The 72,089-nt window shown below is 33.3% G+C and overlaps 2 protein-coding genes across 4 annotated transcripts in view; one reads left to right on the top strand and one right to left on the bottom strand.

Annotated features, from left to right (window-relative positions):
* The window catches only part of LOC101894021 (leucine carboxyl methyltransferase 1), a 3,462-nt gene extending 1,242 nt beyond the window's left edge, over positions 1 to 2,220 (bottom strand). For 2 of the 3 annotated variants that reach the window (XM_005178179.4, XM_005178180.4), the window contains exons 1-3: positions 1,970 to 2,220; positions 1,629 to 1,906; positions 1 to 83 (exon numbers count right to left, since the gene is read on the bottom strand). The exon at positions 1 to 83 is cut by the window's left edge and continues 343 nt beyond it. In XM_005178179.4, coding sequence (XP_005178236.1) covers positions 1 to 83; positions 1,629 to 1,847 — 302 coding nt within the window. In that variant the 5' untranslated portion in view covers positions 1,848 to 1,906; positions 1,970 to 2,220. Of the gene's footprint in view, positions 84 to 1,628; positions 1,919 to 1,969 lie in introns of all 3 variants that reach the window. The other variant, XM_011292066.3, reaches the window with a different exon arrangement.
* Positions 2,221 to 43,293: 41,073 nt separating this feature from the next.
* Positions 43,294 to 60,590, top strand: LOC101894314 (neurogenic protein big brain). The gene is made up of 5 exons (XM_005178181.4): positions 43,294 to 44,042; positions 46,468 to 46,634; positions 47,645 to 47,771; positions 55,781 to 55,988; positions 58,044 to 60,590. The coding sequence occupies exons 1-5, from the start codon at positions 43,855 to 43,857 to the stop codon at positions 59,487 to 59,489; spliced, it is 2,136 nt and encodes a 711-aa protein (XP_005178238.1). The 5' UTR covers positions 43,294 to 43,854; the 3' UTR covers positions 59,490 to 60,590.
* The last annotated feature ends 11,499 nt before the right edge of the window (positions 60,591 to 72,089 follow it).

Here is a 72,089-nt window from a genome sequence, read left to right as displayed (position 1 = left end):
TGATGTGGTGTGTCGCGCAAACGAAAATAGAGCGTGTCAAATCCACATCCTAAGTTGATGATTTGACAATTTCCATTAGTTTTCTGTGAAAATGAAAAAAAAAAAAAAAAAAATGGTCAGAAAATGTAACTTAATTTGTAACATGGTATAACAAAGTGGTCATTATCTGAGATTTCAATTTTTTTAAACAATTGTTCGCATTTTTAAGCAAACGCTTCCCAAATGAAAACATCGGTAACATTTGGCAACTAATTTCTCAATATATATTGTACGGAAAAATAACTTGCCAAAGTGAAAAAATGTTTTTCTATATAAAGTACAATAGAAATGGTAGCAAAACGTAATTATCATGTCTATTAAAGAGAATATTTTTTAATATATGCTTTGGACAAAACTTTTTCGAAAATCTAATCAAATTATTTGCTTTTACACCCTTATCCACTAAGTAATTATTTTAAAAAGAATGTGGTAGAAAAGTTTAAGATGATTTATATATGCTCTTGTATTTTAAATCTAAATTTGCTGCTCATTGTCTATTGCTTTTTGTCAGGTTAAGTTCAAAGATAGCCTATGTCGGTCTTCTTCGTAAAATGCTCCAATATAAGTTTACCGAATGATATCATCTACGTTCAAGGTTGCATTTTCAATTAAAGTTGCTGCATTTTCAATTAAATTTCAGAGACTTGGGATGATGGTTTTCGCCTTTATTTTCAATCAAAGTTGTTGTAATTTAATTCTTTTGACATCCATGACGAATTGTAGGTATTAAATGTTCGGTTCAATCGAACTGTATTACGAATCATTGAATTTTTTATATAAATAATTGATAATAAATAAAATACAGTAATAATAAAAATTAGTTCCACCCATGGTACAAGGTAGGCCAACTTTGAAAAAATTGCAAGTATAGAGGTCTACCTGTTTGGCTTGTAATGTCAGAATTAGTATCAAAACAATAAAAAAATCAAACAACTTGTTGCATTTATTTTGAATAAATAAATGAAAACCGCGAAAACTGAATGAAAGGTCAACACTTCTTTTCAAAACCAGGTTCTATATATCTCTAAAGGATTATTTCGCTACAAAAACTCTAGATTTTGTCGATGCATACGATGAAATGAACATTTTGAAGACATCTGAATTTGAATGTTTTCTGAAAAATGTTTTTGTTATTGAAAAGAAAACACATACATAAACAAATAAAGATGACATATTAAGCCAAGAAAATAAAAAAATTGAAATCATATGGTATCATAGCCCCACCTTGATATCATTGTACCATGGTTCCACCGAGCACGATTTTTTAAATGAAAATTAATTTGATATTTCAATAACCAAAAATGTCGAAATAACATTGAACACTATTAAAGACCAGAAACAGGATATTTTAAAAGCTAGACAACCAATGTCAACAATGTCGGCAAGCAATAAAATTAATTGCAATCAAATACAACTACCATTCTCCCATAAAATATCCTGCGGGGCCTAAAACAATACATTTCTGTATGAATGCATGTGTGTTCGTTCGTCCATGAAAATTTAACCCTTCCCTCGGGGTAGGGAAGAAACACCCAATGCAAACAAATGCCCGAGGAAGTTGTTAAGCTATAAATAGTAAAAATGCTGACCTTCAGGAACTTCTCTATACACATCTCAACGCCCTTGACCCTGGCAAAATAGCCTCGATTTATCTCTGGCGCTTTGCGGTCTTGGTTGCGCACAAAAAATCCAATATAATCGTCTTTCCAATACCCCAAACGCACAGCACCACGTTTGCAATCGCTGGCATCGTCATTGGTTGCAATCACAGCCTCATCGCAAGGATGAAATGAACACGGCGGCTCCATGATAATACAGATGGTTGGTGACTTTTTGACTTTGCCTTTTTTCTGGTTGTTGTTGTTGTCTGAAAATAGAACTGCATGGCACCTTTAAGCATATCAAACAAACATGAAGGGGGTCAACCTACAACAATTCACTTGTTATGGGGTGTTGGTTTATTAAAATCCTTGTTGCTTGTTTCACTGTTATCTCTTTATGTTAATAATATTATTCAATAACTGTTTGTTAAGGTTTAACCGGAACAAATTTAACTTAGTTTTAGTTATTATCTTGATATTGTTTCTTATGTTTCAGATTTTAATTTTTTTACAGAAATCTCCTTACATCAGGACTATTTTCCGAAATACACAATGACATTTTCGCAAAGAAAAAAATATTTTGACAATCAACTGATTATAGGGATACCTCAGTCGACATTTGACTTATCGATAAATCGTGTTCTTATAAGTTCTTATAAGTAATCGATTTTATATTTCCGTTACAGTTTCCCAACAAAGCTAATTGGAATTTGTTCAAAGCCACTTATGGAATGTATTATTCATTCCAGTTCAAATATGATCTGTTCCAATACCTGCAAGAATTTAAGGTGGCGTTTCCACAGCACTTGATTCGCTCTCTATTCGTTGTTTGACCCCATGCACAAAGTACCTAATTCTTCACACAAAATTTCCTGAGCGAACACTCATATTTGTACATTGTTCAAATCAAATCACTCTCAGAACAATGAAAAAATATGTCCCATCCCTATCAAATGAGAGCATTTATCGAACAAATAAATTATGACATTTAAAAATTAAAAATAGAAAAATTTTATGAAATTTTGAAAATTTTTGGGAAAACTGAAAATTATGGATGAAAACTACAATGATGAATGGCGTATGTACATTCAAACGAAAGTACATTTTGATTTCTCTCTCATTCGAGGTACGGATTTTGTCCATGAGTTAAAATTTCCACAGAAAACTGCAAACAAAAAAGGCAATATTTTCAAAATGTTTGTATCGGCAGAAAAAATGTTTGACAAGTGTGTCTGTAGCAGAATTTAATAATAAAAAATACAAAAATATATTCAAAATGTTAACATTTACACAAAAAGTTGATAACGTGAATGAAAATTGTAAAATTAACAAAATTTTTGAAAAAAGGAATTATTATATTATGAATTACAATTCGTGCCATATGAACGGCTTAATTCGTGTAGCTAATTCTGAGAGCGAACAACGTGATTGAAAGTGTAATAAGAACATAGCATAATCTACTAGTTCTGTAATTTTTACGATATCTTAAGAGGAAATCGATTAACGGAGTAAACACTGTTACCTCATTGCAGCTCAGGTAAACAGGCCAATAATTTTTCTCATAATTAGAAAGCTTTATTGGATAAATGTTCTTATAAAATAACAAAAACAAACAAAGCCACCAATGAATGGGAAAATGGGTATAAAATGAATAAATATTGCAAAAAACGTTTAATATAAATAGAGAAATAAGCTTCAAATTCTATTACATTGGTTAGTTTATTCTTCAATTACAAATTCTATTTTTATCAGACAAACATTTTTCAATATTTTCTTAAGATTTTCAAGTATAAGGCTTATGTTCTTAGCTTTTATAACATTATTCACAAGACATTTTTGTATGTTGGGATTATTCAAAGTATTACATACACATATAAAATCTGTTGTTCTGTTCCAGAACCTGCAAGTATCTACTCATCTTGCATTATTGTTCGATATTATAAAGGGGATTTTCCCTTTAATTATCGTAGTAAAACTTTGTACATTCTTGGAACAGTACCATTGGTCTGTTCCATAACTGCTAAAATTTAAAAGTTTTTACTACAATAACTTTATATCGAAGAAAATTGCAAAACTAGTAGATTCTTGCATGTACTGGAACATAGCACATGTGTATGTGCTTTAAAAACACCAGGCTACCGTAAGAAAAATTGTATTCACGTGAATTGCAGTAGGCCTGTTCCAGAACTGTAAATGTTTTTACTACGATAACCGATTTTACCTTCATGATTCGTCGAAAAACGCTACTTTATTGTTAATTAAGTTAAGCTATTGCTCCTTTTATAGTTTTAAAAGAACCTTTATCGCAAATTGTCGTTGTCTCTAGAACGCTAGAAACTTTTGTTCTGCTTAAGAAACTGCAAAACCTACTACTTTGCAATTTGTTCAATATCACAAATGAATGAATGAGTTTATTGTAGAACAATTTTCAAATTCTTGCAGTTCTGAATGAGAGCAATTTTGTATATGCCATTGCCCTATTTTGAATAACAAATAAAACAATTTATAACTATTTTAAATTCAGTTCCAACAAAAATTTTTTATACCCTCCACCATTGTAAGTTTGTCATTCAATTTGTAACAGCTCGTAATATACATTTTTATGTCGATTTACCGATGTCCGTCCATCTGTGGAAATCACTCTAGCTTCCGAATGAAATGAATTAGGTTGATAAAATTTTACTCAAATGTATATTATGTCTGCAGGACTTTTGGTATTGAAAATAGGTCATGGAGGGCCACGTTTTGGTATAGCCCCATATGATGGAACGTCACTATGTTCGGTATTTTAATGATTTAAGCAACATTATTAACCGGAATTGTTTCAAATTTGGTATTTGAAATTCGTAATAGGTACTACAGACTATGACAGAAAATTTTCTGCGCTAGTCCACGTTTTAGAATATCCCCAATAGATATTCGGCATTTTCCCGAATTTAGCTACATAATTCACCGATTGATTTTAAGTTTCGCAATAAAATATTGTAATGTCTTATGATAAAAGTTGTCTATGCAGGTCCACGTCGTATAGACCTTAATATAACGACTACATTCTGTATTTTTTAAGATTTTTCGGAATTTTTAACGGTTATCATTTTTTTAAAAACTGCAAATTTCGTTCTAAATGGTGGAGGGTATTTAAAGTTCGGCCCGGCCGAACTTACAGCTTTTTTACTTGTTACTTCTTAATGAGTTTAATGCATTATTCGTATTCACATTCATTTCTGGTGAAACAATAATAAAACCGATTATTGTTTGGCTGTGTTTCTTCGATTGATTTTTGTAACGTAAAAAGGTTAAAAACGCACTCCTCATTTTTCCGTTTGTCGAATTAACATCCAACCCATTTCGGGAAATTTGGAGTTAATGTAAGGCTCGTATTTGAATGAGGTACACGAGGCTCAAGGAGGGTGGATGATAGTTAACTGTAGACGAAAGGAATAATGACGTTAAAAAACTGTTGTGGGAACGGGCTTCCGCGTATTTAGGGTCATAACTGGACATCTGAACATTTAAATAAAAATTTATATAAAAATTTATATTATAATTAAAAAACATTATAAAACACACTTTATCTTCTCGTATGTTAGTTTCGTTCATGTTAACAAGAGGTAGAAAAAGCTAGAGTTACCAGCTGATTACAATTTTTTTCTAAGTATGCCTGACTTCTGTCAATTTTGTGCAAGTATTTATTTATTTATTTTTTTTTTGAAAGATAAGAATTTGTCAAAAATAAATAAAATATTTCATTAATCTTTCGTCTTATTTACCCCATTTTGAACAATAAGCACAATTATAAAAAAATGCATATAATTTTATATAATTCTGACAGGAAGCGGATATAGCCACCTGATTTGAATAGACTTTTAATTACAACATACAATTTTCAGGTGTCAGGTGTAACGTTATTCGTCGAATCTATGAACATAGAAATGAAAAATGTTTTTTATGTAAAGTATTTGGTCCACATCCTACAAGGATCTATCGGTTGCGGTATCATAAAGGAAAACAGTAAAGCATGTCCTAAAGTCGGGCGGGCCGATTTTATGATACCCTACACCACTTTGCTAATTTAGTTTAGCTCCACATAAAAATTAAAAGTTTTTATGGGAGAATTCAATCATACACCCTATGATTATAATTATAATTTAAAATTCAAAGGACTAAATATGTCGAAGCCCATTTGGTGCAAAATTAATTTGAAATAAGATAAAGATATATATGAGAGCTATATCCAAATCTGAACCGATCTCGATAAAATTTAGCAAAGGTATTTCTGAGCTGTATTTTATATATTTCCCCAAATATTGTTGTTACAGAGTGCATATTACGGCTGCGAAGGACAAAAATAACAAATCGGATGAACAATATATATGGGAGCTATAGCTATATCTGAACCGATTTCCATCAAATTTGGCATACTTATTTTCAGGCCTAATTTGGTTGTATGTGCAAAATTCCATACTATTCGGGCTGATATTACATGGTTGGTGCACAATAAAAGGCAAATCGGACGAAGATATATATGGGAGCTATATCTAAATTTTTACCGATTATCTTCAATTTCAATAGGGTTCGTCCTTGGGCCAAACAAATGTTGTTTGGAAAATTTCATCTAAATCGGATAATAAATGCGACCTGCATTTTGTTCACAAGAATACATGGACAGACGGACTGACATGCATAAATCAACTCAGAAAGTGATTCTATGCAGATCACCAAAAGGAACTATGGGTCTATCTCGTTTCCTTTTGCCTGTTAAACAAATGCACAAAGAAATCGTTTATCTTTCATCAGTTCGGGAACTGATCATTTGGCAAGCGGCTTGCTACAGAAAAGGTAATATCTCAATATCATGACTAGGAGTCTCTAGAATGCATTTCAGTTAATATTTTTAGGATTTGGTTCTTAAAACCGTGTTAGTAACTTTATGATTACATATTTTGGGTATATGTTTCCTATTTCTTTTATAAATGACATTGTAGACCCACTTATTTGTACATTGCGATGTATATTTTTCCCCAAGGTTGCGCAATTTTATGGACAACTCCAACACAGTAAAATATTTTTACCTATAAAAGGACAGGTTATGATAAATATTATTCTAAAACTATTAATGAGAGTAATAAAAATTTATGGTTATATAAATAAAAAATGTGATTTGAGTAATGTTTTATGAGATACCTAAAAATTCTAGAAGTTTTTGTTGTAATTCCCTGTTTAATTTAAATAAGTTTAAATTTTAGAATAATGCAGAAAATCCCAGAAAATGTTATGTAAAAAATTTTTAACTTTATGAAACAAATTGAAAAACATAATTTTTTGAAGTGTGTAAAGTAATATGTACCATACTGTATATACTTTGAATTATTTGCTGTATTCCAGAACTGCAAGAATGTAAATTCTTTTGCTATGATAACCGAGAAGTAACGAACTTTCATGACTGAAGTCAAGAAATCTTTACCAAAAATTTCGTTACAATTTTCGTCAAACAGAGTGACTACTTGTCACAAGGACTATTGTTGGCAATATTGGCCTTGGGTTGTCCTAAAGACAACCATTTAGGTTGTTGGCCGAAAGTCTTATTGAAAGCTGAAGACATTGGCTATCTAACAGTGGAAAACGATAGAAATTTTGCATTTCCCTGGGCCATTGCCTCCTGCGCACTTGACGCAGCAATACGGTGTGCCACAATTAGCCGACACATAGTGTAGTTGGCAGTTGTGTCATTGCGTTAGGTCTTTTTTCTTGCCCTTTCTGAAATGGACATTGCTAGTAAAGAAGCAACGTATTTTATAAATATGCTCAATATCTGATCCTTATCCAAGTGGCCCTTCCTAGTTTGTCACAGGTCCGTTTAGATTGAGGACCTTGCGTCTCTCTCTTTTACTTTCCTTTTTATCATTTTAATGGTTAACTGACATGCCCAAGCAATTTAATTAAATTATCCGTCACACCCTTAATATTGACGTCAAATGTCGATATAGTTGGTAACTACTTACCGGATTTCTCTGATGTAGAATTCTCATTTTTTGTCACTGTTGCCGCCTACGACCTCGACATCCTTCTTCCCAGGCAGGATGAGCTTCTTGACTGCCTGTAGTGAAGCGCGACTTGCTTCCACCTGTAACTGTGTCACTTGTGGTGTAAGCAGTTCTTCTATCTCCATCGTCAAGGTAGGATCCAAATTAGGCGAACCACCTCATTAGTACCGCGCTCATTATTTCGCTTCAGTTGTTTTGCCACAACGGTGCTATCAATCCTTTTTACTAGTCGTTGCGCAACCTAGGGCCAGTTGTTGATGAACTGCTGAAAACTTGTATAGCAACAAGACACTATATTACAAATCGGCCATTGGTACTTCTTAATAGTTAGAGGTTACGGTACGTTATGGGGCGAGTGCCGACGACAATAACTTGTTTATACAATTCAAACTAATTTTCCCGCCGGCAAAACACTCCAGAAAATTGCCGATGGGGACACAGTAATTTCTTGCAACTATCTCTTAGTCCAAGCAATTCCCACTTGTTCACTAGCACTTATTATTTTATTTTTGGACTTTTCACTTTAGCTCAAAGCAGAATCTAGGACTAAAAAACCCCCACAAATTAAAATTTGCGTTAGCCTGAAAGTGCAAATTATATTAAATGTTAGCTGTCATGGCTTAAGCTGCACATGTTCATCTATTAAACTCCGATTATTACTATTTACCTCATTTTTAATATGCTGGCTAACGTCAATGTTGCAACAAAGTCAGCACAAATATAGCAATAGCTCTGATTTAAAATAGCTCTGATTTAATATTATTTAATATTATTTCATGGTTGTGTATTGTCAACGTATAAATCAATAAATTTATTTTTGAATTGTTACTTACCACTATTTTTTCTGAGATTGTTTAATAATTTGACAAATACCGAAAATAAATTTAAATTAAAAGAGAGCACATTTAGATAAGTAATTTTATATTTTCTCAATTTATAAGTTCAACATTTAAATACTTCTTGTTTAGACTAGTTTAAAATTAAACAAAATTTCATCTTAAAAAAAATGATTACTCGGAGTCTGCAAATGTCGGAAAGAATTTGGAAACTTTTAAGGTCCTTTTTTAGGAAATTACACACGCATGTATATAACATATTCACTTTTCCAGCAATAATATTTGCATAAAAAAGCAGCACATTTGGATAAGTAATTTTAAATCTTCTCGATTTATAAATTCAACATTTAAATCCTTCTTGTTTAGACTATTTAAAAGTTATACAAAATGTCAGCTGATCTTTTTTAACGTAATGTATTTATATTAAAGAAACAATGATTACTCGGAGTCTGATTAACTGACAGAATTTGGAAATTTCTAAGGTCCTTTTTGTCAGGAAATTATATACGCATATCCCCGAGAAGCCATTTCAGCAATAATATTTGCATATACATGATAATTTTTTCTGAGTTCTCGAATCTAATACATAGTACTTTTCCCTAAATTCAAGTAGAATCTCTTCTTCAGCTGGTGATCACCGTTTAGGAGTTGTTTCCACCGTTTCTATTTTTTATTTTTCTGTCGCCATCTATTTTAAAATGTAAGTAAGCGATACACTTACACTGTTGCCAATTTTGGCACAGACTACAATAGTTGCATTTTTAGGAGCAAAAATCAGTGTTGTATTTTAAAATATTATAAAATAACTGAGTTTATTAGATTCAACAGGTTCATCTTGTACGATTAGATACACCCATGGTAGAAGAATATAGGTAGATGCATTGACACAGACGCTGGGACAATGAACTGTCAAACCAATTTTGCAATTGAAAATGTTGAATGAAAAATTATTTAAATTGTTTGAAAACGGGAATTATAATAAATATAGAATAAATATAAAATAAAATAGAATGACGTCATATAAGAAAACATATAAAAATCTTCTTATATTTGAAAACCTATTTAATTTTTTTTGACATATCAATGCTCCCAAGCGTTGATGCATCTACCTGTATTCTTCTGCCATGGATACACCCTTATAAAATAAACATGCACACAGAAGCCAAATAGCCCCAAGTGATCTATCAAAAAAACTAATATAGAGACAAATGATGCTGAAAAGTTGGTGACATTCTGCATGAAAATAATGCAATACATTCTAAAGATTAAGAAGCTTGCATGGTTATTATTATTATTTACTATACATTTGCAATTACTTACAAAGTAATAGGTCCATTTATCATGAAAACACATATTAGTTTAAACGTCATTGTGTTGTAAATTGACCTGTTTAATATTTAGACCCAGCGCTACATATAAAACTTTGATTTAAAACACTCTTATCTTCGCCATCTGTACAAATGAGATAACGTCCTATGTTAAAAAATAAGATTGGCTGTTAGTAGATTAACAGCTTTTTTTCAGAGGGCAGCCCATCTCTCATTTAATTTCCGCTGCGATAGTTTCACGCCAGAATATTCCAAAGCATCAAATTTTTTTGCACATTATGACCATATCAGGCAGAAAGACTTAAAAATACATATTCTACGAAAGCTTTTTTCAACAACTAATTTTTGTAAAGTAGTACTGCCAAAATAGTAAATAAATGTAAAATATATAAACACCTAAAATTTTTTTTCTTAAAATTCATGCATATTTGATTAGGAGTTATTATTGGAAACATCACATGAAATACGTACTATATATACATATGCAACCCATAAAAATTTATTAGCTTCACAAAAAATTGAAAACAAATAAGAAGACTTCTTCTGTCCCAAAAATTTAATCTGTGCAAAAAGATTCTTCACAGTATTCTTCCAGTATTCTAACAAATAGCCTTTACAATAGTAAACACTTTTTATACCCTCCACCATACTATGGAGGGTATATTAATTTTGTCATTCCGTTTGTAACTCCTCGAAATACTCATGTCAGACCCAACAAAGTATATATATATATTCTTGATCAGCGTAAAATTCTAAGACGATTTAGCCATGTCCGTCTGTCTGTCCGTCTGTCTGTTGTAATCACGCTATCTTTCGAACAAATTGAGATAGAAGGCTTAAATTTTGCACACATGTATATTTTGCCAGTAGGCAGGTTAATTTCGTAAATGGGCCATGTAGGTCCAAGTTATCATATAGCCCCCATATAACGGTACCTCCCGATATTCGGAATTTTGATGATTTTAGCGACATTATTCACCGGAATTGTTTCGAATTTGGCATTTAAAGTTCGTAATGGATACTACAGCCTAAGACAGAAAATTATCTGAGCAGGTTCACGTCTTCGTATAGCCCCCATATAACGGTACCCCCCGATATTCGGATGATTTTAGCGACATTATTTAACGGAATCGTTCCAAATTTGGTATTTGAAGTTCGTAATAGACAGTGCAGCATAAAACAGAAAATAAGCCATGTAGGTCCACGTCTTCGTATAGCCCCCATATACCGTACCTCCCGATATTCGGTATTTTGATGATTTTAGCTACATTATTTACCAGAATTGTTTCAAATTTCGCATGTGAAGTTCGTAATAGATACTTCATCCCATGCCAGAAAATTGTCTGTGCAGGTCCACGTCTTCGTACAGCCCCCATATAACAGTACCCACGTCGTCGTATAGGCATTCGGTATTTTTTTTTTTAAATTTAACAGAATTTTTTACGGATTTTATTTATTTATTTTTTTTTTTGAAAATTTCTAAATTTGTGCCAAATGGTGAAGGGTATTAAAAGCTCGGCCCGGCCGAACTTACAGCTTTTTTACTTGTTTAAAAATCCTAAAGTAATAATTCTGGTTTCTTGTTCATTTTGAACTTAAACTTACATCAAGCTATCCTTTATTCACACCAGCCTAGCTTCTATAATCAAACACCTAATGCCGATTCATTGCCCTTGTTGTACGCCTCATTGTTATGTTATTTTCGACCGAACAAATATGTTATCAAAACAAAAGTGGACAGTCCTCCATCTTTATTGCTGATAAAAGTCAACTGTTAACTTTTTGGCACCATCTTTTCGTCTGAATTTGAGTGGGTGATAATAACTATTATAAACTGAATTTAAACTGCAATAAACAAATTTCAAATGCAAACGCTGCCGAAAATCAACGAGCTGTTGTCAAATTTTTTAGGTCTGTCCAAATCAAAATAGATAACAAACTACAAAAAAAATTGTAAGAATTTCTTGGTTTTTACCTAAAAATCAAAATAAAACATTAACCCTTTCAGTGTCAATGAAAATTTTTGTCGAGATAAAAATCTGAAATTCCGTACTAATTTACTAAAATGTGCTCAGAAATTCGAAAACGAAACTAATAGAATAGAACTGCAATATTTTTAAATAGCGAACGTGTCTGTTATTAAAAAATATCAAAAATACGGGTCGTAAGAAAAACAAAAAATGGCAAAGAAAGAGAGTACTTTTAAATGTCAAATATATTTGACAAAAACACTGAAAGGGTTAATATTTTTATTTCAAGATCTCAAAAGAGTATACACGAAGAGTTCGATGCTTGAGAGACGCTGGTATTTTATGGGATATGGATATTTTTGTGGATGACATTATTACATGCTAACAGAAATGGCTTATTGCCCTTGAATGTACATACATAGCTATTCGCTACCTACCACTGTTTAGATATTAATTTACTGTGCTCAGCTTTAGCCCAGCGAGCTAAAATAGTCAAACTTGTCCCCACCGTTTCACGAGCCGAGGTTGGGTGTACGTATTTGCCACAGTTCACGCTGAAACAGAGATGTGCTTATATTTGTCCCTCCCCGATAATGGTTTGGTATATTCTACAACAGTGTCCTGTTTCTTTGGAGGAGTAGGACACACGTTTGGACCATGGTCTCCATTGCATTCTGCATTCTACATTACAGTACAGTCAAATATAGTTTTGAGGTTATACAACCACATAATATCAGACACGTAAACGCCACAATCTGTACGAGATATTGGTTAGAACAATGATCTTGACTTTTAAGCCTGATAGCTTAGTGAGGAACTCACTAACGCCCTCAGAAGAATATTCGCTAGTTAGGCCCTTAATGACAGACATATAAGAGCGCAACTTTTTAGAGGTATGAGTAAAAATTTATACCCATCTTCTTGATAATATTTAAAACGTGAGACTCTTAACTTTCAACAAAAAAAAACGGATGGATGGACAAGAGTAATATAAAACGCACATATCTTCAGTTCTTGTCGAAGAACGTCAGCAATCTCGGGGATATCAATGTCAATGACATTTTAAAGGCTGACATGTTTTGGAAGTACTCGTCTTTTCAGCTGTCTGTTTCGCAGGAGCAGTAGTTTTCATAGTAGCGGGAGCAGCAACATTCTTCTTCTCTGTCGCCTGCAGTGCGATGTTCATCTCGTCATCTGCCATACCGAGGTTTTCTGCTGCATACGGTAGCCATAACGGTTTACATGTTGCTAGGGCAAACTTTGCCCATTGGTCTAGCGTTTTATTCAATCTTGCTGACTTCTATCTGCATCTTACTTTTTCTAGAGATAGAAAAAGTAAAGTCTAAAATGTTAATTTTTTTTTTTAATTAAACAAAATATATCTCTGTTTGCGAGAAATCCCTATAAACAATTCGCAAAACTTATCTTGCTTTACCATAGCCAGTCGTTTTTCTCTTTATAATTCACTACTTCACCGCACGAATGAACAAGAACGAATAATTTCGTAGAACAATGTTGCAATAATCATCACTTTTTCGACATATTTTCCCAAAATGCGTATTGTTAAATCTTTACGTATTTATCTCTTTGGTTTTTGGGAAATATGAAGTGCTTTTGTACTTTACAACAAGTAAAAAAGCTGGTCCCAACTAGAACGAATTTTGAAATTTTCAAAAAATAAAATCCGTTGAAAATTCTGTTAAAATCTTAAAAACACCGAATATATCCATTATATTGGGGTCTATACGACGTGGACCAACATAGACATTGTTTGTCATAAACCATTACCATATTAAAATTCGAAACTTGAAATAAACGGTGAATAATGTAGCTAAAATCATCAAAATACCGTATATAGGGAGGTAGCGTTATATCGGAGCTATACGAAAACCTGGACCTGCATAGACAATTTTCTGTCACAGGCTGTAGCTTCCATTACCAACTTCAAATACGACATCTCAAATAATTTCGGTGAGTATTGTACCTAAATTCGTCAAAATACCGAATATAGGGAGGTACTGATATATGGGGCCTATACGAAGACCTGGACCTGCATAGAAAATATTCTGTCACAGATTGCAGTTTCCATTACGAACTCTAAATACGTAATTTGAGACTACTACGGTGAATAATGACGCTAAAATTATCAAAATACCGAATATCGGGAGCTACCGTTATATGGGGGCTATATAAAAACGTGGACCTAAATGGCACATTTACGAACTTAACCTGCCTACTGGCAAAATAAACATGTGTGTAAAATTTTATCCTTCTATCTCAATTCGTTCGAAGGATAGCGTGATTACAACAGACAGACGGACATGGCTAAATCGTCTTAGGATTTTACGCTGATCAAGAATATATATATACTTTATTGGGTCTCACATGAGTATTTCGAGGAGTTACAAACGGAATGACAAAATTAGTATACCCTTCATAGTATGGTGGAGGTTATAAAAAGTTAGGACATTTTCAAAAAAAAAAAAAAATAAATAATAATAAATAAATAAAATAAAACCCATTAAAAATTATGTTAAGATCTTTAAAATAGCTAATATCGGAAGTTACCGATATATGGGGGGATATACAATATTGTTGACCTATATAGACAAATCTATGCCTAGGTGTAAAGTATTCACAAAGAACTCCTTGTGTAGAATTTCAGACAATTCCTTTTAAAAATGAAACTATAATCATCAAAATACTGAATATCGGGGCTACCGTTATATGGGGGATATACGATATCGTGGACCTATATAGAGAATTCTCTGTCAGGGCGTAAAGTGTTTACAAAAAACCGCTTGTGTAGAATTTCAGACAATTCCATTGAAAAATGTGGCTAAAATCATTAAAATACCGAATATCGGGATAAAGTACTCACAAGGAACTCCTTGTGTGGTTTTTTTCAGAAAATAGGAGTTTACCGTTATATGGGGGCTATAGGATATCGTAGACCTATATAGACCATTCCCTTTCAGTGGAAAAGTGCCCACAAAGAACTCCTTGGTAGAATTTCAGACAATTCCGTTGAAAAATGTGGATAAAATCATCAAAATACCGAATATCGGGGGTACCGTTATATGTGGGCTATACTATATCGTAGACATATATAGATAATTCTCTTCCAAGGTATAAAGTACTCACAAGTAACTCCTTGTGTGGATTTTCAGACCATTCCGTTCAAAAATGTGGCTAAAATCATTAAAATACCGAATATTGGGGGTACCGTTATATGGGAGCTATACGGTATCGTCTTAGAATTTTGCGCTGATCGAGAATATATATACTTTGTTGGGTTTCGATGAGTTACAAACGGAATGACGAACTTAATTTACCCTCCATACTATGTATGGTGGAGGGTATAAAAAAGTGAGGAATAACTGCCTTTTTTGGTTTCGCTATCATAAACAAACATTTTCCTCGTATCAAGAATTTTCCCAATTTCTCCAGAAAAATTTCACATTATTGGACAAATAGAGTAGTAGTCTACGTTTCTTGAAGACTGATAGATTTTAACGGCGTTTTCATCTCAAGTTTGCAATCGGCGCCGTCACAACATATTTACTCTCACTCTGGAGTTCAATTTCACTTACCATTTTTTATTTCTGTGCGAAAACATAAAATTATTTATTAATAACTCATTAAAGGTGCAAGTATATAGATGGATTTGTTTTTAACGATCAAAAGGGCATTTAGGTTGATTTAATTCAATTTCTGCCAATAATTTGTACATCGCTATTTTGCGAAGAAGCCAGCCGATGACTTAAGCCAGTATGTGTTCATACCTCAATTTGTATTTGTATTTCCACACACGTTTCAACTTGAATATGTATTTAAATTGTATATTTAGAAAGGTTTGGACGTTCAACTCTGGTTACATCAGCAGAAAACCATTTGTTACAATAAATATCCTGAGAAGAACATAAATTAAATATTTCGTATTTGCCTTAACGTTATGAATGTTTTATATATTTTAAATTTAAAGATGTATCCATTGGTTGCGCACTTTCCTATGTATTAAATTTATAAAAGTACTTTAATGTTATGCTAAAATGACGCGTTATTTTAATTATCAGCTAAAATATAATGCGGAGCTAAAGTGCTAAATTACAACAAAAAATAAAAATTACTACAATTTTAGGTGTTAAAGAATTCTTTACACAAATCACACTTTTTCTTTATTTTCCCAGAAATTTAGCAGGACGCAGTTCAAAGCAGGAATAAATGGCGTAAAAATTCATGTAAAAATACAGAAAGTAACTAATACAGAGTTTAACTAATGATCTTCGTTATATGTGTAAAGTATTTTGCCATATCTTAAAATATTTTTTTTTGTATTTTCAGACAAGTTTCAAAAGGATAAGTATTAGACAGATTTATTTACATCGGTAGGTTATAATTTGTTAGAAAAACGAAAAAATAGTCATTGGCTGGCTTCTTCGTAAAAAAAAAACAAAGAAGCGTACTATTATAGCTAGTCTAATTTAGAGATAAGAAAGATTACATGGTCCATTTTGCTTCTTTTACATGTTTCGCAATATTTTTCGACGTCCACCACTATCACATTTTGCTTTAAGCATTTGCCAAATCTTAGTTCAATACAGACTCTTACAGCATATATGTCGATGTATTCCCCCCTTGCAAAAACTTCACACAGTCATAGATTTATTTCGAATCAGTAGATTTATTAGCATATTTTACACTTTCAAGTGCGATAATATTAAATTTGCATAAAATAATAATGCATAATAATCAACACTTGAATTTTCAACATTTCATGGCAATGAATAACGGAGATATGAATTGACACTCACTTCATCAGCCATTTCACAGTTGTCATCATTCTTTAAAGTGTGTGCAAAATGTTTGCATAAATTATGCAAATTTGAAATGCATTTAATATCCTTGAGGAATATAAGTTTATGATTTGCCAACGTATTATTTTGTTAAATAAAAATTCGGCTTAGTTCCTCTCAATGTATTATAGGTTACACATGCATTTGTAGTTAACCCTTAACCCTTTTTCAAAACATATCGAAGCCAGTATTTGTAAAGGTAGCATACATTGTGGGTTGGCAAAAATGTTAAACAATGCGACCTTTTTTTTAACAAAAAAAAAGGAATGAATTGGTGCAAATATGTAAGTTTGTTATAAAAAGGTCACAATTATTGGTCCCTTCCTTGTGATATATTGTTCCTTAATTTACTCTACGGTTACTATCAAAAACAAAATATTCACACATACAGAAGTGTTCACAGTTACGCAATTGCAACTTATCACCACTAGACTTGTGTCATGAAATAACAATAATACATTTTATCTTTTGACAGTTCTCAGCTGGGGGTGGGGGTGAAAGGGGTGGAATTAGGAAAATTTAATATTATTGATAATCCTTATCAAGATTTTTAGCTATGGCAACATATGCATTTTATAAACATTTAATTACACTTGGGTCTTTGTTAAGGGTGAAAAATATTTCTTACATATTTCACTATTTCACTTTTACTCCTTATGCAATTCTCCTTTAAAGTATAAAAATTAATATCGCTTGGTAAAGCACCGTATTTTTAATTAATAACAATTTATGATAAAGTGTAAAAATTATTAAAAAATTTTGTTTGCTTTTAAATTTGTTGTAATTTAGAGCCTAATTTATATAAATTTGAAATTTTTCCGCATTATATTTAATATAGGAATATCCAGAAGTAAAGTAAAGTAAAAAATTTGACAATTTAATTCTATGGACCCTATTGCACGAAACAGACGTACAAAGGCTAATCCGGGTTAATTATAGGACACCGAGTAGCTTAGTTACGCTCGATGAGGAAGGTCTTTTGTTTAGAGAGGACAAACTTCTCTTCTATCATCGTAGGTTTGGCTTGTTAGATATTGACGACACTGTCTATTAGGTAGCCCAATAACTGGTGTAATGCCCCTTTCCTGTAAATATTGTAAACAATAGTATGTAAATTAGTATACGTAGCATAGATAGATTTACCATTAGCTTTAATATAGTGTACAAGAAACAAAAATATAAAAAACGTTAGGGTTTACTTTTTTATACGTCTTTTTTTAGGAGAATTTATTAATGTAATATTAAGTTACATTTAAACTTTATAGCATCCCTTATTGAATTAATGTTAGATAGCAGCAACTCTGTGACCCACCCCATAGTATTAAATAAACAAACCTAGAAATATAAGAATTTATGCTAAGTATTTGTAAGCCATAGTCTTCAGAACTAATGTTAGATTATAAGTTGTTCGATTAATTCGTTTAGTATTTTTTATTAGAAAGTAAACTTGAACTTTAAGAAGGTCTCCCCCACTAGCTAGCATGGTAATATGGATGGATTCTTGATTTTTAACATTGTCATTTATTTATTCATTCAATTGCCTTGTTTTTACACAAATTCTTAATAGATAAAGTATGTGCTAAAAATAATGTCAATTTACACCAAGTATTTAAAAACACATATTATAGAGTCTACCGGAATTCTATCGTTCTCACTGCACATATATATGTGCTTACAATTCAATTGTTATACATTTCAGTCAATAATTTTTGTTTTTGCAACGAAAAATTCAAAAAGGGCTATATTTAATAAAGTTTATCAAGTACTAAAAGTCTAAACTTAAAACTAACTACATACAATATTTAGAGTTTTAGTGATTTATTGATCTGTTATGCACACTGGATTGGTATTGGGGTTATACTGATTATACCTTCTGTGGTAGCATATAAGAGGAGCGTTGTCAAAGAGCAGGCGTTCGTCCTGTAGCTTAAGTATAGCCACTGGTGGCAAGTGTTTTTTGTTCATTGTCAATTAAGTTTTGTTCAGTGATATTTCCATTCAATTGATATTTATTCAAAAATAGTATGTCTTAAAATATCATGAAAATGTCTATTCTTTTAAACGTTATGGTGTCATAAATTGTTCAATTGGGTAGACGAATATTTTTGTTAATGTCATAGGACTGTTATTACACCTTTCCGATAGAGAAACATTTATGTTAAAAAGTTGTTGTCGTATAAATAAATTGTTTTTCATTATTTGAGTTTCATTTAAATATAAGCAAAAGATCAGACCATATTCCTTTGATCTTTTAATGTAAAGTTTACTGAATTCATGTTGCCATATTTTATATCGAAATAAAAAAAATTAATAACGTAAATAGTTAAAGAACTAAATTGAAGATTTATTTCACGAAATTTATTACACATTTGTTTTGTTTACTTCTTTTAAGCGAACATGAGGATAGCATTGTGAAAAAAATACAGTGTCTACTAGTTACATTTAGAAATTATTACTCATTTTATCGCCGAAAAAATGCACTTATTTTAAAGAAAATATCTAATAATGGGAACCCGATTTAAGTTTTATCCTTTACTTTTCTAATAAGTAAGGGATAACAAAGCTGAACTATAAAGAAAATATATAAAAACGGGTCATAAAGTTTTTGTTGCTTGTGATAGGATAATACCCAAATATTTTATGCAGCCGGGTGGTCTAATTACATAATTCTCCTCTGGAAGGTAACTTATCAATCTAAGATAGGTTGGCCTTAGGTTTTCCACATAGTACGATAGAAAAACGAATTTTTTGAATATTAAGTTTAATCCCAATTTTTTAAAAGTAGGAAAATAGTTTATCCATCCGATATTTATTTTTTTTTTCTAAGGAATGTCCAAAATGCCCTCGTAGTACCAGCAAAACATCATCCGCGTAAATTACTAACAGAGCGCCTTCGGGTTGCCAAGGGATGTCACTGATGACGATGTTATATAGAGCAAGTACAAGCAGGGATCCTTATTGAACACCTGATTGAAACCGTCGCTGTTCAAGCATACTATTACCAATCTTAACCCTTTTCCTAAGGTTATCATCCTACATGTCTGTGTGCTAAAACCAAATGATTACTGCTTATAGATTATGTAATTTTGGCATACCGTGTCAAGTGCATTTTCAAAATCGAGACTTTATATTGAAGGCTGACATTCGAAACATGAGTCGAATTATTAAGGAAATAATATATCATTATGAAGGCGAGTACCGAAATTGCTTCGTATAGGGCGTAACATTAAACAGTAAATACTACTGGTCGAAGCCCGATCAGCCGCGTGGAATAAAAAAAAACTTTCTTATTTGCCCTTTTTCCAAAGCCGGGAAAAGGGCGTGGGCTTTGGGATTCTTTTTTTTTAAACCATACCAGCTGTCTCGGTACGCATTGCTAGTCCCTTCTTTTAGTTTTGTAATGATTATTTTTGATTTTAAATATTGTTTTTTTAAATATGATATGTTTAATATTATGGATAGCAATTGTAAACCTTTCCATACAGTTGTCACAAAGACAAAAATTCGTTTTTTTATCTACTTATTTAATTTTTGAATAGTAATTTTTAATCATATATGTTGGGGTATGTTTCATTTACATTATATTTAAAAAAGTGAAACGCCTCTTATGCGGTTTTAGTTAAATTTTAATTGAAAGATCTGACCGGGTAACCAGTTAACAAAGAATTATTTTTTGATTGCTCGTTTATTGTTGTGCTGTATGATACATAATATTTTTTGTTCAACACGGGACAGACAACACACAACTGACCATTCCAAAAGCATGGATTTTCTAGGTTACCGCCGCAAACACGCAATGAATCTTTTTCAATTGTCATTGCAAAAGCAAATCTTATTGAAAACTGCAAGCGTTTCAAATGAAATGGCATGTCGGTCGGAATCATTGGTACACGCGGTATCAAAACGTCTTCACCTTTTAACTTTCCTTTAAGTATTGTTGCTTCGATGACATCATCAACTTTTTTTACCGCAAGCCGGGTGTCATAACAAAGACGTGGTTGTTTTATGTTTCTTAACATTATGATTACAGACCCGACTTTCAGTTGGAGACTGTGAGGCTGTAATTCGGGTAATTCCAAAGAGTTTAAAAACTCCGTTGGGCAGTTGACGGCATTGTCTTGGAAAGTAACCGAATCCTCTAATTTGTACGTCACCGATTCGACAGCGATTTCATATTGAATCGTAAAATTAAATCCGTCAACATCAATGTTTTTCGCAGCCAATATAAAACGCTCTGATGATTTCTGTAATTTTCTGCAATATTTGGAAAAACCTTTTGGATGAGTTCTTATTTTGATTCGGCGAATTGACAGAAAGCGACGGGAAATTGAATGCCGTCGGTCGAAATTCCAACCGGGATTTTGGCGTTGCCAATTTCCGGGTAGTCCGTTTTAATTTTTCTTGACGTATTTCCACAGACCGTACGACTTCAAATGCATTCATTCAGTTCATGGGCTGCAGTTGATTGTGGAATAACTGGCAGTGTTTAGCAAAAATCACCTTCCGACAGAATTATCGCACAATCGGACAGATTTTTATTGTTTCGTACACCATTGTACACTCAACATAAACGATCAGCCTGCTTTGTTGCAGAACTTTGGCCATCGCACTGTTCCTGGAAGTGTGTAAGTTGGAGATTTATTATTTTCAAATCATATTGCTTTTCGCGTCACTGCTCTTGGTCGAATGCGTTGTGCATCGGATGATTGGGAGATGCCATGCCTAAGCTAAGATAATGTCCTGTTCGACATCTTCCAGTAAATGCCCTGAATCACTATAATTCGATGTTGCAATACGCATAAAATGCAAAATATCATCGCACATGGCGTCTTTGTATTTGCTACACAAATCAATTGGATTCGATGGGAAGCATGTTGAAGTAATTATTGATAACAGTATTCGTATTTGATGAGGATTTGACGACAATTGATTGTGCTGATGAAAAAAATTGCAGTTGCTCAACAATTGGTCTTCATGCTGTAGTGTTACATGCACAACGCTGATCTTCTTATTGTGGTTCATTGTCCATGAAGTAAATTTGCATACATTTATAGTCAGCACCTGGACCTGGCCAAAGTGAACCCGCTCGATGATATATTTGACCTTAAATCTGTAATGTTTATTTTCCATAAGCAAAAACGACATTACCTTGAAAGTAGGCATGAGGTCATCACGAACAATATTAGTTGCGCCAAATGAACACATTTGGAAATAATTGTTGTACTTTTGGATTTGTGTCAGGAAAGGTGTAGAATTGAAATAACTCAAACACTTTTGCACGGTTGATTATTCGGTGGACAAAGTTGTAGTATTTAAATGTTTATAGGTCTCCGGCAGAAGGACCCTTTTCTCCTCTCTGCAAGTTTGAGGCAGGTTTACTATTATCTAAGTAAAATTTTCTTATTTTTAAATGGACCATTAAATCCTCGATGTTTTTGTCGCACCAGAAATGCGCTTTTTGTTACATCTGGAATTGAGAATATTATTATTTTATTTTTTACGTAATCATGGTAGAATTAAAAAGGTGAAGTCGAGCAATTATGTGTTTACAACTTTTTTTAAATTATTCATTTGACACCATCTTATTGTCAAAATGTATATTTTTAAATCCATTGTACATACACAAATCAGAGATGGGAACCTGTTTTCCATGCAGTGAAATTTGACAAGCTAAATTACAGAAAACGCGAAGATGGGAACGCTCATTTGGAATGACTTTACCCTCTACATTTCGCCATGGATAATATCTACCCTTTGGTTTGTTATGTTGTCTCTTGTGCTATCTTTTTTGATTTTCACAAACGTAAACAATATGAATGAGGCTACCAGTAGTAAAATTATTCAAGCAACATCACGAACAATAGAAAAACAGTTAAGGTCACTCCGTCCTTTATTTAAAACTTATAATGTAAATGTTAAAGAAATTGTTAGTTATAGTTATCAAAAAAAAAAAAAAATATCTAAGATGGAAGAAAAAAAAACTGAACATTAAAATTTTAAAATTAATTAAATAGGAGGGGAAAATGCATTTTTAAATTATCCCATAATTCAGACATTAATGCATTACGACGACAACAATTTATGCTAAATGAAGGTATTAAAATAGAAAATTATAAAAGAGAAGAATTTATTATATGCAAAATTGCCGTAGACATGGACATGCTGCACAACTGTACTATGGTTTATAGATGTGTCAAATGTCGAAATTCAGAACATGGAACCGCAAATGTCCAATTTTGCCAAAAGACAAAAATAGTGAAGAAATAGTCCTAAGACACCCAGTTACAGGGCCTGTTAGAAAAAATATAGTATTACCTGAATATTGAAGTAATTTTAATGTAGAAGTTCATGTGGAGATCTATGCCCTAAAAATGATCCACGAGGCTAAAATTATTGAAAAAAACTTTCGCAAAAGAATGAATTTGATAAGCTCAATACTCTACCTGTAAGTCCTAATTTTCTATACTCCAATGCAGCTAAAGTGGGACAGCAGCCATTATTGAATAAGATAGCAACCAAAAATGGAAATGCTTTCAAAATTTACTGTAATGACCATGCATGACCATGAAATATGCTAGAGTTCGTAGCCAACTTAAAACAGACGAAAAAAATTCCCAGGCAATACCTGGTCTATTATTAGAGTTGAGTATTAATGGCTAAATTGAAGATTATATTTATTAATGTTAATTCGGTGGTCTCTCGTCAAAAAAGACAATTTTGCCTATGGCCATATTTATTTGGATAATAATCTTACAAACTAACAGGAATGGCTTACTGTGCTAAAATCTTAACTACATAAAAAATCCGCTATGCTACTGGCAGTTAGCAACTATTTACTTTAAATAAAAAGGAAAAAACTTAAAAACATAAATGCCCCAAAAATTCCAATATTAAAAATGTGTCATATCTACTAATTATATATCTAAAAACTAAAAATTAAATCTAATTCTTAAAACTTGCTACTATTAACTACTATTTACAATATCTACAATTACTGTACTGCTGTACACAGCATTCTCCACATCAAGGGTTTTGTAACGTCGATGGTAAACCGTAGCTCACCATCGACGTACAACAGTCCTTTTAAGGCACCCAGGGGTAGGTACCTTGCAGTTCGCAGTACATCCACATCCAGCGTTCTCCACCATACTGTTGTTCAGTCCGTCCGTCCCGTCTAATAATCCCAGTGCTCCTGAGACCAGGACCCTGTCAATTCTTTCCCCACCTGCCCTGTCATATATGGCCCTATTAGAGGGCCTACTGACAGTTCCATCCTGACTAAAAGTTAGTCCTCTCATGCCTAAACATGAAGCCAGGACACTACGTTTCCACTTGCTAAGCCTTTCCATTTGGCTGGACGATATGCCAAACCAGACAGGATAAGCGTAGGCAACAATAGGTCGCATTATTTGCCGATATAGCAACCTAACTTCGGGAGTTAAACCACCCCGCATCAGCGCTTGATAGCCGAAGAAGACCTTCCTCTCTCTGTCCAGGATAAAATCTATGTGTCCATTGAAGTCAAAATTCTTTTGAAAATTAACCCCAAGGTATTTTATCCTGTACTTTATTTCCACAGTTTAAGGTCCAACTTTCACGACCGGATGGTACATCGTAAAAATTTATTGTGTTTTCCCGATAAATATAATTGTCGAGCATTTGTCCCAATTTAGCTTGAGGCCCCATACCGTAAAGAACCTATATAAGACCTCAAGATAAATGTTCAGACGTACTTCCGCTTTAGGAGGCAGCGGGCCCTATTCGCCATAAGCACATCGTCGGCATATGATAATGGTATCCCTCCACGTGGATGTGCAGGAATGCCACTGACATAAATGTTAAATAACATCGGCCCTAGGAGGGAGCCTTGGGGGCACGCCAGTCAGTACAGGTCTGCGACTAGATAGCCGCTCACCTACCCTAACTCTAAAATATAATAAACAATAATCCTTGATGCCATATGGTATTAAAGGCGTTAGAAAAATTAAGTCCAACTGCATTAGTGCCGTGCACATTGTTAAGACCTGAAACCACATATCCTCTACTAGTTTATTTTTACTTGATACTCTTCAAAACTAAATTTGTTTTGCATTTGCTTAGCAATATCATGATATTACTGCGCTTTTCACTTCGCGAGTGGCATTCACTTGTTTTCTTGTTACATCTGAAAATATTATTATATAAATTTTTATGTTAAAGTAATATTAATACTTACCTTTGGTCTGTTCCAGAACTGCAATAATTTAAAAGTTTTTGCTACGAGAACCGAATTTCCCTTTATGATGTCGAAGAAAATTCCAAAACTAGTATATTCTTGCTTGTACTGGAACATATCACTTATTTGTAATGTTGTCTGTTGAGCTGTAATTTTGATTTTCACAAACGTAAACAATATGTAAACAGCTGATTCAACAGCGTTGCCACATGAAAGATTCATTTCCTGCATTAATAATGGGGATAATGCACGAAGGCAGCCGTATGTCTAGGTATAAATGAGAATAGCAGGAGTAAAAATATTGAATCAACATTACAGACAATGTGAAACACAGAGAAAATAGGTAAGGTTAGGCTCTTACTTTTTTAAGATTACAATATAAGTGTTAAAAAAATTGTAAATAAAGCCAGAAAGGAACATGGACATAGCAATTTTACAATTAACATAGTGCTTTTGAAATTTACAATAATGACTGTAAAATGTTTAAAGGTAAAGATATGCTAACAACCTTAAGGAAAATCGAGAAATGTACTAGAGTTCGTTGCTAACTTAAAACAGACGGAAAAAAGGTCTAGGTCCATACTTGAGTTATTATTAGAGTTGAGGCTTAATGACTAAATTAAAGGTTACATTTATTAATGTTAATTCGGTAGTTTATTAAAAAGTACAATCCAGACATATTGATATTAGCTGATCACAAGTTGTCAGCCAGGAATAAATTCTATGTAAAACACTATGTAACATTTCGCCAAGATAGAAGGAAGGCCGCAAGGGTGAAACAGAAATTTTTATAAAAGGTTGGCCGAACGAATGCCGACCGACTTAGGAGAAATAAAGGGTCATAAAAGTAAATAACGTATACAATGACATCATTATAATTTCACCACATACACCATGAGGAGTGGTGGATCTTTCCGAAACCTAGTTATTCCCTGCCTTACCCCCTGGTAAACATTACCATCGTTCTCCACTAATAAACAAACGTTGTTTTTAAAAAAAAATAAACAATAAAAGGGATTAAGCCTGACCATTTTGCAACAACAAAATACTATGGTATCCCGAACAAACAAGTAACTAATATTTAGGTACTTGAAGATAGTGGTTATACTAATAAGCATAGATAACTTGAATGCAATGGAAATATCTACAAGGAATAAAAGAAATGTTGCCATATACAAAGATATATAATTTTATTATAAAAAATAGATAGCAGGCTGTGGGGCCGTAGTGCAAAAATATATAACCATTTCATAAATATTGGATACTTTACCAACAAATGGAACATGCTAAAACAGTTCTGATTTTAAAACCTGGAAAATACCCAACTTCATAGAATAAGTAAAGAGCAACGTCGCTTTTAGGCGAAATTATTGAAATATTTATTCTAAAAATGATACAAAATCATGAAAATAGCATTTTAAACGATTTTCAATTTGGATTCAGAAGAAGCTTTTCTACAAATCATGTCCTAATGGCACTGGCAAATAATGTATCGGTAGGATTTACAAATAGGAACGCTACAATTGTGATAAACTTAGACATCGAAAAACCGTTTGATTCGGTGTGTTAAGCAGGAGTTATTAAAAGAGGGACGAATCATATGGATTGGAAAATTAAATAATAAAAATAATAAAAAATATCTACATAATAGATCAATTCAGATGAGATAGAAAATGGCAGACCTCTTAAATGTAAAATTAAAGCAGGATTACCACAATGTTCGGTTTTGTACATATCCCACAACCTGAAGATGGACAACTAATTATAACATTTGCGGATGACATCCTCATAGCGGCCACACATCTTTGAGCAAAAATAACAACAATGGGCAACAGAGGCAGCCGAAGACCTCATGTTAGACGATAAAGAGAGAGAGAGAGATATATCCATAACATCGGATGGGAATAATGACAGAGATAATAGGATACCTACCAAAGAGCAGACATGAAAAAAGGTATAGCCAGCCCACCAGTAATAAAAATATACAATTCTAATGTTAGAGATTTCACAATAAAACTTAAAAATATATTCAAACATAATTTATTTACAATTAACACAATTAGTAAAAACTATTGACAAAAAAACCAATACATATAAAAGTATTTAAAAGTGAGGAGCACAAAAATGTTAGGGAATACCTGAATCAAAAAAAATTTTTTACGTACACACCGAAAGATATAAAACCAAACACAAAGCTCTTATCAGGAGTTTCTGATACATTCAAAGAGTTGGATTTAAAACAATATCTACAAGAAACAGACTTACATTTAAATATTATTATGGTAGTAAAACGTCAAAACAGAAGATGACTGGAACAATGTACAAACCACTCAGATATAAAGTCTCTCATATGTTTGAGATTCATTTTAAACTGTGGAGTCAGTATTGAAAAGTATAAAAGCGAGGACTTAGTCCAATGCAAACCTTGCCAAAGACGCGGTTACATATCATAATTGTAGAATGCAGCCAAATTGTGTTAAATATATAGGTCCACACGAATCTAAGAATTGCCATATGCAACCAAAAGATAAAAATATAGAAGAAACTGTTACAACTGAACCGGTAACAGGTCAAATTATTGAATAAAGCCGAATCCCAGTGAAATGCATAAATTGAAAAGCTTTTGGCCATGTAGCAACCCACAAAAAATGTCCAAAAGATTAGAAATTCTACAAAGAATTGCACTAAAAAGAAGCTTCTAGTAATTCAATTACAAATAAAAATACAGCAGTTCTACAAATTTGACAGAGAATATCAACGACTCTAAGAGGAAAAGACATTACCTAGATGCAAAAAATAGGTTATTTTCCATTAACGTACAAACAACTTAAATCCGAACAGTAAAAGTCATAGGCAATAATTGGACTATTTTTATCCCTAAATTTAAATGACTAGTTTAAAAATATTTATAAACCTATAGCTAAGCAAAATTCAAATTCTTTTTAAATGAGCATAGCCCAGATGTAGTATTAATTGCTGAGCATAAGTTCAATAAAAATCATAACTTTAGTCTGAAAGGCTATAAACTTTTCTCGCAACACAGGAAAGAGTACATAGTAGGAGGAACTGCTATTATTATAAAAGATGGCTAGAATATATAGATGGATAGAATATATATTAATTTACTAATATTGAAGCAACCATTTTGAGGGTAAGTAAATTGAGTGATGAAACCATATTTCTAGCTTCATTGTATCTAAAACAAATTAGCAGAACCAAATGAAGCCATTATCCGTGCCGACCTCAACGCGAAACATCTGCTTTGGTGTGGTATCCAAACAAATACGGATGGTGGAATTTTACATGACTGCCAACTTAGACACTTTGAAAATTGAAAGCCCTAGTAGAATAACACCAACCTCAGAACCTTTCATAGATATAATTATGAACACAAATCAATTATTCTTGGAAGATCCTAGAAGGGTTATTACAGATCTTGAAATGGTTGATTGTAATTCTGACCATAAATCCTTTATATTAGAAATATCAAAAAACAACATACTTATAGATCCAGAAAAACTCATTGATTTCAAAAACAAATAAAACAGTGCATAGAGATTTAAAATCCAAATTACCTCAATATATTCTGCCAAAAGACATAAATATTTCAACAAGCGATATAAAATAAAAAATATTCTTAATACTGGTGGATATTTACAGCCAATGAATTTACTACCACTAAATGATACGAATAAAATATTTGATGAACATAATAATAATAAAATTGTATTTTATAAACAGTTAGTTATATGCTATGTCTATGTCAGCTATGTCATACACGTTTCCAATATGGTTCGCAATATCTAGTCCCCCAATAGAAAGGGTCCGAATACTACAAGGAAAAATGTAAAAACATTGCTTTGGACTAAAAACTACTATAAATGAACAAGGTTGACCAACTCGGCAGTTTACTAACGATGAATGAAGAGGGCCTTATCTACAGAGATGACCAACTCCTCTTCTATAATCGTAGGTTTGGGACGCTCGCGTTAGAAAACCCCGTCTACCAGGTATCGCAGTAGCCGGTGTAGCATCCTTTGTAAATAATGTAAATAGTAGATTAAGTAGAATTTACATTAGCTAGTAATTAGATTTAATAATACCCGTTGTAGCATCCTTTGTAAATAAGGTAAATAGTAGATTAAGTAGAACTAACACTAGATAGTACGTAGATTTAATAATAGATTTAATTAACTTTAAGAAATTAAAAAAGAGTTAGGGACTCCAGTTTTTTGTACATCATTTTTAGGAGAACATTATAATTATAAGCGTAATTATAAGTATATTTGTAATAAAAATGTTATAGAGAAAGTTAAGTTAAGTATTATATAGATAAACTTAGAAAAATAAGATTTATGTTAAGTATAGATTAAGGAAATATTGTTAGCCGTAAGGTATTTAAAAATCATTTTTTAAAGTTATTCCTTTAAAAATATTAATTGAATTATTTTCATAACACGTTCAAAACACCGAAAATAAAAAATACAATATATAGCATCAACTCAGGTCCTTATTCGAGTTGCCAAAGATTCCATATTTTTTTTAACATTTTCTGGCATTTTAACTTAATCGAACCTTATATTATAATTGGCGCCAAGCAAAAACTGTTTGCAAGAACATAAAGTTGGAAGACTCGCGAAAAAGAATGTAATTTAAAATTATCATTAAAAATAAAAAAAATATTGTTAAACGTTGTAAATTTTCTATTGAGTGAATATGTAGTGTCTTTTAATCCAGTTATTGTTTTCGTCCGTGTGCTTAGTAGTCTAGTAGAACTTTCGGTATTGGGCGCAATTGGGAAACAATATACATTTAATGACATGTAATAAACTGTTCTATCATATTTAAAAAATGCAATTTGCGCCTTTACAAAAAAAAAAAAAAAAAAAAAAAACATTTTCAAGTGAGTTAATGTTCAACTGTTCATGCATTTTTATATTATAACCCACAAATGTAATAAAGTAGATTTCAGCAATATGTGAATTAAATATTATTGATAAATATTTTACGACAAAGAAAAAGCTTGCTTACAACATTTATGCACACACTAACTTAAAGTGGCTAAGAAACAAATGATCAAAGAATGTTTAAACAAAGAATGTTCTTAAAAGATAAAAAATGAATTATTGACTCAAGACAGAGACTTCAAGTTAGTAGTATCCGTTCTTATCACCTATATATTTTAACGAGTATGCAAAATACAAAAGTCATGTTGGGCTGGTAATATGATAGCCAACATAACTATGCATACATCCAAGTAAAAAAGCTGTAATTTCGGCCGGGCCGGACTTTGAATACCCTCCACCATTTGGAACGAATTTGGCAATTCATAAAAACAATAACATCCGTTAAAAATGCTGTTACAATCATAAAGATAGCGAATGTAGTTATTATATTAGGGTCTATACGACGACATGGACCTGCATAGGTAACATTTGTCATAAACAATTACAATATTCAAATTCGAAACTTAAAAAAATCGGTGATTATGTAGCTAAAATCATCGAAATACCGAATATCGGAAGGTACCGTTATGTAGGGGCTGTTTGAAGACGTGGACCTGCACAGACAATTTTCAGTGATAGACTGTAGTATCCATTGCGAACTTCAAATATCAAATTTGAAACAATTATGCTGATCAAGAATATATATACTTTGTGGGGTCTAAATGGTATATTTCGAGGTGTTATAAACGGAATGACAAACTTAGTTTACCCTCCATACTATGGTGGAGGGTATAATAATACACCTTTCCACGTATTGCTTGTATTGGTGGTTTTATTTTATTTTTCAAAGCTCTATCTTAATCTGAATCGTTTTCCACTAAATTTAAAAGTGGCTGTATTATGACCTTGAGCAGACAGATATAAAATGGGGTGAAACTTATATATATGAGAACTGTAACTATAAAGGAATTGATTTGGTCCAAATATGGCAGACTTTAATATTGAAGGAATCGTATGATTCAAGATAAAACCTAATTGAACAAAAACCCAGTAAACAAAGTCTTAAAATCGGGCGGGCCGTCACCACTTTGCTAATTTAGTAGAGCTCCACATAACAATTAAAAGTTTTTATGGGAGGATTCAATCATACACGCTATGATTATAATTTAGGGTTCAAAAGACTAAATATGCCGAAGCATTTGTATCTTTTAAATTCAGACTTGTATTGCCCATTTGATATATATGGGAGCTATATCCAAATGTGAACCGATCTTGATAAAATTTGGCAATGGAATTTCTGAGCTGTATTTGATATATTTCCCCAAATATTGTTGTTGCAGAGTGCATATTACGGCTGCGGAGGACTAAAATAACAAATCGGATGAACAATATATATTGGAGCTATAGCTATATCTGAACCGATTTCCATCAAATTTGGCATACTTATTGTTAGGTCTAATTTGGTTGTATGTGCAAAATTCCATATTACTCGAGCTGATATTACACGTTTGGCAGATCGGACGAACATATATATGGGAGCTATATTTAAATTTTTATCAATTATCTCTAATTTCAATAGGGTTCGTCTTTGGGCAAAATTTCATCTGGATCGGGTAATAAATGCGAACTGTACTTTGTTCACAAAAATACATGGACAGACGGACGGACAGACATGCATAAATCGACTCAGAATGTGATTCTATGCAAAAGACATAATACCCTGACCACCTTGTGGTGTAGGGTACCTTGTGATGTAGGGACACGCAAACATTTTGGGAGATCTTTCCGCATCGGTACATTTATTTATTTATTTTTTTTTTTGGGATGAGGCAGGACTCAGCACCATCGCACTCAACACGCGCCACCCAAAAACTGTTACAAAATGAGGTTCCTCGCTTCATTTCCAGCGCACAATGGCCACCAAAATCTCCGGATGCCAATCCCTTGGACCATTGTGTCTGGAGTATTTTGGAATGCAAGGTTGGCACTAAAAAATACCAAAGTGTCGATCATCTCAAGCAAGCACGGAAAAATACGGCAAAAATCATCAAAAACCGAATATCGGGAGGTACCCTTATATGGGGGCTATACAAAAACATGGACCTATACATACAATATTTCGCCACCGGAGCTTGAATCCATTACGACCTACAAATAGCAATTTTTAGACAAATCCCTGGAAAAATGTGGCAAAAATCATCAAAATGCCGAATATCGGGAGGTACCATTTTATGGCGGCTATACCAAACGTGGAGCGATGTATCGCATTTTAAATACCAACCATCCTAGACACAATACAAATAGTTCTGCCAAATTTTGAAGCTCTGCGTCAAATAACAGACATCGTTAAATAGACTTAGAATTTTATGCTGATATACCCCCATTTTCAAGGTGGAGGGTATAAAAAAGCTATAACAATACTTGAAAAACACATTTTAAACTATCAAAACTTGTTTAAAAAAAATATCGCGTAGCTGTTAACCTGAAAATTTTCTGGACATGTGTAAAATGTTGTAAAAAATTGTGTTTTAACTTCTTGAAATGCCACCACCAAATGTTATCCTTTGCAGAAATTTGTTTCAATTCAACAAATCATACAAATGCAATACAAATTGTAAGTGTATGTGGTATCATAGTCATATCATTGCCTATCAACTTTCAGATTTCCTCTTGAAACGAACAATTAATCAAATTAAGGCACTTGACATTTAAAAGTTCACATCACATCAATTTTGGTGGGGTTTTTTGTGAAAAATGAAATAACAATTGGAAAGTTGACAACACTTGTCCATCATTTTGTGTGGACAGATATTCAGAACATGTGTTCAAATTTTAATTTTTTACTTAAAAAGAATTTTTTACAAGTGCCTGTTCGGCGAATGATACCTTTGCATCCCCTTTTGATAAACTTGTAATTTGTTTTGATTTTGTTGCTTTCGAAAAAAAAGGTCACATAATGATGGCCTGTCACACAAGCTTGCGGTTGATGTAAGGACAGGACCGTTTATGCACACGCCAATAACATGGGCATGTACACACACACACACACACACACCAAAAAACATTTGTGATGATGATATCACCCCTAGTTTTCATTAGATTGCGGGCAGGATCTATGAACAACCCTCATTAAAGTGAACAGATTGTTGAAATTTATAGGCTCTGTCTTAAAATTATTGACAAAAAACCAATTGTGGTTGGCCGCGGAAATCATTTTTGCAATATGAAAATCAAATTTGCATAAAAAATTGCAGTGGCAAAATTTTTAATCGGCAAATAACTATTTTATGCAATTCATCAACGATTAGCATTATTAAAACGTTGAAGTACATTTTAATTATTTGAATACCGCATTTTTTTGTTAACTGAATAAATTTGATGGATAATAAACATTTGTCACGGTAAAATTGATCGATCGACCATGAATAAGATTTAAGTTATGATGAGGGTAAAAATTTGTTAAAAATATGAGTATTTTAAGCTATTTTTGTGTATTAGGTGGCTATTTGAAATAAAAAAATACTATGGTTTAATTTACTGAGTTCACTAGACAATATCCGAACTAAATGGGAACGGAAACTGGTAAAACAAATAATGAATCAACTATTCGTTGTAATATATTATTTTTTTTTTTTTGAAGTAATTAATATATTTTTTACCCTCCACCATACTATGGAGGGTACATTATCTTTGTCATTTCATTTGTAACTCATATCAGACCCAACAAAGTATATATATTCATGGTCAGCGTAAAATTCTAAATTGATTTAGAGGTGTCCGTCTGTCCGCCTTTGTGTCTGTCTGTCTGTTGTAAAAACTATCTTTCGAACGAATTGAGATAGAAGGATAAAATTTTGCACACATGTTTTTTTTTGCCAGTGGGCAAGTTAAGTTCGTAAATGAGCGATGTTGGTCCACGTTTTCATATAGCCACCATATAACGGTACCTCCCGATATTCCGTATTTTGATGATTTTAGCGACATTATTCATCGGAATTGCTTGAAATTTGGTATTTGAAGTCTATGACAGGAAATTGTCTGCGCAGGTCCACGTCTTCGTATAGCCCCCATATAACGGTACCTCCCAATATTCGGCATTTTGATGTTTTTAGCGTCATTATTCACCGGAGTAGTTTTAAATTACGTGGAACTACAATCTGTAACAGAAAATTGTCCGATATAACGGTACCTGTCTATATACGGTATTATGATATTAATCGTTTATTTCAAGTTTCGAATTTGAGCAGATCTAGTTTTGGACAAACTATTTTTGTGTGTTCTTCTCTTCAGCTTTTTGACTTTAGATGTTTTTAGCAACACACAACACTCGATCCATTTTTAAACATTTTCCTGATAAATTTGTGTAAGGAAATTCTATCCAAAGGGCTATGATAAGAAAGTTCACCGAGAGATTTTTTAAAAGGATAATTTACATGGAACCTTTGGCCTTAATGTAAACAAGTAAAAATCAGCTCTTCAATATTTCAAATAATTCCATAGAAAAATAACTCTCAAATGGTACTCCTTATATGGAGGCTGTACGAAGACGTATTCCTTCACAAGTAATTTTTTGTCATAGACTGTAGTGCCCATTACGAAAATAGGGAGGTATATGGGCGCTATACGAAAACGTGAACCTGCATACGCGATTGGCTGTAGTACTCGTTATGAATTGCAAACGTGAAATGAAATTTGAAACAATTCCGTTTAATAAAGTTCCTAAAATTTTAGCCTTCTATCTCAATTTGTTCGAAAGGTAGAGTAATTACAACAGACGGAAAGACAGATATATGGACACCGCTAAATCGGCTTAGAATTTTACGCTGCTAAGAATATATATATACTTTGTTGGTTCTGACATGAATGTTTCGAGGAATTGCCATAGTATGTTGGAGGGTATAAAATGTGTTGTGAATCCAACTAGCCTTTTTTTGAAGTTCTTTCTCAATTTCTGACTTTAAAATTTAATTTATATGCCAAATAAGACATACAAGTAAAAATTAGCTAAGTTAATATCTTTCACCATTTGGAAGGAACTTGAAAATTAAAAAAAAAATTCGAAAACTACCACTTAAATGAAAACCGTTATATGGAAACTATACCAAGACGTGGACCTGCTTACGAATTTTTTCATAGGCTGTAGTACCCGTTAAGAACTTTAAATACGAAATTTGTTGCAATTCCTGTGAATAATGTCGCAAAAATCATTAAAATACCGAGTATCAGGTACCGTCATATGGGGGCTATACGAAAACGTGGTACTTTTTACGAAATGTTAAGAAGATTAGGTAGATAACATTCTTTGAAATATGTAATTGCCTATATAGATTTCAGTTTAGGTATGGTCCCCATTTAACGACCTCACCCAGTTTATACTTTTTCGAAAAAATAACAGCATTATCCAAACGGTTTTGCTGGTATTTGTAGTGTAAAGTAAAAAACGTTTGAATTTATATACTTTTATAAAAATATTTTCTTTTTCCAAGTTCGGCCCGGTCGAACTTAATGTTTTTTACATATTTTTAAACCCTTCACCTTGGAAATATTAACTTTGTCATTCCGTTTGTAACATCCCCATAAAGTATATATATTCATACTCAGCATAAAATTCTAAGTCGATTTAACGATGTCCGTCTGTCTGTCTGTCTGTTGAAATCACGATACAGCCCACATTATTTGACGTAGAGCGTCAAAATTTAGCAGAACAATTAATGGTGTCTAGGATGGTTGGTATTGAAAATGAGATATATCGGTCCACGTTTTGGTATAGTCCCCATATAACGGCAGCTCCCGATATTCGGTATTTTGATGATTTTTCACGGATTTGTCTGAAAATTGGTATTTGTAGGTCATAATGGGTCCTTGCTCGTGTGGCGAAATATTATAGACGTGGGTCAACGCTTCGGTATAACCCCCATATAAAAGTACCTTCCCATTTTTTGGTATTTTGATGATATTTGCTGGCTACGATGGCGAAACATTGTACGTATAGGTCCACATTTTGGCATAGCTCCCATATAACAGTACCTCCAGCTATTCGGTATTTTGATGATTTTTGCCACATTACTTCGCGGGTTCTAGCTTCGTTGCCGAAACATTGTATGTATAAGTTCACTTTTTTTGTATAGTCCCATATAGCGAGACCTCCTGATATTCGATATTTTGATGATTTTTTGCCACATTTTCCCAGGAATATGTCTAAAAATGGTTTCTAATGTTTCTTTTATACTAAGGTGGAGGGTATTAAAAGTTTGGCCCGGCCGAACTTAAGGTTTTTTTAATTAATTAATTTTAAGGCTATTATAAATTCTACCCGGCGAACTTAAGAGCTTTACTTGTTTCTTCTTAAATAATGTTTTGAATAATTTTTTTTCCGAAATGGATACGCACGACTTTGGATGTATCAATATTTCGATGAATATTTTAATGACTACCAAATCAGGAGGAGAATGAAAACACAATATATTCTGAAGAAAGTTGTGAGAGCTATAGGATATTCGACGAAACATATTTATTGGGGCTTTATTCAAATCTGAACTGAAGCAAATATATACCTACAAATAAATAGGGTTATTATACAAATCTTTACTGAGAAATTAGAATTTCGAATTTTTGAGTAATAGCTAAACTAATATTTGCCAATGTCTTCTAGTTTTGTTAAAACTTACAAGGAACTTATATGGATGTGCCTATTGAAACATGCCTTGAAATAGTTATTTCACTGAAGAGGTTGTTTTATGTTCGGTGAACATTTTAGGAAATATTGAAATTAGTTTTAAAATCAGGTAATTCACTTGAAACGACATGTTATGACCTCTCAATAAATCTTATCAAAATTTCAAATATTGCTATTTTGGAAAAAAAATGTCTTCGTATAACCACAGTATTTTTCTCAATAGGAAATCTATATCACGAAATCACTTTTCTTATACTACAAATTAACCAATTTTCACGGGCATACCGAGAATTTTTTCCCACCCAAACTTAAAATCTTTTTGGTTATGTACTTAGTTCTGCTAATAATTGTGTTAATTTACGTTGAACCGATTGTACTTCGTTCCAAATAGCAACTTGGTGTCGCCTGGCTGGTTAAATGCGGGAGGTCTCGCTTTCATATATATTCTTGTTTCTAATTTAGTCATTTAAATATGGGGGCGTATATGCGCAAATACTGTGGTACAATCAAATTATCTATAAACAGGTATTAAATGCTGTATCCTACGGATTCCTCATTTATTTGTGTTTATTCAACGGATGCATATATGCGAAGATCGGAAAGAAACGATGGATGTCCTGCAAATACCAATAAATAAAATGGCGCACTGAGTAGGCTAAATGTAAAGGTGAAATATTATCTCTTTGTTTGAGCTGTAACGGGTCCTCTAAAATAGAGAAAAACATAAAGGAATGAACCAAAGATCAGGTAGCATTTTCCGCTTTTGCAAACATAGTCCGTGAGTGACAACACCTGCCGTTCCTCACAGTTTCCTTTTTGAGTTGGGTTTTTTGTGCACTCTAATACTGACTGCATCTCAGCTATTGAGTAAACATTCAATGCTCTTTAATGCTATGAAATTCCAAAGCAGGTAGCCAGCAACAACTGATTTTGGGTTTTTCATTTGTCACGCTTCAGGTTATTTGTAATTTTAGAGGTCAGCAATAATAACATTGAGAATGCATTGGGATTTTGTGTGTTGAGTATGCTTAATAAACTGCTGTGTCGGAACAATATAAGAACTGATTTAGCATCTTAGATAAGCGACGACGATCCAGTTGCTAGGAATATTGCTTAAACCCCTATAGCCAAGGATGTGTTTTATCGTAAAATTTAGGGATATTCGAATAATCCTACTAATACAATAATGCATTTTATATATGTGGAATATGACATCAGGATTTTATTTTAAGAACCCTCATTTCCCAAAAAAATACAGCCCTTCAATAACAAGTTTTTTTAGTTAAGGGATGGAAGCTGTAGAGAAATGAATTTCAATTAAAAGGGTTACATTTGTAAATTCACACTTAAATAAACTCAGAGGGCACTTGAGGCATATGCAAAAACGTTGTAAAATCACTTGTTAAGGTCACAACCACAAGGCACATGAAACTGTAACAAATGTCACATCTTATATGGACCAAAGATTTAACCCTTCTGACATTAACGATTCTCACACACAAGTGCTATCTATTTAAATATTCAGGATTTATGTACATGACATTGTTAGATAAACAACTCATACGAAGGATGTGAAAAGGGTTAAATTAGACAATAGCGGTTGAAATTGCAACCACCAAAAAAAAAAAAAAACATTTTTTTAACGCCCAACACGATAACATCCTAAATCTATTTCAATGAAAAGGGTTAAAGGGAAGGAAAATAAACTTTTTGTAAAAGTTAATTTGCAAAGTCATTAAAGGGTGATTTTGATTATTGCACCTATCAAACTGAATTAAAACCGGATTATGGAAATTCAATTCATTGTTTGCATTTGATAATGATCAAATGATTTACATGCGAACATGTGCCGAAACAAGTACAATTTCTCACAAATTTATTAAAAAACCTTTAGTGTTATCCTGTAGTTGTCAATGTACGAAAAATATCCAAACTTTTCAATTTTTTAATACAAAGTAAACTTAATTTGCAGAAATTTCCTTTCTCTGTTCCAGAACTCTACATGAATATATAGTTCTTACTGTGATAACCGGTAATACCCTCCACCTTAGGGTAAAAGATCAATGTTCAATGTTCTGCCACCGGACTAGAACCCATTATGAACTACAAAGACTAATTTTTAGACAAATCCGTGGAAGATGTGGCAAAAATCATCAAAATTCCGAATATCTAGAGGTACCGTTATATGGGGGCTATACTGGACCGATATATCTCATTTTCAATACCAACTATCCTAGATACAATACAAATTGTTCTTCTAAATTATGACCCTCTACGTTAAATAATGTGGGCCGCATCGTGATTTCAACAGACAGGTGGACATCGTTAGAGTTTTTTGCCAATTATGAATATATATAATTTATGGGGTCTATGACGAATATTTAGGGATGTTACAAACGGAATGACAAAGTTAATATACTATCCTTTTCAATATGGAGAGTATAAAAATGCAAAACTAGTAGACTTTTGGGCCTTTTGCAACAGAGCAATATTAAAGCCCCAAAAAGATTAATGGGTTTCGTAAAATCGATTATCAATCGATTATCATATATTATAATCCGGGCTTAAAAACTGATAACCGGACAGTTAAATAGATCATATGAATTGTTACGGTAAAATAAAAACGATGGGACGAACTTTTTATGTCTTGCGCCAACCTTAGACCTTAGTACTGTTTTGTTGTAAAACAAACAGAATTAATATATTTCACAAATAATAAATTTAAATGAGGATGAATTTTCTAGTCAGGAACTAAGTACTTAAAGTACTTAAATATTTATAATTATAACAATTGAACAAACGAAGGCATCAACTGGCCTTAACATGTCTCCTTGTAAATACACTCTGCCCTGCACCATTTCAAAACATGACTTATGGTCAAATCGGCTGTCCTCAAAATCCTGAAATTGAAAAATTCCGTTAATTGGAATACATTGCTTTTTTACAATTACAGAATGGGCTTACCATTAATTTAGGTGAAATGTGTGAGGCAAAGTTATATGAGGGCTTAGATCGATTTATTCTATTATCAATATCAAAGGTCTTTGGTATACTGTCAATGCATGTGCAAAATTACAAAGCTTAATCTTTAATTATTTGAACTCTATCGTATTTCAACACACGTGCCTACAGACGGACATGGCTAATCGGCATAGAATTTTACATTGGTTGTGAATATATACTTTGTGGGGTCTCGGCTTATATATTTCGAGGTGTTCCATCTTATGGTAGACTAGCTGAACGCGGTGCGCTTCGCTACACCTTGTGATTTTATATGCATTCAAAATTTTATATACGAATATCTTGTAGTGTAAAAAGAAAACAAATTTAACAATTTTAAAATCGCGTTTTTTTACATTAAGTATACAAAATCGGCCGAAAATATATATGGGAGGTATATCCTAACCTCAACCGATTTCTAATTAATTTGTCAAATTTATTATTGTATTCAAATTCCGCCATACATTTAGAATTTCATTGCGGCAATCGGACATATCGTGTTTGACATACATGAAATCGGCACAAATATATATATATATATGAGCTATACCCAAACCGATTTCAATATAACGTGGCAAATTTTTTCTGGCCTTAAATAAATATGATAGCTATATCCAAATCTGAACCGATTTCAGTATAATTTGACAAATTTATTTTCTGATCAAACCCCGTCACTCATTCCTCATTCCAAATTTCATTGGAATCGAACATACATATCGTGTTTAGTGCAACAAATAAACGAAATCGGTCGAATATATATATAACCGATTTCAGTATAATTTGACAAATTTATTTTCTGATCAAACCCCGTCTTTATATATAATTTGGGAAATTTATTTTTGTTCCAAATTCCGTTACGTTAGATATGTGCATATAAAATGCAAAAATTTGGGAATTTAAAAAAATTATATAGGCTGTGTCATTTTCTTACTTTGCAATGTTGTAGAATACTTGGAAATTTTCAGGAAAATCTGTGCTGTTTCGAGTTCATAAATTACAAACGAACATTCAAATATTTTCACCTTTTATTGATATAGTTTTTTTGCCAAGAGTTTAAGCGTTTCCGGTTCACTCAAGTTCAATTAAGTAAGAAAATATTTTTCATTCCCTATTTTGCTTATCGTAGCGAAAATTATGATTTTCTGCTAGTCTGAAATCTGTGAAAAGGATTTTTTTATATTTGGTATTGCAAAAAGTCAAACGCCATTATTTTTACATTTTTTTTAAATTCTATTGAATTTAGAATAAGTTTAGATTTTTTCGAATTGGTCACCTTTTGCACAAACTATGGCATTTAAACGGCCAATGCTGCCTGAATGTTGCTCTGCGGTATTTTGGCCTATTGGCGAAGCGCTTGCTTGAGGTGATCGACACTTTCGCGATAATATTCGGCATTTATTCTGATGACACGGTCGATTAATACGGACGGAGAGCTACCATCGGCTGTTGTGGCGGTCCACACCATCACCATGGCCGGCGCATGAGTTCTGGTGGCCAAACGAAGGTGGACATTTTCAGCTGACCTCTTTGGCAAGTAAACACGATCATTTTCTTTGTTTACAAACTGCTGGACAAGGAATGTTTTCTCATCGGAGAAAACCACTTTCGGCCAAGCGAAGCAACTCTTTAGCTCTTTTGAGTCTATTTTCTTTCTGTTGCGGTGTAAGTTCTTGCACTTTTTGGAATTTCAATGGCTTTACCACGAGCTCATTTTTTCAATATTTGCGGAATGGAATATTGCGATATGTCCAGCTCACGAGCCATTTTTCGGCCACTGCGACGCCGTTTTCGATCAAGTCGCTTCTTTACTTTTGGAACCATTTCTGCTGATATTGCTTTTTTCTTCCGTCCACTTCCTTGACGTTGGGCTACGCTACCAGTATCACGGTAACGAGCGATGATACGAGACACACAAGATTTATTCACATTTAAATGCTGGAGTGCTTGTGGTTTTGCAGCCAAATATAAAGAAATCACACTTCACTATCTTTTTTCTGGAAAATTATCACCAAATTGCTTTTGTACGCTTATAAACAATATAATGAGCTGTCACTGGAATCATTTTTACAGCTGTCGGACGAGTGGCTTAGAAATGACAGCAGTCTGAAGTTGGTTGCAGTTTTTTCATCTCACCCTGTATAACAAATAAATTTTATAGGGAATTTATGAGAATTACAACATGCCAAATATGATCGATAAAGCAGTTTTAATAAAGCCGAAAGGAACTAATATATGACAGGCTTTTATCGTACTCCACTTAATTTGGAGAAGCATTTGTGTCTGCATCGATTTTTATCAAAATCCATCTAATTTGAGCTGATTTTTAGGGATAATAACATTTTTTTTACATTTTTTAGGCACAATAAACGTGAAATCGGATGAAGATATATATGGGAGCTATATCCACATTTGAACCGATCTCTATAAAATTTAGCAGAGGTATTTCTATGCTTTATATGTTGTGAAGAGTATTCTACGGGTGTGAGTGAAAGTGGCCTATAGCTATATCTTAACCGATTTTCACCAACTTCGATACACTTTCTTCCACGCTTAATTCGTCCTTAATTCGCCAAAATCATTTAGTTGGGGCTTATATTAACCATTAGGTGCACAATAAACTTGAAATCGAGTGAAAATAACTATGGGAGCTATATTCAAATCTGAACCAATATCGATAAAATTTGGCAAATTTGGCTGCTGTGGTTGAGAAATTCAACAAATTTGATGAAGAATATATATGAGATCTATGGCTATATCTGGACCGATTGACACACTTGTTTATAGGTGCCATATTCCGTTCTATTTGGGCTAATATTACACATTTGGTGCACAATAAAAAGCAAATCGGGCGAAGATATATATGGGAGCTATACTTTAATATTGACCAATTTCAATAGGGTACGTCCTTGGACCAAACAAATGTTTTGTGCAAAGTTTCATTATAATCGGCAATAAATGCAAACTGTACTTTGTTTACAAAAACACATTAACAGACGAACGGACAGATGGATGGATATGCAGGAACTATGGGTCTAACTCGGTTCCTTCTCTATGTTACAAAGAAATGCACAAAGACATAATAACCTGACCATAGTGTGGTGTGGGGTATAATTAATAATTTTCCCTGATAGTTTTTGCAAAACTTTAAAACCCAGATTTTTCCTCATTATGTACTTCATTGTCTTCGCATTGTGCTGTAAATGCTGATAATGTAATAGAAATTCCTTCGACAAATATGAACACCTACATCACGATAATAATTTTTCTTGTTTTTTTCGTAGAAAAAATACCATAACATTTATCAAATAAATTAGCTTAATATTAAACAGATCTAAAAGTCCGTGGATATATATAAGGGTAGGTATGAAATGTTTTACAATCATTTTGAAATGGATGTAAATAACCAGGAAACATCCCAGAACTCTTGTCATACCTGCATGTTTCTTTTTCTTTTTGTCTCGTTTATACCATTCCAACAACCTGTTCAAACTCCAACATCAAATAATACAGTTTTCTTTCAGTCAGAAGCACTCAATATTTTTATAAAGGAAGTGTGTCACCATACCTTGCACTGTATCAAACATGTATGACAACACAATGTATCACAAATGTTCGGTTCGATAAAAAATGCCGGTCAGGTTGATGGGGTGTTTTGTCGTTTAGGTAGTGGAGGATATGTTGCGTGTGCGAGAGTGTGTGTGTAACTAGCATGTGCATTTCACTTTGCGAACCGTTGTGCTGGTGGGTTTTTCTATACCCGTCTTCACCACCGCCACCACACAAACAACCACCAGCAGCTAAGCACTACCATCAACCATTGTCTTCGTCAATGGCTTGAAAGCGACAACGAAAACTATTCATTCGTGTTTGTTACTCGGTAAAGAGAGGTTAACGTCTACAGATTTACGCGGGTGATACAGAATCAAATTCGAAGGGAAATCGTTAAAGATCGTTTAACGATTCTTCCGTTTTGTGTTCTGCAAAAAACAACATAAAAAATTAATTGCAACTCGGTTCTGAAAGCAAAATTGTCGATTTTCTGTTGTAAACGAAAATGAATGACATTTAGTTCAATAGTTTGAGTAAAGCAAAATTCATCTTTAATTGAATTTAATTTATTTCAATTGAAACCGGTGCCGGGCTCCATGCTAGCAGAATACGATCTCGCGGTTGCTCATTTGTAAACACAAACGAATCAAAGTGAAATATGAAAATAGAGTGAAATACAAATATAGAAAATTTTCACATTTGAAAGAGAATTCAAAAAGAAAAGCAATTTTGTATTTATTTAAATCCAAACAAATACAAATCAAGTGATAAATTTCAAAACAACCCAAATAAAAATGGCTGATGAAACATTGCAAACCATACCCCTGGAGAACAATATCGATGCCCATATTGTTACACTATTTGAACGTCTGGAGGCCATAAGACGCGACAATCAGTGCAATGCCCTTAATAATCGTTTGTCCAGTACCCTGCAGCCAAAACGCAGTATGCAGGCCGAAATAAGAACGTTGGAGTTTTGGAGGTAAGTTTCAAACCAATTTGCTATGCAAAGAATGGGAACTAAAACTATTCATGGCAATTAAATAATTTATCATTGAATAATTTATATGTCGAAAAGGGAATAGTAATGCATGAGCTTTAACGCTCTCATTATCACAAAAAAAAAAAAACAAAGAAAATCATTGTTTACAAAAAAAAAAAAAAAACGAAAATGAAGTCACTCTTGTCACTCTTCTCAAATTCCTTGAATTTTCTGTTTATTTTACCACGCCAACGCTTGTGTTCTTAAGAGATTTTTAAGAATAAATAAGAAACACTTGCAGCTGTTGAGCATATTTGTTTTTGTCAAAGGGGGGATTTATACACTTGGAGAAATATTCGATGTATGTAGAAAGTGACTGTAATTTTAACACAAGTTTCAAAATTGAAAAGCATCTTTTATATTTTATTACAAAAAGTTGTTAACAAAGAGAACATCGTAGTTGGGAAATTGAATATAAGACTTTTTGTATCACATTTGATGATCAGTGATCTTCTTAAGTCGCTTCTATGTCTTGGGCATCGTAGTAAACAGCTCTTACCCAGACTATGCACGGCCATGCTTTCGAGACGTTCACACTTCAATTGACTTAAAAACTTCGACCATCGCCGGCAAGCAAACTTCCTTTTTTAAACACTGATTTCACGTTCGCAGTTTGGTTGGTCCCAATGATCAACTTCATTTGGGTCTTTATGACAAACAACTAAAATTAGGGACCATATTGTTCATATTTTAGGTCTGAACATAAAATATGAGATAAAAGAGCCTGAATACATAAATTCAAGAAAGCATATAGATAAGGTAGATCGGGTATAGAGGTTCATATCATTCCATGATCATTTCTTAAGAAACACCTGAAGTCCGAACAATAAATTTTGTTTGCTTGAATGAGAAATGGGGAAGATAAACCAATTTATGGTTCAAATTCTTGAAAAAAAAAAGGATTGATACAATAATAAAATATGGAATCAAGTTGAGACGAATAAAAAAATACACTATTATTTTATAAAGTAAAGAATACTGATATTGAAGGAATTATCAGAGAATCTGGATACTTGTTTCGCCATAAACATGAATTTTAAATACATTTTAATTTGCCAGTATTAAAAATATTTCTCTTGTTTCTAGTGGGCTCTTAAGTAGGATATTTGCTAGATTTGTACACTGACAGGAAGTATTTTGTATAGTACAATACTAAAGGGTAGATCAATAGAGGTGCGTACGAAAACTACTACTTTTATTTTTTAAAATGACCGAAATGAAATAAATGGAATGCCGAGGTAATTTACCTTGGCTACTACAGCCCATGACAAAAAAATTGCGTATACAGTTCCAGGACTTTGTGTAGCCCCCATAAATAAAGGCACCGCTCTATATTTACGTGTAAAAACCTTTGTAAATAATTTTGAAGTCAAAATTTTAATATTTTGAAATTTGTATATAATTATTTTAAATTTATGAACAAATTGTATACAAAATTGCCATATATTTTCTCGGTTCCACAACTGAGAAGAATGTTAGGTGATGGTTCCATATGAAATCGAAAAAAAATTGCAAAACTAGTAGATTCTTGCAGGTCCTGGTATAGTGCAAAAATTTCGACACGGAAAGAATTAAAATAAAAAAATAAAAATAAGAGTTAATTGAACCTACCTTTTATTACTGTACTAAAATCATGATAGTGGACTTTCAACATAAACTAGAGACGTGTCTATTCTGCTATATGCAACATGCATGTCGACAATTAAGCCAAAATGGGAAAGCTTTGAATATGAATTATTGACCTGTGGAAGAATTTTTAATAGAATCCCTAGAGCGATAACCACCCACAATGAATTATTTTGAATGTTAAATGTAAAAAATGATATGAAAAATAATATAGTATGAATAAACAATCGGCGAAATAAGTAAAATAAGTCAAAAAAAAAAAAAAAAAAAAAAAAAATTAAAAGAATGTAGGCATCAATGAGCAGTTGACACATTTTGTTAATAAAAATGAAATAGATTATTGTAAAGGAGAAGAAATATAAAATCAAACATATTTCTTTATACATTTTTTTATTTCTATTAAATTTTTTCACTTTGAAATGAAAACTTTTATAAAGGAAATATATGTCAAATGAAAACATATTTAATTTCATATTTTCAATAATCCTAGACTTATCGGTTAAAATAATGACATCACAATGTCCTGAATTTTTCATATATCAAAAGTTTCTTAGTTCATTTAAGCCTTGTTATAACCTATTTCGATTAAATATTTTGTTTTTCACCATGTAGTTTCATTTTCAAATTAATGTATGCGTGTTTGTCTCTCTATCCTTTTTAATTGAAATCCTTATTTATGTGTACAAATTTCCTCCTTCTTTGTCGCCGTAGTAATTTCTTGTTATCTTCTTAATTTCAGATCCATTATTAGCGAATGTTTGGCATCGTTCTTTTATGTTTTCATTGTGTGCGGTGCAGCGGCTGGGGCTGGTGTGGGTGCCAGTGTCTCTTCGGTGTTATTGGCAACGGCTTTAGCTTCAGGCTTAGCTATGGGTACCCTAACACAATGTTTCCTACACATATCGGGTAAGCATAACTCTTAGCACTACATTAAAAAAATAAGAAAAAAAAAAAAAGAATATTACAAGGAGCTAAAAGCCATCGATAAAATGTAAATTCAGGGCATCATGACAATGTGAAAGAAGGGAGATGCGGGGAATGCAAGGCTGATGGGGTTTTGTATGCTCCTCTGAAGTGGGACAAAAATGAACACGGATATGTGCGAGAGCCTCAAAAAGGCCCACAAGTGTTTGTTTTATATTTTTCCCCAAAAAATACAAAAGAAAATGAAATGGAATGTATGTGTAAATAAATGTTCATACGTCTGTTTGAATGTACATATGTACATGTGATGCGGGAAGAGCTGTCACATAATGGATTTGTTTTCAATGCACTTCTCTCCCAAATGCGTGGGAAAATAGGGGGAGAAAAGTTTTAAACGAATTGAAAATGTTTTTATGTTGATATTTGCTGGAAATTGTGGCATTTCAAAATGTCTACATAAACAGCAAACCCAATGTTGTAGTAGTTGCTTGATAACAACTTTCCGGGGGAATTTAATTACAACACATAAAGTCATCTCCTTCACACATGAGAACATACCCTTGAGATATGAGATTTTAATGTAAATGTTATTCTTCTTGTTTTTGTTGTGCTTTAATATTTTAATAGCATTGAAAACAAATTTTCAACATGTGTTTGTGATTTACAGAATTTCTTCTCACAGGTTTATGGTTTTCAGTGTTTGGGTTTAATGTTTTGTGGTTAAACATAATTATTTTTTGGGGTAGACATAATTTTTTTCTTTTCACTTATTTAAAAAATGAAAAAACGAGCACATTTGTGATTCCATGAAACAAAGAACAGAAGTTTAGCCTGACAGCATTTGCGGTTATTTTTTGGGAACATCAGCCAGTGATTTTTTATAGCGTTATATGTTAAACCTGTAAACCCCTTTATATAAATTATCTTTTTATAATTGTTTTCCGAAAAATTCAATTAATTTTAAATTTATTTTTATTTTTTGCTTAAAACAGGCGCTCACATAAATCCAGCCGTTACTTTAGCATCCTGTGTCATACGCTCTATATCACCTTTACGAGCTGCCATGTACATCACCGCCCAATGTGGTGGAGGCATAGCCGGAGCTGCTCTACTTTATGGGTAAGTTGTTGTTTTTTCTGTTCTTATTTTGCACAAATGTTGTTTTAATTTCTGTTCAACGACCAACTTTCATATGGAGAATCCAAAGATAAGAAAAAGAAAATACAAAATTTTGTTTTCAATATTAAAAAAGGAAAAAAATACTTACCTTCCATAAAGGCACGTTCTCATACATGTAAAGATTGACCTCAAAAGGCTTTGGGAATCGTGGATGTTGCGAGAGCAGGCAAAGGAACAGAAGCCAAGAGTTTTTATGTTTCACATGCATAAATATACACATATATACATATATGGTTCGGCTCGTATTTATGTACGTGCTTATAAATAACAACTGATTCGTTTTTATGTTGCATTCTACGCATTAATCCTTAAAGCTGAACTTAGTTTTGTTGGCTGCATTAAATGAACGTCTCTTGTTTTTGATGAAGAGGGGCGATTTTTAAGGACTGTTGTGGATAAATGTCTCAGCTGGCGTTTAAGAAACCAAGTGTAAATATGTGTATGACCATTTATGGGATTACTTCATTCCAAAAATGTTTTAGCAGAAGTGTTTTTTTTTTTCATAATCTCCCGGAACAGTCCTTAGTTCAATCAGGCAGTATATGTATGTCACTTAGTTTATGTTTTGTGTTAAGGCAACAATTTACTTTACTTTTGGCAGCTGTATCCTCTTTGGGCACCGAAAAAATGCAACTTTCTTTTCTTTTTTCGCCAATGCCAAAAAAACGTTGTGGTTGGTAACAATGTCGTTGATGACAAAGGGGACCGTAGAATAAAACAAAAAACTCAACCAAAAATAAAAACCCAAACGAAACATATTAAGCAGAACACACATAAACTACTTGTGTCAGATAAGCGTATAAAAAATAATAATAAGACGAAACTCAAAACCCATTTCCGTTGTGTGCTGGCTGGCTGACACGCATATGGACCTAGATGATGGCAAGGATTGATCTAAGGAGTCTAGATTTTTTCATTTGTGTATGGCAAAAAAAAAATGAAGCATTTTCTTCATTACTAAACCAAGCAAAAACACACAGTAGCAGGTAGCATTTGTGTACAGGAATCCACCCTCTTAGCAGCGACACAAGAAAGAAACCTATTAACATAAGTACACAATGGCGGCCAGGCATCCTGTAAGAAATCTATGAAGGATGTCCCCCTTCGTTTTTAAGTACAGAAAAATACATAAAAATCTATGAAAACATCTGCCCCATTTTTTCTTTGTAAATTTTCAAAATTGAAAAACAAGATTTATCTCTGTAAGAACCTGAAACACTTAAATAGGGACCTTTACCTACTATGGCTAAGTGTGTGTGTGTGCAATAATCTTTCGATTCGTTTGTCTGTATGTTGCTTAAGTAGATATCCTTGTCTAGAATATCCTGCCACTTGTATGCACACAATGTGTGTGTGTGTGTATTTGTGTAGGTGTTGTGCTCCTCTACGCACTTCGATTTCAAAGAATCACAAATCTGGCATTTGAAAACGCATGAACGCACATTGATAATGGAACTCTAAGGAGGGGAGTTACGCATACCATCTACCTGCTCTACAAAGGATCATTAGGATTCTATTATTATTTTTTAAGACTACTTTACTAAGATTTACAAAAAAGATTGTCCTACTTAAAGATTGGAATATTGTACAGACACGTTACGCTGCGTAGCATATGGTGAGTTACGTTAAGGCTTTGCGCCTGCGCAACATCTGCCGCATTTGTGCGTTTTATCTCTGTTCCACATATACTGACCATTCTTTTCATTTGGATTGTTTCTTTAACGATTGGTCGTCGTCTCTTTTTTTATTATCGAAGAGAAAGAAATGTATCAGCTGCTTATTTTTTGTTTGGTTTCTAAAAAGAATTATGTTGAAACAGATGTTGCGTTCATTCACACTCTGAGGAAATAAAATAAAAAATAAACCAATTAGAAATTGATTGATGATTTTAAACCACTGATTGCTGGTATCTGCTTTCCAGATGGGATTTTCGAAGCACACGCATGTCTATTGGGAAAAATAATGAGTATTTTATTTTTATGGCTAGAAATAGACGAGAATCAATTCCAGTCTGTCGCGTACCAAAAAATATTAAAAAATATTATAAATAGCTTCTAAAGTTATTTCCTGGTATGTTTGTTTTAAAAAATTGGAATTGTTTGCAAATCAGTGTTACAGCAATTAAATATTTCTGAGGCTTAATTCTAATCCTATGAAAATGTGAAGTAAAAACTCTCGTAAAAGATATACGAAATATATTTATTTTCAAGACGTATAAGGCAAAATTTGGCTGAAACATCATTGTTGTTATTTCAGAACATTAAGCTGGTTTCGAGAAAAAATAAACCGCCGATTATCTCCGAAAATTATTTCGGCCTTTTTGCGATCCTTGCATTGGTTCTGCTTTGATACCCTTCTATTCCGATATCATTTTTAACATATTCGGACTTTTTCATTGGCTTCTCAAAGATGTAGGCTAAACCGTCATCCCTTTATTCCCGGATTTTTTTGTGTTTCCTGATGTTTTTTTATTTTTCATTGCTCTTTGGCAGATATCCGTTGCCTCCAGATTTTTTTGCGGAAGCTACTTGTTTTATTCTTGCCCATAATTTGCTCCGTGGTCTGATGTAATCAGAACTTCGAAAAAACGGTCGAATTTGAAACTCACTCGAATTTGAGCGACGGCAGTCATGGGAGTAGAAAACATCGAGCAAACTTTAGTTTTTGATGTCGCTGGAAAAGGCGTGAGCATATTTTCCTCGTTTGTGAGTGGAAGTAAAATTCGTTCAAAATCGAACACTTTTTTACTTTTTGTCATACCATTTTTGTATATTATGTATGTTTATTTTTTGCAAAGGATCACTCCCCCCAACCTTTTCCCTCTCTTAGAGAAAACTTTTGATGTATTTTGAGCGATTCTGATCCCACTCAAATTTTTCAACCAGGAATGACTCGGGAGTGCTTCCATACACAACAAAAAATTGAAGAGTAGACTCCGTAAAAAACTCAAACTCTTCGAGCAATTCTGCTTCGCTCCCGAGTGAAAATCAGCAAATCTGCGCTCTGGATGTCATCATCTATGCACTAAAATTTAAATGGATTTACAAAGTTTTAGAAAAAAAACTTCAGATAACACTTATACATCCTCTAGACAACACTAAAATCAGAAATTTTTTAAACTCTTTTTTAAAGTAGTTTTCAAAATTATTTTTGGTTTACAAAATAATATTGAGAAAGCCATAAGAATGAGTAGATATCCTATCCATAGAAAATATTGTATTTATATATTTCTTAAATTAATTAAAAATTCAAAAAATTTCTTGTCATTCCTTGTTAAAAATTCCCAATTAAAAATTCCATCACGCAAACGCACGACCACCCAGTTACCGCATTCGGCTGCCGTGAATCTGCTTTAAAAACAGTTTCAATATCGTTTATTTTTTGTTTCTCGTTTTATATTCCCTTTACGGTGTTGGTGATCAAAACCAAAGAACCAAAAACCCTACGGAAGGATCGATCAAACGAACCTTTGTTTAAGAATTAACTTTTCCTTTGTTTTTTTTTTTTCTCGAAATATACATATCTGTGTATGTACGTATATATGCTTTTCCATATGCGTTCACAGGAGCAGGTGGTTTTTCGGATGAATCAAATTAAACCCGTTTGTTTGAGCAGATGATAATGACGATGGACAAATGAAAACCAAAAAACATGTAGGAAACCTGAATTTTAAAAATTGAGACACGTGTTTAATTTTTGCTGTTGTTTTTATAAACACGTCCTGTTGCGTTTGGCTATCTATCTGGCTTGAGTTTGGTGCTACCGACAAAGCTGTGGTCAAGGAAGGAATTAAATGCAGAAGGCATAATGTTTTAAACAATGCAGGAGGTATGGACAAAAACCAAAACAACAACGAAAATGAATGAGTTTTGAATAAGATTTTTTTTCGGTTCGATGAATTTAAAGCCAAAAACAAAAGAATAAGGAAAAGAAAGGTTAGCGCCGCCATTTAACACTAACCATGCGCATAGTTGCTTTGAACATGCAACCCGTGACCATTCTGGCGTTCGTGGAATATTAACTTCTCGAACTCGAACAAAAAGTGTAATTTATTCAACAAACAAAAAAAAAATCAAGTCGCCTACAAACAAATAACATTTCATTGATGGCTTGGAACGTGTCCAAATTCCAAAAAAACATCAAACATCTTTTTTGTTTTTAAATTCAAACTCGACTTAAGTAAACTCCAGACACATGCTTATACAAACACACATGTTTAGAATATGTTTGACTCTAAAAATCCAGACAGGATATAAATTGTCTCCTAATGGAGTGTTAAATCGAAAAAAAAGATAACTCGAAAATCGTGGCCTGTCTGCTGCGCTTTTTTCGTTATTTTGAAATGAAACGTTGTTTACATGCGATAACAAATAGACACGGACATAAACAGAAAAGAAAATAATGAAAAAAAAAAAAAAAAAACAAATGTTGTTTACACATGGAAACACTTACTATGCACATAAACATTTCTTATGTACATATGTACATACTCAAAAAGAGTACACATTCATTAACGACAAGTCCTAAGCTGTTGAGGGTTAAAGTAACTTGAGCTCCCTTAAGACGGGAACACATGTTTAATCTTAAGGAATACTACCAATATGGCTATACCATCTTAAATGAATTAAGGAGTTACTTATGTTTCCGACATATTTAAGTACGTACTTTCAAAAAGAGGAAACTTCAATTTGAATTTCCCCAATGACCATGTTCTCTGTCTGCATAAATAACATAGGAACAAAAACAACAAGGCTTACTGAGTTAGATAATATTTTAATCTCATAGTCAATAGTTAATTACAAATGAAATTCTGAATTTCAATAATCTTTCAGATAGTAAAACAATAAGGTGTTCATATTACGAGGTATAAGTCGCTATAGAAAAATAGTTAACCTTTTTACAATTGACAAATATAGTACCACATAACAGTTAGTGGTACATTTTAAAAATTGGCGCATAAAATTCGGAAGCATTACAACCAAAGAGATTTTAATTTAATAACACACAATTCTTATGAAGAGAAAATAAATGATTTTATTAAAAAAAAAAAGATTCTCCACCCCAAGCTATAATGAGTAAAATTTCCCCATATGTCACACTTTCAAAAATAAATAATAATAAATTCACCCACATTTCAAACTACTCAACCAAAACCAGAACACTACCAGTTGGTCATAAATTTTAACATAAATTTGAATGCGAGACATGAAAAATCAAGAAAACAAAATGTACATCTAGCTCACAAACAGCATCCATATGCATGTAAATGAAAAAAAAAAAAAACGAAAAAACAATTAAGTGACACTCATAAAAAGTGTCACAAAACAAGCAAAAGAGTATCACTGCAATTGCTTTCGGCAACCCCTAAAATGCTGTAGTTTTCCCCACTCTCTCTGTCAAAGACAGATACTACTTGCATGACGGTTTTTCAGTATGAAATCAACAATGTTCGTGATCAAACAATAAAACCACAACCCCTATAATTGTTTTTGTATTGTGCACCACTAACACCTCTCAACCCAAGAGGGCGTTTAATTCAATTGTTGTTATATGATGTTGTATTTCTGTTGCTGAGTTTGCTTTTTACCCGCCTGTGTAACGTTTCAAATCAAATAAATAGGCGAGACATTTTTACTATGACAATGTTGCTTTGCCGGACAAAGTACAAAAAATGTGCCGTCAGAGTGAAGAGAATGTGATTTTTTCTATTTTTTACAAAAAAAAAAAAAAAAAAAAAAAAAAAAAAAAAAAAATATATTATGGCCAATTTATTTTGGTTGTTTTGCTAATTTTACGTTCGTCTACATTTTGGGTTAATTAGTTCTCTGGAGTAAGTTCTATATTTCACAATTTTCCACTTTTTTGTATTATTGTACGGGACGTAAGCAGGTGTAAACCGATAAAAACTTGAAATAATATCTCAGGGAAGTACAAATAGAAGATGAAAAAAATAGGCCTCGACCGAGTAGATGTGACGGGTCGTAAGCAGGAATGCCTTGCTGCGTCGCTTTATGTCGCGATTTCACATAAAAGGGGGCCAAAAATAGAAGGAGTTAATGAATTTTGGCACCAGTACCTATTGTTGGTGTATTATATCGAGGACCAAATACTGGGAGGGTAGGTCCAGGTTTTTGTGTAGCCTCCATATAACGATACGTCCCAATATTCGGTATTTTGATGATTTTAGCTACATTTTTTAATTTCTTACTTGGTATTTATAAATGGTAATAGATTTCTCATCCTTTGGCAGAATATTGTATAGATTCACGTTTTCCTATAGCCCCCATATAGCAGTACCACCTGATATTCGAAATTTTTATGATTTTAACCACTTTTTTAACGGATTTTTTAAAATTCTATATCCTGTAATGGGATTCACATGTGGTGTCGGAACATTGCCTACATAGGTCCACGCTTTTTTATATCCGCAGTGTAATGGTACTTTCCGATATCAGGAATGTAACCTTCAGTTGGCTACCAGAACTCAAGCGCCGGCCATGTGAGCCGCCATAACAGAATAAATGCCAAATATTATCGCGAAAATATTGTGGAGGGTGTATTAAAGTCTTGGGCACGCAAACATTTTCCCCGCAGATCTTGGACATTCCAACAGGACTCAGCACCATCGCACTTAGCACGCGCTACCCAAGAATGGTTATAAAATGAGGTTCTTCGGGTAGCGTGTGACGGATTCATTGGCCGTTTGAATGCCATAATTCGTGCCAAATATGACCAATTCGAACAAATCTAAACTTATTATAAAATTTGATGCTATTTCCGACATTTTTGGCTTTCATTCAATCAAATTTAAAAAATGTAAAAATGATGGCGTTTGACTTTGTTGCCGTTTTTTTATTTCCATTTTACATTATCAGTGCGTGTATAACAAGTTTTTCCCTCTACATTTGAAAGCCACACTACCAATTTAAATTTTACATATAATTTTCATTAGTTCGATATAAATAATCATTTCAATTTATATATTTAATATTACCTCAACAACTATCCCAATGTGAAAAGCCCCCTTTCCTTCAATTCTCTAATATAAATCATTTCGCCCAACGAATTTTATCAGGGGGGAAATGTTCTAAATGCTAACAAATGACTTGTCTTTTGTACAACATTTTTGACAAAGCAGCGAAAAAATGCAACAAAATCCATATCCCCCAAACCAACAAATAAAACATCAAATGATGTTGTCTTTTCGCAAAAGCTCCCTGACCGTGGGAATCTTTTAAAGTCATTGTGCTAACATTACCAATATCATCATCATCATGGCCAAAAATAATGTGAAGGAGGAAACAGAGTTGATCACACAACGAATGCTGTAGAACGGTAGATGTTCGTAGTACAAAGGTTTCTACAACCTAAATAAACTTGTTTGTCCTTAAGTTTGGTGCTTGGACTCTTCGTTTGGGATGCAGCAAAACCTTAGCTTGGGAGATGATGAAGCAAAAAAAAAAAAAAAAAAGTGAGGAAGAAGAAGATAAAAAATAATAAGTATGATCTCAAGTACGTTGAGCGTTTTCTCACACTGACCTTTTTGGCACATCGAAATAATTTGTATTTTTTCACAACACCTACAAACAACATCACTTAGCGGGAGAGAAGGAGAGGTGAAGATGTTTTTAGCTTGTTATGGATGTTGTTTTGAAAACTGCTATTTAGAATGCATGCTGAAAGTGGCCAAAATTCTCACAAGGATGCTAAAGTATTGAAAATTAATATACTTGATGGTTTCTTCCTTTGGATTCTCCTTAATATCACCCAAGATAAACCATGGGAATTTTGTAACAGAAACCCAAACTCCGGATGCTGCAAAATCTCAAATTACCCAAGTACATAGTTTGTTTGAACTTTGTGTTGTATTGACTTTATTTTTGCTGAAATATTCTCTAGTTAAAGCTGGAAATTTTAATTTTTTAAACGTTTTTTTTCTTTATTTACAGAGTCACCGTACCCGGTTATCAGGGTAATTTACAAGCAGCCATATCTCACAGTGCCACATTAGCAGCCTGGGAACGTTTCGGTGTGGAATTCATTTTAACGTTTGTTGTGGTCTTAACATATTTTGTGTCTACGGATTCTGTAAAAAAAGTTATGGGACATTCTGCATCCTCCATAGCGGCGGCCTACAGTGCGTGCAGTTTTGTGTCGGTAAGTTTCAAGTTTTTTTCTTTTTTAACTTCTGCGATTTATGGTTTCGATTTTTTTTTAATTTTTCACAAAATACTTATGTTTCACATTATTTTTTTTTGCTTCTTGTAATTTGTATCATATCATCGTCATCATCAACATCATGGCCTGACGATGTTGTTACTTTGTCAAGTATGAACCGAAAAACACCTGCTGTTTAGGTATTTCGTAAAAAGAAGAAACCGAAACAAACCAAAAAAATCTCTTAATATCGAAGCAATTTACTTTAAGATTTACGTTTTTCTCTGGTGGTATTCAATGCCAATGTTTCCTTGTTGTTGTCATTTTTCGTCCCGACTGAAAGAGTAGCTTCAAAGGCGGCAATTTTGAATGTTTATGCATTATTTTTGTTTCTTTACTTGTCGCCGCCACTGCCGCCTTTTTTGCGGTCGTATAGTATAACGTTTTATGTTCTGAATGGCCTTCAAAGCATACTTGTGATTTTCTTGATCTTGAGCATTAATGTAAAAAAAATCCCAACCAAAGGATATTTTTGTTTTTGGGATTTTTTTCGATAAATGCTTTAATCATTTTGAACCACAAGACATGTTTCAATTTGTCACAATGAGCTATATGATAGGATCATAAACAAAAGCATTTTTAATTTCAATTGAAATTAATATTTTCCAATGAAACGAATATTTTTTATAACACATATTTAAATTGAAAAATGTCAGTTTGATCGTATTTGTAAATTTGTCAATTACAAGCAACGTAAAAGTTTTGTTTCTGTGAGAGAAACTTTACCATCCTCAACACAAAAGGAGAATTTTGCATGTAAGTTCTCCGGTGAGAGTTTAAAGAGAAATTAAGTTGTGTGTATACTCTTGCCAAGTGCCTTGGGCGCCATTTACATTCAAACAAATCAATGATATTTTAATCGAAAAAGAGGTAGGTGGTTCTTACGACTTTGAATCGTATCAGCAACGAAAAAGCTTTGTGTGGAGTTACTCTTCCTTTCTCGACACAAAAGTAGAGTTATACCAGCCCTGCTCAAAACAGTTCTAGAACATGAGCCGAAAAAAGAGATAATTTAAGAGAAAATTAAAATTATGTTTTTCTTTATATTTTACGATTCCATTTAATTGTTTTTAAACATAAATGTTTGCTTTCGGATAACAGCGCTGCTCAAACCCCAGACCTCGCTCACCAGTCCAATTTCTTTTAGTTTTTTTTAATCGTCCAAAAACCTGTGTTAAAAACATCATTTGTATTTTTTTTTAAGAATTTGCGTTGTTTATAAATCTGGACAACATCCAAGTTTAAAATCGTTTGAAATAAAGAGATAAATATATAGAAATATATAATTGTTACTTTCTCTTCAAAAATCTATTTTTTGGACCCATGTGCTAGCACACGGTTTTGAGCAGTGCCGCTAATAATAAAATATCCATTACTTTATTGAGCATTTCTATTTCATTCCTTGTAAAACGGAATGAAATTTACATTTTGCCATCCAACACACAACATGTTGGCTATACACAATTGACAACTTGTAACGAACATTTTGTTTCGCTGTATTAAAATCCACAAACTACGCATACTATTTTTGGAATAGATTTACCAATAGAAACAAATACCTACAAATATTTCCTGGTATTTAAATCTAATGCTTTGTTTGAAAAGGATCAAGAAAACCAGAATTCCTATGCCAAGGCAGGATTTCCATTCAAACACAAAAACTGACTGGAAATTAAAACCTGCAGCTGCAAGTGTTTTTGTCTTGTCGCTCTATTGTCTATTTTTGGGGTGACTACCTGCTGTAACAATAGAAGATTTTCATCTATTGAAGGATCACTTGCGCACATCCTTACAGAGCGTGAGAAAATCCAAAAAGCAGCTGCTGTACAGATGCACAACCCACACACAGGCAGTCATATAACACGGAACTGATTAGAATTGCCATTACATGGAACCTACTTCGTTCTTTGTCTCATTTCATAACTCCATTGTTAATCTCAAAAATAGAAAAAATCTCCTTATTAACATATCCTCTTTCTTTATCTTCTGTTACAGATGCCATACCTAAATCCGGCTCGTTCATTGGGACCCTCGTTCGTTTTGAACAAATGGGATAATCATTGGGTCTATTGGTTTGGTCCCTTGGTTGGTGGCATTGCATCCGGCATTGTTTACGAATTCATTTTTAGCACAAAACGTAATGCACGCCACATCAAGGCATCTATGGATAATGAATCGTCATCAATGAACTCGGATGATGAGTTGAACTATGATTTGGATTTGGAGAAGCAAAATATGCAAACTAAATACACGGGTACTTTCCAGCGTGGACAAAATGCAAATGTACCACAACAAACGGGCCCCGCTCCACCCAATGGAAATGCCGGAAACGGCAATTATTGCCAGAACTTGTATACTGCACCACCTAAGTTCGATCAACAACAGGAACCCCTGTATGGTGGTACCCGTTCCATGTACTGTCGTTCACCCACCTTGACCCGTACGAATTTGAATCGTTCACAATCGGTATATGCCAAGAGTAATACGGCCATTAATCGTGATATTGTACCAAGATCGGGTCCATTGGTGCCAGCGCAAAGTTTGTATCGCATGAATCAACAAGTCAATCAGCAGCAACAACAGCAGCAGCATCAACAACAGCAGCAACCACATCAGCAACAGCAACAACACCAGCAATCATCACACCTACAAAATCAAAATGTACAAAATCAGATGCAACAAAGATCGGAAAGCATTTATGGTGTACGTTCGGCCAATAGACAAAGTCAGCCACCACATCAAGGTCAAATGCCCCATCATCTAACCGGACAGCTCATGCAACACCAACCACCACCACAGCCCCAAGGAAATCAGCAGCAACAACAACAGCAGCATCAGCAACAACATCTGACGCAACCACCTCAAGATAGCGGGCCACAAAGTTTTCAATCCGTCTATGGCACCAGGCAAAATCCCAATCCCACCGATGGAAATATAAAATTTGAACGTCGTCCGGAATCGGTTTATGGCATGACAGTGCCCCGCAATCGTGGCCAATCCGCCCAATCTGATGACAGTTCATATGGATCGTATCATGGCTCCTCAATGACACCACCTGCGAGAATACCCAGCACCGAACCACCCATGATTATGTATGCTCCCCCACCGCAACCTAATCAACATCAGGTATCTTCGGCCACAAATCCGCCACCAATTAGAACCCAGTCAGAACGTAAGGTGTCAACACCGGTGGTAGTGTCACAAGCGGCTTCAATGACTTCAACGACCACAACAATGGGACAATTTTCCACTAGTCAAGGAGCACCAGCTCCACATTCGACACAACCCACCACACAGCAACAGCAGCAGCAACAACAAATGATGGCCCAACATCATCAGCAGCAGCAACAACAACAACCGCCCCCACAACAACCTCCACCACCCGCCCATCCCCAGCAACACAATCAGCATTATGGCATGTTACCAATGAGACCAAACTGAAAAAGGCTTTCCTGGAGTCCTGCCCTGCACAAACAAAACGAAATAGAAGATGAAATTTCCAAAGCCTCATGAGAGTTAATCATACAAGGTTTCTTCAAGGCATAATCACAATAATACTATTTTGAGACTGAAATGGAAGCCTTGTAATGACTAAAATTTATTTTTTTTACAAAAAGTTTGGAACACTTCATGATGTTTGGGTCTAGCCACCTAAACAGTTTCGAATAATCTTCTTGTTTTTTTGGTTTTCCTCTGTTGGTAACGAACCAAAGTTCGTCTGTATAACAAGATGATTCTTAGGAATCTATAGGCCATAATAGCCCCTAAACCTAATTATAGAACATTGTAAAGTCCAAAGGAACTGTCATAGAATTCAACAAAACAGCATTCATTTAAAATTACAAGAAAAACACCAACAAATATATATAAAATGTGTATAGTCAGAATAAAAATAATAATAATGTTGATACTCATCTTAATACAACTATATTCAATAACATATTAAAATAAGTTAAATATGGAACCACAACCCTCTGCATTAACGAAGCCCATTATACCCTTTAAAAAAATATTACTCAAAATTGTTAGATCAAAGATGGTATAATGTTTTGTGTTTTGTAGCTGTTTTTCTTCATTAATACATAAATAATGGAAACATTTCCTATTAGAATTCAAAATATTATACCTTCTTTGACCACTCACAGACCCCCTTAGACTGAATTTATTTTAATTTTAACCGAAAATATTGACGACTTTTATGATCGTGGTTTATAAAGATTTCGACTATTGGAGTATCCTCTATTCGATTCTGTGTGACCTTAGCATAAATGACGTTTCGTATTCTTCCTACTATATAGATTATATAAAGTTTACATATTTTATACATATATATACAATTATTATAATAATGTTATATCTAGTGCATAGTTAAGTCTAATATCTTAATGTTTTTGTAAATAGTAGATATTTCTTTTGTGTTTAAGTTTTTTTTTTTTAATAATTTTTAGTTATTAGTGCTTTAATTATATAAATTTGTATTGCAAATTCAATAATAATGTCAACAAAGAAAAAATCCAAAAATATAAAGTTGTATGTTACATACGAGTTGCATATGTAATCTCAAATGAAATGTTGTTTTATTAAATTATTGGAATGGAAATATATATTGAACTATTGAGCAAATGGCAGTTGCATCGTTAGCAACAGTTAATAATAATTGCAACCCCGTATGTAAGAATAAAAGTCGTGTGGGACGACCATATGTTATATGTAATCGGTTAAAATTTGAAATTGTATGGGAGGTATATCTCAATCTGAACTGTTTTTAAAAATTATGACCTCTCGTAACAAATGTCATTGCTATAGAGTGTCCTTAAATATAAAATCGGATGCTTTTCTGATACCTTGTCCACAAAGAGTCAAAATTTTGAAAAAATGATAAGTTTTATGAAAAGCGAACTAAATCGACAATTTATTCTAAAATTGTTTTACATTAGTATCTAAATTACGCTTAGATCAGGGGCAAAAATTAATGGTGTAAGTCTACTTAGCTCCAAACCTTTACAAAGTTTTGATTGAAAACATGCAAATATTGAATTCCCTCCACCATTTTGTATAAATATTATTATATTTATCTATCCAATATGGACAACGTTTTGACAAAAAAAAAAAAATGAAATCAGAAAAATGTGGTATAAATGATAAATAAGCAGAGTATCTGGAGGTACCGTTATATGGTCACTATAGAAAAACGTAGTATACCTACATTTACAATATTCTGTCACCAGATGTTGAATCCGATACCAATAGCTTATAAAAATTTTGGAACAATTCCGTGAAAAAATGTGGGTTAAATCATCAAAATATTGAATATCGTGCGGTACTGTTATGGCATAAAACGTGTAACTATTCAGGCTATAGTCTGCCGCCTGAGGTAGATCCCATTACAAACTCTTAATACTAGATTTTGAGCAGTTCCGTGGAAACGTGGAAAATGTGGCAAAAATCATCAAAATATCGAATATCGTACCGCTATATGGGGCTATACAAAACCGTGAAACTATACATACAATGTTTCGTCAACGGAGCTAGAACCCATTAGGACACACAAATAACAATTTTTAGACAAATCCGTGAAAAAATGTGGCAAAAATCGTCAAAATACCGAATATCTGGAGGTACCGTAATTGTTCTGCTAAATTTTGACACTCTACGTCAAATAATGTGCCCTGTATCGTGAGTTCAACAGACAGACGGACATCGTTAAATCGGCTTAGAATTTTATGCTGATTATGAATATATATATACATTATGGGTTCTACGACGAATATTTAGGGATGTTACAAACGGAATGACAAATTTAATACACCCTCCTTTCCGAGGTGGAGGGTATACAAATAAATTATTTTGAAGCCTGAGATATAAATGCAAATTGAATATAACCTCCATGGTTTATGGTACAAAAAGTTGTAAATGTCCCTTTACAAAATCCCAATCCATTCTGGCAGAGAAAAAAAGTTGCATTAAAACATTAACTACCCTCTACTTAAACGTTGGATTACATATTTTAATGATCTTCGATATTTAAAACTTTGCGACTCCCTAAAATTCATTCACAAAATACAGCTTCCTTTTAAGAGTAAAAATAAAAAATCCACTTGAACATGGTTCATTTTACAATTCCATCACCTGTTCCGTAAGATGTATTTAACAGGCAAGAAAAGAACATGTTATCCTCCATTCATGGCGACATATGATACTGTTGCAACTTGTAAAGTATCCTGTATGAACGGTATTTGTATAGACTGTGAAATGAACACCTTCCAAACTGTCACTGGAACTTCAAAGAAACCACAACTAAAAAATTAGGATGTAGCATCTCTCCATCGATTGAAAGGGGGAACTTAGTTACGAAAACATATCAACCCTTATTGAATCAAAATATTCTGTTATAAAACAATAGCAGGGTTATTGCCCTTCATCACATGAGAGTGGTCAACATGAATCATGTTTCCATTTTTAACTCACGATGGCTAAGTGTTTTTAATTTTTCAATTTTTCTCTGTTCGTCTTCCGCCATCCATCCCTTAAGATGAGGGTAAATAGACTCTGTAAAAAAATTGATGTGCAAAAACAAAGTCATAATTTAAAATAATTTTATAGGGGTTTTCATTGCCTATCAAGCCTTTTTGCGTTACTTGTTCTTGTTCAACCAATTACATGGCAAGATTTTATGGCTATCAGTTTTTTGCAGTGCTAAAAATCACAATGACACCCGACCAATAGCTCTATCAATAGCATTTTACACAATGTTTGAGTATTGATGAATTTTGACAGAAGTTTATTTTTATGTGTTCACGCTTAGCAAAAAAAAAAAACAAATAAATAAATAATTTAAAGAACAATTTAATTTGTGGGCTGCGGGGAGGTAGTAAATTTCATCGAGGGATGTTTATTTGATATACCAAGATATACCAATATATAAATACATCTATGTTTAGGTGTGTGTGTATATATGAAAGAGTAGAGTGTTGACTGAATTATCAATGACCACTCGAAACGACTGAAAATATAATCTTAAATGAAGTGTGAGAAAGTGTAATTGAAAATTCGCAATTGAAGGAACGAAAAAGGATTTTAACTATTGTTGAAAATAAAGTATGAAAATAACAGAACTCATAATCGTGTTTATTCCTGTGAAATAAAAATCAGCACAAAATACAGGGTGAGATAAAAAACTGCAACAAAGTCAAACGCCATCATTTTTACATATTTTTTAATTTTATTAGATAAAAGCAAAAAATATCGGAAATAGCATGAAATTTTAGAATAAGATTTGTTCGAATTGGTTACCTTGGCAATGAAACAGCCACACGCTGCCCGAATATTGTTCTGCGGTATATTAGCCCATTCCCGGCGAAGCGCTTGGTTGATGTGATCGACACTTTGATATTTTTTAGTGCCAACCTTTTTTTTCCAAAATACTCCAGACACAATAGGCCAACGGATTGGTATCCGGAGATTTTGGTAGCAATTGTGCGCTGGAAATGAAGCGAGGAACTACATTTTGTAACCATTCTTGGGTGGCGCGTGCTGAATCTTGTTCGAATGTCCAAGGTCTGCGGCCAAAATATTTGCGTGCCCAAGTCTTTAATACACCCTCCAGAATATTTTCGCGATAATATTCGTCATATATAACAGCGGGGAGCGACCATTGGCTGTTATGGCGGCCCTCACAATCACCATGGCCGGCGCTTGAGTTCTGGTGGCCGAAGGTGCACATTTTCAGCTGACCTCTTTGGCAAGTAAACACGATCATTGTGTTTGTTTTCAAATTGCTGGACAACGGAGAAAACCAAACTCGGCAGTTCACCACTTTCGATTAAGCGAAGCAATTCTTTAGCTCTTTTGAGTCTATTTTCTTTCTGCTGCGGTGTAAGTTCTTGCACTTTTTAGAATTCCAATGGCTTTACCCCAAGCTTATATTTAAATATTTGGCGAATGGAATATTGCAATCAGCTCACGAACCATTTTTCGGCCAATGCGACGCGGGTTTCGATCAACTCGCTTCTTTACTTTTCGAACCATTTCTGCTGATGTTACCTTTAAGTCTCTATCAGAACTTTGTCAAGAATTGTGATAAGAAAATTCAAAATAATGAATTTGTGGGTTCGTGTCTTGTCTACAAAGACATCTTCTGTTAAACAGGAAACAAGTAAAAAAGCTGTAAGTTCGGCCGGACCGAACTTTGAATACTCTCCACCATTTGTTACAAATTTGGCGATTTTCAAAAAAATAAAATCCGTTAAAAAATTCTGTTAAAATCTTAAAAATACCGAATGTAGCCATATATTAGGGTCTACATGACGACGTGGACCTGCATAGGCAAATTTTGTCATAAGCTATTACAATATTCAAATTCGAAACTTGAAAAATATCTGTTTATAATGAAGCTAAAATCATCAAAATACCGAATATAGAGAGGTACCATGGTGGTTATAAAACGTGGACCTGCACAGACAATTCTCTGACATAGGCTGTAGTATCCATTACGAACTTCTAATACAAAATTTGAAATAATTCGGGTAAATAATGTCGCTGAAATCATCAAAATACCGAATATCGGGGGGTACCGTTATATGGGGGCTATACGAAGACGTGGACCTGCACAGACAATTTTCTGTCATAGGCTGTAGTATTCATTACGAACTTCAAATACCAAATTTGAAATAGTTCGCTGTAGTCGCTAAAATCGTCGCTAAAACAATCCTGTAGACAAAATACACATTTGAGTAAATTTTTATCAACTTATTTCATTTCGTTCGGAAGCTAGAGTGATTTTCATAGACGGACATAGCTAAATCGACATAGAATGTTATGCTGATCAAGAATATATGTACTTTGTGGGGTCTAAAATACATATTTCGAGGTGTTACAAACAGGATGACAAACTTAATATACCCTCCATACTATGGTGGAGGGTATAATAAATCCTCTGTTACTAGGAGAAAAGAGATTATAAGTGTAACCTATAGATCAATAAGTGTTGTTTCATTCACTTTTGGCCCCTCTAACACGTTGTATTTGAAATTCTTCTAGTACAGTACAGTCTGTGACAGAAAATTGTCTATGCAGGTCCAGGTCTTCGTTTAGGCTCCATATATCAGTACCTCCCTAAATTTGGTATTTTAACGTGTTTAGGTACAATACCCAACGAAATTGTTTGAGATGTCGTATTTGAACTTCGTAATTGATGCTACAGCCTATGACAGAAAATTGTCTATGCTGGTCCTGGTCATCGTATAGGCCCCATATGTCAGTACCTCCCTATACTCGGTATTTTGACGATTTTAGGTACAATACTCACCGAAATTGTTGGAGATGTCGTATTTGAAGATCGTAATAGATGCTACAGCCTATGACAGAAAATTTTCTTTGCAGGTCTAGGTCTTCGTATAGCTCCGATATAACGATACCTCCCTATATACGGTATTTTAATGATTTTAGCTATATTATTCACCGTTTATTTAAAGTTTCGAATTTGAATATGGTAACGGCTTATGACAAACAATGGCTATGTAGACCCCAATATAACGGCTATTTTCTTATAGACCCCAATATAACGGCTATATTCGGTATTTTTAAGAGTTTAACAGAATTTTTAACAGATTATATTTTTTGAAAATTTCCAAATTCGTTCCAAATGGTGGAGGGTATTCAAAGTTCGGCCCGGCCGAACTTACTGCTTTTTAACTTGTTTAGATTCGTTTTCACTAAAAATTAATTAGTTTTTATACCCTCCACAAAACATAGTATGGTAGTATATTAGGATCGTCATTCCGTTCGTAACTCATAGAAATAATAATTTTAGACCTATCAATGTGTTTATATATTCTTGATTATCGTAAAATTCTGAGACGATTTAGCCCTGTCCGTCCGTTCGTCTTTTGTAGTCATGCTAGAGTCAAAGATATGAAGCTATTGGAATACTGAATTCTTGACTTACAATTACAGTTATAATTTCAAAATTCCAAGTGACTTGTGCGGCACAAAAATATAAGTTTTTTAATATATATTGATTTAATAAATTATCATTTATTATTTAATAAATAATTAATAATTTCTACCATTTTTGACTTGATAAAATCTGTATTTAAAGTACAAAAATAATTCAAATTTAGGCGAATATTATAAAAATCCCTCAAAGGATTTCAATTTCATTTTGATGGAAATTCGAAATTTGGAGTTATGTAGTTTGTTGTTCAGAAAGCCATAGATGTATGTCCATCGGTTTTGATGAGTTGGTGAGAAAATTAACTTGATTTTACACATGTCTACGTGCACACCTTTTAATCATTATCAAATGCAAATAATGAATTTCATTCTCGGTTTTAATCCAGTTTTATAGGTCTGATAACCAAATCATCCTTTAATGACTTCGCAAATTAACTCAAACCAAAAGTTTATTTTCTTTTAACCCTTTTAAGAGAAACAAACATTGTATGTCGTCTGAATGATCCTTTACATCAACGGTTTTTAAGGGTTGGGACTTCAACCGCAATTTTCAAGTTTAACCCTTTTCACGTTTTTTTTTCTTTTAGCGTAAGAGTTGTTTATATTTCAATTACATGTACATAAATCGTGCATATTCAAATATATGGGATTTGTATGTTAGCATCATTAAAGACAATGGGGTTAATTCGTAGATACATTGTAGATGTCGGCCATTTGTTACAGTTTAAAAAAAAAAAAACTAATGCCTTCATGACCCTAACAAGTGATTTTACAATGTTTTGCATATGCCTTCAGTGCAAGTGCCCTTTGAGCTTACTTTAGTGACAATTTATAGGCTTAACCCTTTATTTGAAGTGTATTTCATAGCAGCATCCATCCCTTAATCTTTTAAAGACTTTTCATTAAAATATGGCTGCTTACCACCCAATGTTATATTGGACCCTCCACCATTCCATGGAGGGCATTTAATTAACCACATTCTACATTCTATTTGTAACATCTCAAAAGACTCACATTAAATCCTAACAAATATATATATTATAATAATATATATGATAATACTAAGATTTTATATCGAGTTAGCAATGTAATTTCGTCGATATCTTGTAATTTCGAACGAATTTACTTACTGCCTTTCACTCTGTGAAACATTTGTTGCAAAACAGCCATGAATTTTAACCCTATTTAAAATTAAATGCAATTGCTCCTAATATTCTATTTACTTTTTAAATTAGTATTTAATTTACCTTGCAATAATTTACTTTGATAATTTTATGTAATTAATGTAAAAATGTAAGTTTAAACAAATACTTTCGGAATCTATTTATCTTAGTTCTATTTTAAAAATCTCTTCTTTGTTGCCATTTTCAATGGCTTACATATAGAATTTTACAAATTCATTCTTAATCCTCGTCTTTCTTAGATAAAGATAAATGAAAACGTATGTTTAAATCCGAAAATAATCCCTCTCATTGTATACTCACATGAAACAGAATCACTATGGTTGACCTTTAAACTTATAAAAATTTCAAAGCGTGACAAAGGAAAAATTAGAAATAAACTCTAAAAATCCGAAATAAACCTGTATTTCAATGTCATGCCACTAAATACTAATGAATATTCACTCAATATCTGAAATGCAGTATAAAATATCAATCTAAAAACCAGTAAGGGAAGGTCTAAAGCCACTATGCGTATTTAGCAGAGCTCCCGTAACCAAAAAAGTTTATATTGGGAATTTTTGTGAATATGAATTTTATTGCAATGCGTAACATGGCTTTAGAGGAGTCACAACTTAGGAACTATATCCTACCCTGAATTGATTTTCAACAATTTTGACGGAGGCTATGTACTTCTAGAACCAAATAACATTGCTGTATAGTATACGATATGAGTTCGTTGCGGATTAAATGGTAAATGCCGTTAAATATAAAAAAAATCTATCCAATTTGGGCTGATGTTATATATATGGTGGACAATAACCCTAAAATCGGATGATATATGTCGAAGGTACATTAAAATTTGAACCGATCTCGATTAAGTATTTTGGCGGAGGTATTTTCGAGCGGTATCTGAAGTAGTACTTGTTCTTAGGCTGAATTCCGTCGAAAATGCCGAAATTCAGTCCATTTCGGCTGATATTAGCCATTTGGTGCACAAAAAACTGAAATCGGATAAAGATTATATGAGAGCTATATCCAAATTTGAACCGATCTTAACAAAATTTGAAGCACTTATTTCTGATCTTTATCTGATGTCCGGTATCAATATCATTGTTATGGAGTGCATATTGCGTATGTGAGGGACTTAAAACCCAAATTCAGATGAAACATAAATATGGTAGCTACAGCTATATCTGAACCTACTTTCACCAAATTGTCTGTACTTGCTTCTAGACTAAATTCGGTGAGATGTGCCAAAATTCTGGTCGTTTGGGCTGACATTCGCCATTTGGTGCACAACAAACTCGAAATCGGTTGAATATACAGGGTGAGATGAAAAAACTGCATCCAACTTCAGACACCTGTCATTTCTAAGCTACTCGTCCGACAGCTGTTATTCCAGTGATAGCTTATTATATTATTTACAAGCGTACAAAAGCATTTTGGTGAGTATTTTCCAGAAAAAAAGTTATTCGTGATGGAATGGAAGCGTGTTAATGCTATTTCTTTGTATTTGGCTGGAAAACCACAAGTGGCTATCGTAGAGCACTCCAGCATTTAAATGTGAATACATGTTTTGTGTCTCGTACCATCGCTCGTAACCGTGATACTGGTAGCGTAGCCCGACGTCAAGGAAGTGGACGGAAGAAAACAGCAACATCGACAGAAATGGTTCGAAAAGTAAAGAAGCGACTTGATCGAAACCCGCGTCGCAGTGTCCGAAAAATGGCTAGTGAGCTGAACATATCGTAATATTCCATTCGGCAAATATTGAAAAATGAGCACGTGGTAAAGCCATTGAAATTCTAAATAGTGCAAGAGCTTACACCGCAACAGAAAGAAAATAAACACAAAAGAGCTAAAGAGTTGCTTCGCTTGGCCGAAAGTGGTAAACTGAAAGAAGTCAACTGAAAATGTGCACCTTCGGTTGGCCACCAGAACTCAAGCGCCGGCCAATGTGATTGTGTGGGCCGCTCTTCGCTCGAATTAATCGACCGTGGCATTAGAATAAATGCCGAACATTATCGCTAAAATATTCTGGAGGGTACGCAGACCTGGACATTCCAACAGGATTCAGCACCGTCGCAAACAGCACGCGTCACCCAAGAATGTTTAAAAAATGAGGTTCCGTCGCTTCATTTCCAGCGCACAATGGCCACTATAATCTCCGGATACCAATCTGTTGGACAATTGTGTCTGTGGTATTTTGAAAAGTAAGGTTGGCATTAAAAAATACCAAAGTGTCTATCACCTCAAGCTGGAAATAGACCAAAATACCGCAGAGCAACATTCAGGCAGAGTGTGACGGTTTCATTGGCCGTTTGAAGGCTATTTCCGACAGTCTTTGCTCTCATTCCAAAAAAAATAAAAAAAAAATATAAAAATTATGGCGTTTGACTTTGCTGCAGTTTTTTTATCTCCCCTGTATATATGGGATCTATATCTAAGATTGAACTGATTCTCATCAATTTTAATATCGATTGCACTTAGGCCAAACAAATGTTGTTTGGAAAATTTCATCTCAATCTTATAATTAAAGCGACCTGCATTTATAAATCCATTGTACAGAGAGATTAGAGATGGGAACCAGTTTTTTTTTATTCAGTGGAATTTTACAGAAAATGTAGAGATGGAGGAATATCCATCTTTATCTTCTTAATTTGACCATGGATATAAGTAGGTGGCTTTGTTTACTAAGTGTACGAATTATACTAAATGATACCAAATTGCATAGGGGGTGAACGGATAGTGCTTGAAATCTGAATTTTGGCATTAGGGTCAGCGATGAAGTTTAACTTTGAGATTTGGAGGTGATTTTTGAAAAATGTACTAAAAATTACAAAAACGGTCAAATGGTACTAAATATGGTATTTAGGGGAAGATATGAAGCTGGAAACATAAAATTTGTTGTTAGGATCTCTTTTGTGTGTTGGTTTTAATGTATGGAGGCGGGAATACATACTAATAAGTAGGAAATGGACTAAATGGTATTAAATTTGGTATTTGGGGAAAGGAATTAAAATGCAAATGTAAAATTTTGTTTTTTTTTTTTTTTTGCAAATTCGAACAGTAAGTATAAAAAAGTATTGAAATGTACTAAATTTGGTACCCTTTGGAATTATGAGAGCCAAAATCTTGAAATTTGATATGAAAATCAATTTTGGGAAGTAGAGTAAGCAGGTGATTTTAATGATGTGTACTAATATGGAAGTACTTTATATGGGAGCTATTACAATAAGGTATATAGTGTACACGGACACCAAAATGGCAAATTGCATTACAATTTGTTGAAAAATTTTGCCAACGTTCGAAAGACCCTCAAATCGGAGGTACAATTATAGGGTAAGTGTACCAGTAGTCGGCACTTTTAGGATTTTCGCGTTTTTAATAGCTCACCATTCTGAGCGGAACTTTTCAATTATTTCAAAGTTAATTTATTCAGATTCGAAATTTTGTATAGTTTTTGCAATAATAAAAAAAAATGTTAATAACTTTTTATTAAATTGCATAAATTTGTAATTTTATTAAAACAATGCTTTTTTTGCCAGTAGTCGGCACCACTTGCTAAATATGAAGATAGATCCAAGTTTATGCCTAGTCCGCGTATAATGATGCCATCATATCTGTAGAAATATTAAGATTACATCGATTAGGATTCCATTCCTGTTTCAGATAGGGAAACATTTATGTGTCAAAAAATTTGTCATAATTAGACATAGGGTAAGTGTGCCTAAGTTTGGCATGTTCCAACAGTCGGCATACCAATTTTTTTGTAAGAATATTTAATAATAATAATAAATTAATTCATTAAAATATAATATTTTTGTTTAGTTAAACTGATTCGACGTCTTTATTGTACTTTTCTTAAGAATATGGATTGTTGAGGACCTTCACAGACACAAATTTAATTTTTATTAAAATAAATCATCTCTTCTTAGCGAAATTGTACACAAAGATAGCGGACAATATATTTGAAGTAAACAAAATACATTTAGTTATAATAGTTTCATTTATTTGGGTTTAAAAATAAAAAGTGCCGACTACTGGGACATGCCGAACTTAGGCACACTTACCCTATGTCTAATTATGACAAATTTTTTGACACATAAATGTTTCCCTATCTGAATCAGGAATGGAATCCTAATCGATGTAATCTTAATATTTCTACAGATATTATGGCATCATTATACGCGGACTAAGCATAAACTTGGATCTATCTTCATATTTATACCCTACATCACAAGGTGGTCAGGTTATTATGTCTTTGTGCATTTGTTTGTAACAGGCAGAAGGAAACGAGATAGACCCATAGTTCCTTTTGATGATCTGCATAGAATCACATTTTGAGTCGATTTATGCATGTCGGTCCGTCCGTCTGTCCGTCTGTCCATGTATTTTTGTAAACAAAGTACAGGTCGCATTTATTGCCCGATCCAGATGAAATTTTGCAAAGACCGTTTGTTTGGCCCAAGGACGAACCCTATTGAAATTGGAGATAATCGGTCAAAATTTAGATATAGCTCCCATATATATCTTCGTCCGATTTGCCTTTTATTGTGCATCAAACGTGTAATATCAGCCCGAATTTTATGGAATTTTGCATATTCACCCAAATTAGGCGTGAAAATATGTATGCCAAATTTGATCGAAATCGGTTCAGATATAGCTATAGCTCCCATATATATTGTTCATCCGATTTGTTATATTTGTTACCCACAACCGTAATATGCACTCCGTAACAAAGATATTCAGGGAAAAATATCAAATACAGCTCAGAAATATCTTTGCCAAACTTTATTGAGATCGGTTCAGATTTGGATATAGCTCCCATATATATCTTTATCCGATTTCAAATTAATTGTGCACCAAATGGGCAATACAATTCCGAATTTAAAAGATACAAATGCTTCGGCATATTTAGTCC

The sequence above is a fragment of the Musca domestica genome, unplaced genomic scaffold, assembly GCF_030504385.1.
Source record: "Musca domestica strain aabys unplaced genomic scaffold, Musca_domestica.polishedcontigs.V.1.1 7, whole genome shotgun sequence".
Classification (NCBI taxonomy): Eukaryota; Metazoa; Arthropoda; class Insecta; order Diptera; family Muscidae; genus Musca; species Musca domestica.
This window is presented reverse-complemented; position numbering and strand designations above follow the sequence as displayed.

Coding starts and splice junctions, on each gene's coding strand:
- LOC101894314 (XM_005178181.4), top strand. CDS start 43,855: ATGGCTGATGAAACATTGCAAACCATACCCCTGGAGAACAATATCGAT. Junction 44,043..46,467: donor AGAACGTTGGAGTTTTGGAG/GTAAGTTTCAAA, acceptor TCTTAATTTCAG/ATCCATTATTAGCGAATGTT. Junction 47,772..55,780: donor GGAGCTGCTCTACTTTATGG/GTAAGTTGTTGT, acceptor CTTTATTTACAG/AGTCACCGTACCCGGTTATC.